The sequence below is a fragment of the Centropristis striata genome, chromosome 18 (assembly GCF_030273125.1).
Source record: "Centropristis striata isolate RG_2023a ecotype Rhode Island chromosome 18, C.striata_1.0, whole genome shotgun sequence".
In the NCBI taxonomy this organism is placed as follows: domain Eukaryota; kingdom Metazoa; phylum Chordata; class Actinopteri; order Perciformes; family Serranidae; genus Centropristis; species Centropristis striata.
Window position 1 is genome coordinate 13744219 of NC_081534.1, and position 72089 is coordinate 13816307.

At 38.8% G+C, this 72089-nt stretch overlaps 4 protein-coding genes across 10 annotated transcripts in view; all 4 read left to right on the forward strand.

Annotated features, from left to right (window-relative positions):
* The first annotated feature begins 1767 nt into the window (after positions 1-1767).
* sgk1 (serum/glucocorticoid regulated kinase 1) lies at positions 1768-47128 on the forward strand. 5 transcript variants are annotated; one of them, XM_059356148.1, is made up of 14 exons: positions 1768-2118; positions 2527-2698; positions 8448-8687; positions 25229-25444; positions 31171-31234; positions 42380-42455; positions 43089-43164; positions 43316-43504; positions 43593-43724; positions 44361-44597; positions 44686-44781; positions 45092-45247; positions 45340-45429; positions 45658-47128. In XM_059356148.1, the coding sequence occupies exons 2-14, from the start codon at positions 2579-2581 to the stop codon at positions 45823-45825; spliced, it is 1860 nt and encodes a 619-aa protein (XP_059212131.1). In that variant the 5' UTR covers positions 1768-2118; positions 2527-2578; the 3' UTR covers positions 45826-47128. The 5 variants fall into 5 exon arrangements, with proteins under 5 accessions (XP_059212131.1, XP_059212136.1, XP_059212135.1 ...); XM_059356153.1 differs by lacking the exons at positions 1768-2118; positions 2527-2698; positions 8448-8687; positions 25229-25444; positions 31171-31234 and adding an exon at positions 37397-37528; XM_059356152.1 differs by lacking the exons at positions 1768-2118; positions 2527-2698; positions 8448-8687; positions 25229-25444; positions 31171-31234 and adding an exon at positions 40049-40372.
* Positions 47129-49077: 1949 nt separating this feature from the next.
* LOC131991612 (transcription initiation factor TFIID subunit 11-like) lies at positions 49078-49955 on the forward strand. 2 transcript variants are annotated; one of them, XM_059357077.1, is made up of 2 exons: positions 49078-49247; positions 49327-49955. In XM_059357077.1, exons 1-2 carry the CDS (start codon positions 49205-49207, stop codon positions 49932-49934), a joined length of 651 nt encoding a protein of 216 aa, XP_059213060.1. In that variant the 5' UTR covers positions 49078-49204; the 3' UTR covers positions 49935-49955. The 2 variants fall into 2 exon arrangements, with proteins under 2 accessions (XP_059213060.1, XP_059213061.1); XM_059357078.1 differs by having other exon boundaries at positions 49087-49247; positions 49348-49955.
* Positions 49956-55888: 5933 nt separating this feature from the next.
* LOC131991369 (uncharacterized) lies at positions 55889-59024 on the forward strand. Of its 2 annotated transcripts, XR_009396139.1 has the most exons (5): positions 55889-56438; positions 57336-57461; positions 57641-57912; positions 58054-58781; positions 58933-59024. XR_009396139.1 is itself a non-coding variant. In XM_059356760.1 (4 exons), exons 1-4 carry the CDS (start codon positions 56430-56432, stop codon positions 58280-58282), a joined length of 636 nt encoding a protein of 211 aa, XP_059212743.1. In that variant the 5' UTR covers positions 55889-56429; the 3' UTR covers positions 58283-59005. The 2 variants fall into 2 exon arrangements, 1 of the variants encoding a protein (XP_059212743.1); XM_059356760.1 differs by having other exon boundaries at positions 58054-59005.
* Positions 59025-69767: 10743 nt separating this feature from the next.
* slc2a12 (solute carrier family 2 member 12) overlaps positions 69768-72089 on the forward strand; it is a 9404-nt gene continuing 7082 nt past the window's right edge. Inside the window, exons 1-2 of the mRNA XM_059356331.1 lie at positions 69768-69859; positions 71010-71127. Of these exons, the coding sequence (XP_059212314.1) occupies positions 71034-71127 (94 nt within the window). The 5' untranslated portion in view covers positions 69768-69859; positions 71010-71033. The remainder of the gene's footprint in view (positions 69860-71009; positions 71128-72089) is intronic.

The following is a 72089-nucleotide window of genomic DNA, read 5'->3' on the forward strand; positions in this document are numbered from 1 at the left end:
TTAAATACTTTAGAAACTTTGGATTTTGAAAAACATCAACATTTCGAAGATACCTCCAATAGCATGTTCATGTAACCTAAAATCGGAACGTCACTGATGGTGAACAATTATAACAATGATGGCTAATTCTTGACTGAATTCTTTAAGATTTTTTAAGTGACAAACACTAAAAATGTCTGTAATATGAACGCAAATATAATTCATGATTCCCTTTACTTAAATAAGTAGCTGAACAGCGGCCACTGGGGCTAAACATGACAATAGCCGACATTTTACAGAATTTTTTTCAGAAGAATTAAGCATTTAGCAAAAATGCTAAGCTTTTGTAATAAAAGCACAAGTGGAAACGATTTACAAAGTCAGTGAACTGACTATTTTCCATAAAAGAGCAATAACATATAGAGCTTGTTAGCAAGTGGAAAAATGTATTATTTGTAGCATCTTGCTTTTCTTTAGTGTTTTTAGCTTTCGACAAGGCCAAGCTAGCTGTTTGTCCTTGCTCTCAGAACTTTATGCTAGGTTAAGCTAGCCGCCTGTTGGCTTGTTGCTTCATATTTAGCATAAACATTTGAAATTGTTATCCATCTTTTCATCTATTTTTTTCTGGAAAAGGCTAATTAAACAAATGACAAACAATTCCATGAAAATGGAAAAGTGAAAAAATGCAATGTTGATGCTTTAAAACTAACTCAAAGTTATCCGCTAAGTGACAGATTCAAAGCCCAAGAGTCTACAGGTCTCACTGCAACCTCTCATGATTTAAACAGTTTTCAATGACTCATGCCAAACAAGGACTGATCAGATAGGAGCAGTTTGTTCTGGTGGAAGAAAAAAAGCGACACAAACAATGGCTTGGATCTAGCCCCAATTATAATTCAAGTCACGCTAGTTTGACATTAGCTGCTGGAAATGCCTCGGGCCATTTGAGTTTGTGAGCTACAGCAGGCAAAGGTCAAGTTCAAACTAATTTCCTCATCATGGGTGAAGTCAGTAAACAACAGCTTTTAGATGACAGACACAATACGAGAATAGACAGAAGAACATGCAGCATTTAAATATCTATATTTAAAAGGTTATTTTGACTTAATATTTCATTATTTTAAGCAGCTCACAACTAGATACATGATTTTATTTTTTGTGTCCAGGTTTACTGTGGACGTGAATTGCATGGACTCATAAAAGGGACATGATTCAGCTTTATCGTTCTTGGATGTCACGTCAGGAAATTAAACTCACCCTGTGCGTAGGTACAGAGGCAAGGGCATACACACAGATATGGTGATGATGTGTGTGTGTGTGTGTGTGTGTGTGTGTGTGTGTGTGTGTGTTTTCAATCAAATCCAGCTGCACCAAAGCTGTCAGAAAAGATAGCACACTACATTAAACCTGCACGCACTCACTGTGGTGAAGAGTCATATTTTGGGTGTCCCTGTCCTCCTTAGTCCTCACTGGGACAATTTCAGAGACAAGAAAAGAAATCATGAGGGGAGGAAGGGTGAGGTGAGGTAGCCTGGAGGAGAGAGATGTAGACAGAGAGAGAGAGAGAGAGAGAGAGGGAGGGAGGTGCCACCATCGACTGCAGCAGAGAAATGAGCGAGCGGAGGAAAAGGGGGAGGGCAGAGTGCTGATGAGGGACAGTGAGGAAGAGAAAGAGAGAGAGAGATGGAAGGAGAGAGAAGGGGAGGAGGCATTTGCTCACTGCAGAGCCTTTCATTGATAAAGTAGTGCTGGTGTGAGCCAGAGGACTGCAGCTGGACACATCACACACATCCCGCGCTCACTCACACACACACACACACTTCCTGGGTGTTTGTTTACACCACGACGGCGCCAATGCATTCACTCACAATGCACTCCCAACAACTGAAACCACACACACACACTCACTAATAACACACTGACACGCTCTTATTGAACCGGACATCCTTGCAGACTCCCCCCTCTTCTTCCTCCTCTTCTTTTTCTTCCTCTTCTTCTTCTCTCCACCCTGTTTTGGGGTATGTGGGCATAGTTCGGGAAGGGACACCTGTGCATGAGGAGCGGTAGTCGGTGCATCTGATCTGGGACCAGTTTTTCGGAGGATAAAAAGAGCTGCAGCGGAACCAGCCAACGCCAAAGGTATGGAGGAATGTGTGCTTTTGTATATATACTCACACACTTTGGGGGGTAAACACGCAACATGCTTTCTGACTCCTGGCTGTAAACAGCAACACAGCAACAGGAGCTGGAACCTCCTCCTCCTCCTCCTCTTCCTCTCTCCATCCTTTTTTTTCTTACTTACTTTATCTATTGTTGTGACAGTAATCTAATTTTTCATTGCAGCATCCTGTCTCTGTCCTTCGCATTTTGGTCCATCTGCTTCCTCCACCTCCACCTCCACCTCCACTCTCACTCTCCTCCTCACACCCTCTCTGTCTCTCAGCACAGAAGCATCCCTCTCATTCTCACACGACTCTGCGGGAGCCACAGCTTTCTCCTCATGCCTTAAACAACTCTCAACCTCTTTGTCTTTCACTCCCTTGTCAGTCTGTCCGTCACCCTGGGATCTACGGAGGCAAGCGGCGTGCCGGTGTCGGCCATGAAGCTGGTGAACGGGGGAGGAGGAGGTGGAGGAGGAGGCGGGGGAGGTGGAGGAGGTGGAGAGAAGACCGCCTTTTCCTTTAAGAAGTGCTCTGCTTTCCAATTTGTCAAAAGAAAGGTGAGTTTGTGTGACACACACTCACATTTTGGGATGCAGTGCCCACACATGCACCTACACGAGCAGAGTGAGAGGTGTGTTGGCCGAGAGAGGAGGTGTCACAGCCGGAGTGGTCCCTCTCTCTCTCTTTCTGTGTGTGCCAGGGATGATGTCATTGTGCAAAGCTATAAGCCACGCTAATCAGGCGCAAGATTCTGCTCCCTGTGTGTTTACTGTTTGTGTGTTTCTCTTACCGTGCATGTGTGTGTGCACTGAAACACTGTTGCATTACAGGACCCACAAGTGGCTGCTGTGCAGGAATCATGACATCACTGAGCTGGCGGGTCCTGTAGTTTAGGATCTGCTCAGCATATCCTGCATTATGCTGCAGTGCTGTCACAGGGCTCATTTCCTGTGAAATGTTAATGGTTTGCATTAAATGCTTTTCTTGGTTGGTGTGTTTGTGTAATGAGTGTGTGCGTTGACTTTTCCAAAAACAAAAGTGCAATCTAGAGATTTAATGGACTACAAAACTGCACTTGGAGGACATTTGGCACAGCTTTCTAATGAGGCATACTTTACAAAGGTTTTATAAGTTGTAACTAATAGCTTTAATGACCATCAATAAATAATTCTTGAATATAGATGCTTTGTCTCATCAACTTGCTCTTTTTCTTAAACTATGATTGTATAAACATTTACAACTGACATTTTTGCCTCCCTTTCCACCCAAATGACTGTTATATTTACTTCTGCAGCGTTATACTATCACGTAGAGAGAGAGAGAGAGAGAGAGAGAGAGAGAGAGAGAGAGAGAGAGAGAGAGAGCTTTGACGAATTGTCAAACTGTTGACTTCATGGACTGTGAAAGTGGAACAACAACATTTGTAACTGCAGGACTGATGGCATATTTTAAAGTGGGAAACTCATTTACCCTTATTACTCACTTTGTTATTAGCCACCAAAACTGTCGTTATAAATATTTTAGAGTCATTAATAAATGTTTGCTTACTTTCTAATGAGACATGGACATGAGAGAAAAGTAGCTAGCTACAATCTAATCTCCATAAACAGATTCGGAGTATGAATACAGAATTAGTAGGCAACAGGGTTGTATTTTTGTGTTGGGAGGGTTCTGGTTTTTGTTTGTAGTCCATTTGTAGTCTGAGTAGAATTGACCAATCACGAGCAAGCTATGAAGTATACCATTTCAGAAGTAATCAACTGTGGAAGTTAAACAATGATATCTTTAAGTTTACCCTGTTCATCTGTAGTGCCTACCCCTTAAAGTATGATAAAAGTCTAATAATGATAAAAATGACTCACAACTTTAAGTCAGACATCAAGATTAGTGAAAGAAATAGGCAATTAGTACAGTGTGCTAGAGGACGCTATGAAGCAGGGTTTTCTTTACTGGCTTATTACTGCACTATAAAATAGTCACACATTTCTTATTAAATTATATTAACATTACTAGTTATTCATTACAAATTGCTAACCCTGCGAAATATTCCTCAGTAGATTGGCCTTTGTTGCATTGCATTCGTAAAGTAATAAAATCTGGAGATTAAAAATAACATGCATATTAATTGGCAACTATTTTTATTGATTAATTGTTTAGTCACCAGTAATCATCAGTCATATTGATATAAATGCTGGTTTTCTTAGTTCTTCATTATCATAAATTAGATATCTTTGGGTCTTTTGGACAGAGATATGAACTTGAGTTTTGTCTCACACGTTTTAACCAATAAATACAAATTTTAAAAAGCATTCATTATTTTATCTATTTGATATTGAATGTATTATCATTCTGCTGCTAAAATTGTATAACATTTTGTGAAGCATGCATTATGACTTGTTTAATACTTGAAACATAAAGTTTAGGACTTGGCACTTGACTTGAGTGCAAAGATTTGAGATTTACTGCTGACTAGCAGAACTCCAGTAAAATCTGTAATCAACCTAAACCTACTAGTGTTTATTACACTCAAAACACGCAATGCTTGACAAACAGTTCAACTTGTGCTCCCTCAGATTTGAATAATTTGCAGCCGATTTACATGAGATCAAAAGAAAACATTGAGAAATATGACTGCGGGGTATGATGGGAAGGAAATGACTAACATTACTTCCAGCTTGTGGAGGAGAGTGGGATTGATGCATTTACTCAATAATCACTGTATTGCTCTGGGAATATGGCACAACATTATTTTTCCCATTACCCAAACAGTGTAATATAATAAATCAGATGATAAATTAAGGGTTTATTGCACCGGTTATTATGTTTTCAGCCTTAGGGAGAGAATATGTTCCTGGATAACAACTAATTGGGAACAATCAACAATCATTTATATACTTGATAAATAGTTTTTAGGTTGCTGGGATACTTTGTGTCATGGTCGTGTGTTTTTGCTCACAGTAAGGTTTTCCAAAGTGTGTGTTAGTCTCAGATGGTGTACAGTATGGTGTGGATCCCTGGTGACTCGGCCGGTTAATATGGGCAGATTGTGTTGTGCTAACACCCACGCACAAACACACATGCACTCCCACAGGCACATTCTGCTGCGATGAGCCTCCCATGGGATTTAAAAAAAAAATAGAAATACTGTATAATCATTAATTATGAGCCTGGGGAACTATCTATCTATACATCTCTCTATGATAAACCTTGAGCTGCCTTCCTTTTGCATATTTCTGTAGAAAGCTGGCTTTCCTTTGGCTTTTCACCCTAACAAGAAAAACAGAAGCTTCCAGATATGCATCAGCACACAGCCCCAAATCAGAATTAATGCCTGCTGTTGCTGTTAAGGGTTTATTTGCCTCTCTATTTGTGTCTAAATAAGCCTAATTACATAATGGGGAGAGCAGTCCAGACAGAGCACTGTATCATATAAATGAGTAAGGGAAATGATGGAAGGAAATATAAAATCAATGGATCTCGGTGTGTGTGTGTGTGTGTGTGTGTGTGTGTGTGTGTGTGTGTGTGTGTGTGTCTGTGAATTTTGACTGTACTCATCCACAACATAGACTATAAAGCATGGTCGTAGGCTCTGTAAGATCCATAGGTTTCTGAAGAGCCATTGTGAAGCTCACTGTGGTTGTTAAATCCTGGCAACCTGTGAACCCCTGGACAGTGCCATGAATCAAGAAATTAGCTAAAGAAACTTAAACTGCTTTTTGTACCTGTAAAGCTGATCATCTTAACATGGGAGTCTATGGGGATTGACTCGTTTTTGGAGCAAGCCTCAAGTGCCCATTTGAGGAACTGTAGTCACTCAAAGCAAACATGCCCTTAATTATGCACATCTTTAAGACTTATTATGATTCAAACAGATGAGTTATATAAATATTCACCCCCCATTCACTTGTTATAAATTGTTAAATTAGTTATAGAGACCAGACTGTACGACCAACGTGTTTATTTCTGCTGTAAAGTTAACATGGTGGTCTATGGGAGTTGACTCACTTTTGGAGCTTGAGCCTCAAGTGGCCATTCAAGGAACTGCAAATTTTGGCACTTCCGTGCTGGCTTCATTTTTCAGCCCTGTAGGTTGGGTGGAGCGTGGGTGAGCTGAGGCAGGCCAAAAGAAGCCTGGTTGCTACCTTTAATCATGCACAAATTTAAACCTGAATACAATTTAAAATAATTATATATATTGCAATTGGCTATGGAGACCAAAACGTTTTTTTATTTATACCAGGCTGTAAACATGTTTATTTCTGCCGTAAAGCTGGGCATTTTAACATGAGGATCGCTTTTGGAGCCAGCCTCAAGTGGCTATCCAAGAAACTGGAATTTTTGGCACTTGCACAAAGCCAACAAATCACTCAAATGTTGATTAGACATGACATTAGGCAATACAGGAAATTTTGAAATCCAACATTTCCCTAAAGGTTACATCAAAATACAGTCAGCAGCCTGTGGAATATCACATGTTACACATGGACAAAGAAACCCATCAAAACGATGATGTAATCCAAAGCTTGTCACTGAATTTTAAAGAGTGCCACACACAGGAAAACATTCTCCTAATGCTGTGACCAATGTGTTTTTGTCTCTCAGCTGAATAAGTGTTAAGCTTTGGATGACACCTCTGATCATGTCACGGTCAGAATAACAAGAGGTATGACAGCATGCTGTTTGATCCAACGCCAAAACATTTCTTACTCTGCTTTGAATATGACGACAGATAACAAAGGGAAGAATCCTCTAATTGGATATAACGTCAATCCCATGTTCATGTTCTATGTAAAGACACTTGAAGTGTAGTGGAGTCCTTCAGCGGCTGGTTTGTTTTTGTGCTGCCCTGCTGGAGTGTTTTTCCAAGTGTGTTTTCCTTTAGACTCGACATGCCTTGACGTGCTGTCTGGCTACCCTTCGACTTAGGTATTCAATCTCAGTGTGTGTGTGTGTGTGTGTGTGTGTGTGTGTCACAGCTGTCTGGACTCTGTCCTGCTCAGTCACACAGGCTACAGCTCCCGTGGTGTGTGTTTGCTAAATGTTCGATTCACACAGCAGGACGAGATTTCATAAGGCTTCTCATGAAAATTTAGCTTTTCTTTCCCCGCTGCTCTGCTTCTGTCTCCCATGTGCCCCCTTTTTTGGTGCTTCCTCTCCATTTTCACCACCCAAACTCCATGTTTATTCACACACACCAGGTTTTACGGTTAGTAACAGTGCTTTTCTGGGAAGCCTTAGTCACTGCAAGGGAGATGTGTGTATGCAATGTGTTCGCATGCACCAACCTGCGCATGTGCTGGTGAGATCTCACCATTAACACAGAGTCTCACTCATTGTTTTTACCAAACGGCCGGATTACATGAACATCTGTTTGTGACAAGGATGTAGAGGGTTGTAATTAGCCATAATTCATCACAATTACCATGCAGTTCTTTACAGGTCAAGATTTAAAAAACAACAATTTGAAATGAGGTAGCTAAAATTAGTCCTATTTTGCAGCAGTAAAAAATGCTGCTTACATAAATGCATCAATAATAATAATCTAATAAGATATTTGGAATATATATAGCAATCTGAATGGGGCCATTCCGCATTTTTGAAGTATTGTTGGCATTAAAGCAAGTCAAGTCAGATGCAAAGATTTCAAAGAAGCTAGACAAGATAAATGTAACTTTTCATCAAATTTGACAGTGCCATCAGCACTGAGCTTTGTGTTCTCTCCATGCAAAAGGTGCATGTATGTCATTCTGTGTGTGTTATCCTTCTGATTCATGTGTTCACTGTGTTGCAGAGCAGAGAAACAATTCATGCAATCCGTCTTTGAAGTGTGTGTGTGTGTGTGTGTGTGTGTGTGTATGTGAGAGAGAGAGTGTGTGTCGCACTTGATGACATGTAATCAGGAATAACGTGAGAAACTCCTCTGATCAAAGGTTGCAGCTGGCAGAGATGACGTTGTGTGTGTTTTTTGGAGCACCTGTGTGAGAACAAAAAAAAGGAAAGTGGGACCAAAAAAGCCTTTCTCTTCTACAAAATATTTATATTATTTTTCTCAAGTCTGTTCATATTGTGAAGTGTATTGTGTATGTGCTTATTTTGCTGAGGTTTTTTTCATTGTTTTCCTCTTCTCTCCTCACGTTGTGCTGTATTGCTTTTCTCATATTGTGTGTGTGTTTTAGTATACGTTTTGGACGGGTTGATGGCTAATTTTGATTGTCTAATACTCGTTACTCTGTGCAACGACAATAAAGGAAAATCTGATTCTGACTCTGACTCTGCTTTTGACCTGAGCGCTTCCTTCCCGCACAGGTACGGAGATGGATGAGGAACCCCAAAGTGAGCGTGGAGAAGACCCAAGGGAAAGGCCTCATTTACTCCTGCCCCAAGTGTCCGCTGGCCGACGACCTGTGGTACACGCACTTCCCCTCTCCGTACGGATGCTGTCACTATGGCGGCCTGCAGGGTGGACAGTACTACCACCAGGAGCCGTGCTCGCCCTGCCCCGCCAGTGGACAAACCAGCAGCCATGACAAGAGCAAGGGCTGCAAGGTAAACAGAAAAACACAGAGAGAGAGAGAGAGAGAGAGAGAGAGAGAGAGAGAGAGACTGAATGCATTTGTGGCAGTAGTCAGTCATTATGTCACACTGACACACAGTCAACTGCAGTATCATCTGTAACCTGCATCACAAACAGCTGTAGCCACTGATAATATGCTCAGTCTTCATTTATAGTTTAATATAACTTGTTTTTTTAATAGCTTGCCCATCATTTTTTATCAATAATAACAACTTTGTAAATATCAGAGAAGTCACTCTGACAAAGAAACAAACAATCCCTGAAATGAAGCAATGTCTACACACACAAAATAATTCACTATAACTTGTATATAACTTTTGTAATTGTGAGCCATGAGGTGCAGGTTTATATGACCCATATTAATGATTATTGTTATTAAGCAACCTAAATTTTACCAAGTAGTTTTGGTCCCAAAACCTATCCATGTTTTTAAAACAGCAACTGTTTCACAACATTTAATAGGATGGTCATATTTTCTAAGATATCGTAAGAGCCATTGTACGAGGGTGTGTTATCCCTGAATGTGTGGAGAAATAATTGTGTGAAACAAAACTCTTTTTTCTGGTTTTCTGTCACACTAATCTTCTGATGACCCCACAAATTTATCTTGTGACCTCGTAGAGGTTTTCCAATACCCTGGTTGGGAACCAAACCAAATAGTTCAGCCAACATAGTTTATCTGAACTCATTTTAATCTTCGAGGTGAAACTGAAACTCGACCACACCTGAAATGTTTCCAATATGTTGTAACTGCACATTTGTTTTATGCTGTAAGCTGAGCCTCCATTTAACCAGGAAATCAGACTCGGTGGCAGACAGAACTGCATTGTGAAAGAGATACTTTTTTGGAACCAATCAAAAAGCCAACTGTGTCATTTTTCTATAGCCATTACATTTTGCAATCAACATTTACGTCATAATGATAAGTTAAAGCAAAAAGTGTCTATTGCCTCTTTAATAAAGACAATGAAACATACAGAGGGAAATCCCACCATCCTCTCACCTCTGATCTCCTCTCTGACCCACAGGTGATAGTCTAACACACTAACACACTCCGTAACAACACTCATATTACGCAGCTCCCTCTGTTTGCCCATTAGTACTCATTAAAATAAGTCAGGGAAGGAAATTAGGTACTAACAGGACTCTAGACATTGTTCTGTTTGCCTTTATTCTCTCTTTAAGCTCCACCACAAGTGTTGTTATGCAACATAAACACTGAGAACACTGGGGCGTTTTAAAAAAAAAAAAACTTGTGTTGTTGCTCTCTACGGGCTGGTGTTTCTGAAATTAGAGCAGGAGGCATATATTCAGCAAAAAACATGGGTGTTTTATTAAAAAATAAACAAAAATATGAACACTAGTACATGCTGTCAACAAATATGCCAACACACACTCGTCTGTTCACAGTGCTGCTGCAGGTGTCCAGGTTGTCCTTGTAACTGCAATCATAATAGCCATCCCACTCCTATCAATCATCATACCCATCAATTGGTTCTCCGCTCGTGTGTGTGTGTGTGTTTCTCCAGTCCAATGGGTGACAGGAGAGAATGAGTCATCACTGTCCCAGCAAGACAAAGCCACACTGTGTATTGTGCGTGTTTCTGAGTGTGTGCGCTCAGAAACGACATTGAATCATGTAAGAATAAAAAACAGGACGGTGTTGTTGTCCATCACTTCATTCTCTTTTCTGCAGCAGTTTATTTTTTTTCCCATTTTGGTTCATTTGGCTCTGGTTTTCTTCCAGGCAGTTTTGTCTCACTCTATCTCTCCATCAATTCCACCTCTTGCCCTCACAACCGATAGATCTGTCACTAACGTCTCACTGGAGATAACCGGTGTGTGTGTAGAATTAATGGGTGTTGTGGTGAGGTGGGAGAAGGCTGGGGGGGTTAAAGAGGAGGGGCTCTGTGGTGAGTCATAGGTAGTTCTCACTGTGTGGAGTTAGACAGGGCTGTGTAAAAGAAGTAGACGTAGCCATCAGTGGTTTTTGGATAATTCTGAACCCTCGAGTTTGGCTTTCTGGCCGTCACCATCTTGGTTGTTGGTTATATTTGCAACCAGCACATGTGCAGAACGGTTCAGGAGCTGTTATCATAAGCACAAGCCAGCAAACTTGGTTGATTCAAAAACTGAAAGATTGTCTTTCAGTCAAACCAAACGCTGAACAAGACATTTTTAAGCAAACAAAAATTTTCGGGTATCCCGTGGCTGATCGGTAGAGTGCAGACCATTGAGGCTTAGTCCTTTTGACTCAGTGGGCCCGGGTTCAAATCCGGCTCAGAGCCCTTTCCTGCATGCCCTTGTCTCCCCCTTTCACTCTGTATCTCTACCACTATCGAATAAAGCACAAAAATAAACAATAAAAGAAAACACCGTTTTTACAAGCCTGCTTTTACCCTGCTATATTGTTCATTTTACTCAAAATGGGACCATAATTTACTAAATGCACATCATGCTGAAGAAGACTGAAAACAAGCTTTTTAGACCATAAAGTCACAAGGACAGAACTTTCCTATATCTACACAAGCATCTATTAATGATTGACCACTGGAAACGTATATAACACATACTGTATACAGTAGCAGTCACATACACATCCTCAATATGAACTGAAATGTACTTTTCCTGTATTTGACTTTGTGTGGCAAACAGCACACAGACGTCACGTTCTGCACTGTTCTTTCCATACTGTGCCATATCTCAGCACACTCTGTCCATACACTTCACAACTCAGGTCCTCAGAGTTGACTTGTCAAACATTCCCAGAGCGTGACACTTGTTTAACAAATGGAGGACTAACAGAAACATTTCCTCTCGCATGCCAAACGCGCTGCTCTGTGCTCGAGGAGGCCACCCACGGCCTGACTCAAATGCAAATGAGCAAAGCTTCACTATGAAATTTGTCAGCCCATCAAAGTGAACCGCATCAGTCGCTGTCTAACAAGTGCCTCAGACTCAGACTTAAGAAAGTGGGGTGATGACGCCGAGAGGCTGCTGTCACATTTTAGTTCAGGAGGAGATGAATAAGACACCAGACGTTGACAGACAGTGTCAGCTTACTCTAAAGTGTGCAGAGACAGAAGGGAAAGCTCCGAGGACATTTACCATGATCCAATGCTCTTTATTCTTTACTTTTTATGCTGTTGAAAATCTAGAAGTATATTATTTCGCCTTAAGTGTCCCTGTATTGTTAAATTCTGAAAGCTCAACATTAGCTTTACTTTGTTGTGAGCAGAAGCTTTTGAATGTGTTAATCAGTACTTGGCAGCAAAATGCACTTGTTTATTGCCAGAGGAGCTGCAAATGAACTGAAATTAAAGTTTTCACTAATGTTTTAGAGGCAAAACATAAATTAATCATGAACTCTGCAATACTTGCATTTAAGGGGACTTATTATGCTCATTTTCAGGTTCATACTTGTATTTTGAACATTCTTTAAAGTTCAGTTAACTTTATTTATCTCATACTGTCCATGGCTGTTGCACCTCTATTCACCCTCTGGCCATTTTAGCACCTGTCTCTTTAAGGCCGTTTTCTGAAAAAGCCCAGTCTGTTCTTATTGGTCAGAGTTTTCAGGTCTTCTGCATCTGCGCTATCCAATCAGCAACTTCTTCAAGACAGCATCATTTTTGTTTTGTAAATTAAAAAAGAAGTCCGATTGTATAGAAGTATATGAGAAATTGACTTCTCATTGGTTTATTGCCTCTTTAACAATTTTTCTAATCAGTTTATGGTCTCAATCGTAAGTTTCAAGTCTTCTTCAGTACAGCATGATGTTCATTTTGTAAATAATGATCCCATTTAGTGTAAAATAGATGATAAAACAGGGTATGATTCAGGCCTGGTTACCTTGTGATTGAAAGGTCCGTACCACAGTGCACTGTGTGTTTTTATTTTACAACGTTGATGCTTTCACAGTGTTTTTTCAGTTTATAAAAGTTTACTGTAACATTTTGGTTGCTAAGAAATATCTTGATCTGCATTTGGTTGGACACTCTAAGGAGTCAGCTGTTCATTTTGAATGATAGATGCCCCTTGATTATCAAGTAAGTGGTAGCACTCACTGATAACATAGCATCCTATAGGCTCCCAATCAGTTCTGTGCATGCATTGGTTGCAAAAAAAACAACATGGCGACATCTAAAAACCCAGATAGAGGCTTCAAAACAGGAGGCAATAAACCAACAGGTGACGTTACAGTGACGTTGAGTCTATGGAGCCTATGTTGAGTCTATGTTGCCTCTCTATCATCCATCATTGCTGCTGGAGGAATTAGTGAAACTTTAGTCACAGCTGACATCATCAAATGATATATGTGACAGAATATAAGGAAAAGCATAAAATATTCGCTTTAATCTAAGGACATCTCCCCTACCTCCTCCTCCTCCTCATTAAAAATCCATCACAGCAGCTTTTTTAATTACCAAGCATCAGCACCATTTAAAATGCAGGTAGCAAAGCTTAGCCTTGACCCAGTGCTTTGCATAGCCTTCACCCCACTGCTGCTTTCAATGACTCTTTCAGAGCCAGAGCTAAATATAGACCAACTTTATGGCACTCATCTTATTATGTTATAAAATCAGTGTACTAAATTTATGATGCCTGCATTTATTTTTTCCATGGGGTGATAACCGGAGGGGGAAAGTCGGACAGTATTGGTTTATTGTAAGTTGAGGAGGAAGGACTGGTCATTTGGAGGAAATTAGAATTAAGAATTGGACAAAGGGTAAACAATATTGGCTGGAGAGGAAGAATAAAAGCAGTTGAGGGATCGTTGGAGCTAAAGGATGAGACATAAACACAGGAAACCGTAGTGATATATATAGAGAGAGAGATGAGAGGAGCTGAGAGGACAGTTTTATTAGAAGATAGAGGATGAGGTCAGAGCATCTGCCCCACTGCCTGAGCATGACCAGAAATCAAAAGCATATAAATCCTCCTGATAAGGACGTCCTGTACTGTCCTGTACACGCACCAACAGACACCACACACACACACACACACACACACACACACAAACACACACACACACACACACACACACACACACACGCACAAAGCTAATGCAAACGCAGCCTTTCCACTAATCTCTTACATCAAGCCTGTACTGTACTTGATGAAGACTTAATCAAAAATGAAAGAACATGAACTTTTGCTGACTGCTGGTTGTCTTGGCATGTTATCTCTCTTGTCACACAGTTTCAGTACTTTTCCAAAATCCTACAGGAACTCCATTAACGCTTTAGATTGCACACAGGAATCTAAAGCGCTACTTCTACCCTCTCATCAAGTTAGATAGAAGAGAACAGCAATGGGTATATAAATAAAATCTGAAAAAATATGTGCATTATACTATACTGTATAACAACAACCTCACAGCAATATACGTTAAAATTAAAAATAATAAATATATTAAAATATGTGCATTATACTACAATATACAACAACAACAACCTAACAACAACATATTTTATAATTTAATTAATAAATATTTGAAAAGTTGTTAATTATACTACAATATACAACAACAATCTGACAACAATATATGTAAAAATAAAAATAATGAATATGTAAAAAAAAGTTCATTATATTACAATATATAACAACAACCTGACAACAATATACATTAAAATAATAAATGTGTAAAAATATGTTCATTATACTACAACATATAACAATAATCTGACTGCAAACTATGTGTAAAAATATACCAAATATATATAACTGTGTAAATAATAATAATAATTCTGAAAATAATAATTAAAATGATTAAATATCAGACATACATAACATTATTCAAAAAATTTTTTTAAAAAGCTTTACTTAAAAAAAGCAAGCTTTATGCCAAATAGGATCTATACTATCTGTGAAGTGTATTGAAATGCAATAATAGTATAGATAGGAATATTAGTTGAAATGTACAATATACATTATACATTTAAATAATTACCGCTATCATGTAGCATTATATAAGCTTACAGTTATTACCTAAGTTGCTTATGCCCTATGTCCCTTCCTGGGCAAGGATCAGGTGATAGTGTTGTTAATCAGTCAGTGCTTTAAATGCCAACTTTAAGCAGGAAGGCCTGACCCCCTGTGCTCCCATTTGTGTTTACTGTCCAAAACTCATTCATGCAGGAGGAAAAAGAGAGAGGGGGCAGGAAGGAAGAAAGGAAGGAAGACAGGAAGTGAAACGAAAAAGATTTGGGGGGCGAAGAAATCCAAAGAGATGAGAGAAGCCAAGCGTGTCCAAGAAGAACAGTGATTTTTATCTACTCCCCTGCAGCCTGTGAGATGTCGTCAACTATTGATTAGATCTCAGCTCAAAGTGGAGGCAAAGTAGAGGGTGAAAAACTGCGTATGAATTTGTTTTTAGAAACCTCATTTGTCTGTGAGGTAAGCTCATCTCGTTAATGTTTTGTGCGAGTCAGCTGGAATCAAAAGCTACATCATACTGTACCTTTGTCCTCAGTTTATAAAACACCCAGCTCAGATGATCATTGGCCTTTTAGACAGCGTGTTTCTCATTGTGCCGGTTTGTTCCCCACAGAGGGAGACGACCTGTGACAAATCCACCTCTCTTGTTCTCCCGCAGCAGTGACCCTGCAGGCTCAGCTCTGTTCCACCAATGCTAATGCTTCACATCTGAGGCAGTGAGTGAGACCAGGAGGAGGCCATTGATGTTTGGGCAGATTTCATTCAAAGATCCCGTCAAGTGAGACGGTGACAAGTGCAAACACGATTCAGGCGCTTAATCAGATGACAGGGGTGTTTTAGAATCAGAAATGCCGACAGACTCATTCAAGTTTTAAACCTCAGACCAGCCCACTTTAATTCACAACCTATTAAACTTGAGATATGTGCATCTCAATGAATTAGAATATCATAGAAAAGTTTATTTATGTCAGTAATTCAATTCAAAAAGTGGAAATAACACATTATATAGATCCACTACACACAGAATGAAACATTTCATGTCTTAATTTATTTAATTTCTTCAAATTATAATGATTATGGCTTACATTTAATGAAGACCTAAAATTCATTGTCTCAAAAAAAAAAAATAGACCAAAAAAAGACCAGTTTAAAAAAGTATGTTTAATATGGAAATGTTGGCCTCTGAAAAGTATGTCCATCTATATGGCTCATGTATTGAGATGCAGCTGTTATTATTGATTTGCTATGTAAGTCAATACATCAGTGCTATAATATTCTTGACAACCATGACAGTATTTTTTCTACATCATAACTTCCAATTCAGTCCCAGTAGATTTAGCCTCTAGCTGAACAATTCAGCTGAAAATGGCAGGTGTTTTTTGGAAAAGAGCGTGGAGGCGCCATGTTCATCTGAGACACTTTGGTTTCATCTGTTTGCTGCAATACGGTGTTCGGTCGGCTGGAAATTTTGTCCGTTGTGGCATTTTTGTGTCCTATTTTTGGAAGTAAAGTCTGGCTTTAATGTTCTTAAAGCCTAAGCCTGTTCTTTTTACCTAACCAAAGTGTTCTATGTCGTGGTCGCCATGTGTTTACAGCGTGTTAAAAGGGGCGGTCATATCATGTCACAATGAGATCTGGTTTCAGAAGTTCAGAAACATTCATATTGGACTATGATACTTGTATCACTGGTTTGCCGAAATATGCAATGCCAACATTTAATCTGGGGAATGAGCTGTTTAAAGAGTCCTTTGGCCTGAGCAAGACACAGTGGTATTTGTCCCGCCCCTCCCCCACTGTGATTGGACGGCTGGGTAAAAGTGACAGTGACAAGTGCAGCATTTACCCAAAAATTAACGCATAAGCCTACATGATTTATAAGATGATTGTGTTTGCCGATCCTTGCACACTGTGAATCCTCCCGTTCCTCCAGATTAGTCGCTCCATCCCTGACCTTTGGCCACATATTGGCTGTGTACATCTTCTTCTTAGAAAAAGATTTCCTACTTTCATGGTGCATGAGGTTTTCTAATGTGAGGATACGTTTCTGTTGGACTTTGAACTCCAGACTTTGGTTCTTGAAGTAGTTTTATCTTCGAAGTGTGTACTTGTGCATTCTGAGGGGAAGTGGATCACTTGGTAATGGAGCTAATGGTTAATGACTTGTGTGTCATTTTCAAGATTGTACCGCTCTACTGGTGACCTTTTACTGGCACTCCGCTGACGTTTTGAGGCAAGGACATGAACTCTGGACTCTAGCCGTCTCCAGCAGCTGTTTAAATTTAAACTGAGAACACTGGATGGAAAATATTGTTTGCGTCTCAGTTAAACCATATTTACGTCACCAATATTTACGTCAGTGTTAGAACATTACTTCAGTACTGTGAAATCCAGTACAACGAGGGACAGAATTCTGATTTCAATGGTGGAATGGAGACAGGCACAACTCGTCAAAAGGGCTTTTCACATACCCGTAAAACAATCACAAAACAACCATGTTTTTATTTTTATTTTGATGTCACCTTCATGAAATATCTGGTCATAGCAAGGAAAAATTACAGAGCAAACACAGCAAAATGAAAGTGATCAATATATTTAATGCCCCCATAGAAAAAAGTGCATAATAAAACCATATAGATGGAGGGGATTTAGTTAAAATTTGCACTAATAATGTTTGACGCTTAGCAAAGCAGTATAAAACCAAAATATGTATTTATTACAAAACTAGAAGCTTTCAATTACAATGTCACAAATACAAAAAAGGTTGTGCAATGAAGCAAAAACGGTAAATTGTGAATTAAAATGCATTTTTGTTCATGTTACAAAGTAAATACAGTTTTAAATCTCTTTTTTACTTTGGAGCATTTTAACTCTATTGAACCTTATGAAGCTCAAGATTTCAAAATGTATTTCCTTTTACAATGTTTAAACAAGACATCCCAAGCTCCAATATAAAAATATAATTACCACTTTTTAAGACTTGTATAAATATAAATACATTTAAACCACAAACTGCCACAGAGACATTGTGGACTCTCTGAGACAGTCTCAGTAAAGCTGTCTGGTTTATTGCAGGGCTGTTGTATTGGATCACTAAGTGTACCTAATGAACTTTGTTGCCCATATGTCTCCAGACCAACACCTGCCAAATAGGTCACTTTACACCTTAACGCCTCCCTTGAATTCCAGCTTCAGTTGCATTTTCAATCAATTGCATTACTGTCGAATGGGTTTTTTGCTTGTATTGGGAATAAGAGGGAATGAAGAGTAACAACCCACAAGGTCCAATTATATTTGATTTTTTTAAAAAGTCAGACTGAGAGTACTAGAAGCCAGAATCCCTTTCCAAGTGGTTGGCTTGTCATGCATACTGTACCAATACCGAGGAGAAATGCCTCTCATTCGCAACTTCTGTTTGTACTCTTTTGAATAGTTCGGCTAATTGACTCAAAACTTTCTTTTCTCCTCGTTAAAGACCTCAGCACATATTCACATTCACTCCATATAAATGCCAAACGTCAGACTCCACTGAGTCTATCGAACTCTGTGCTTAGTAATGAAACTGGTGAGGAGCCAAGTGTTGGTAAAAAGCCAGTTTGCATCAGCTTAGCCATTTTCCAGCTTCTTCTTTTTCCTGGAGATACTACCTGATAGAGTCAGCTCACTCTCTGTTTAAAACCTTTAGTAAATTCATTCTCTGTACCTTTTACAACCTTGATAATTTCCTGGCATCATCCATTGTCCTCCCTTTTGTTATGACTCATGCTTTTCTCTCCTCTGATTTCAACATATTTAAGAAGCATTTAAATGAGGAAACTCTCCCAGGGTTTTGAAAGCAGTTCTAAGATACCACTGTTTAGCATACACTTAGCAATGGAAAACTGCTAATCCTTTGCTATTCTTTTGTTCCAAAGCCAAGCGCTCTGGCAGTGGAAGAATGTGGCTGGAGTAATAAACTTGCTTTTCTTGCAGGATCTCTATTCTTGTGCATAGTGAATGTACTGTATTTATATATATGTGCACCCTCAAATGGAATAATGCATTTGTTTCCAATGCTACTGCAGCATTATGCAGGCTTTCTCTGCCAAAGCACAAAAAAGCAGATAAATACAGAAGGCACTTCAGACCTTGGCTGCAGTTTCCTGGATTTGTCGTGACACAGAGGGATGTGTAAATTAGCTTTGCTGTGTTTTACCCAAACATAGCTATAACGAGCTGCTATAGAGGGGAGCTGAACAAGGAAAAGTAAGGCAGGTTGTTTGTGATGTTAAGAGTCATCCTGACTAATCGGTGTCTGGTTTGATACAGATAACAAAGGCATTCGGCATAAGAAGAGAGAGATATACATCTGCATGACTGCATGTTTGATTAAATGAAGAAGCGGTTGTCAGGGAGTGACACAGCTTTATTTTTGACAATACTTCCTGGGTTTCAGTGTAAGCTTGTTCAAAGAAAGGGGTTAAAGAACAAGGACAACTGACAATGACTGTTAAGTACATTACATGATGTAAAATAGACCATTATGTAGAACATATATAGTGGATAATCAGTGACTTGAATGTTCAAAACTCAAATTCTGTGTCAGTTTCTACTCCCCCGTATCAGGAAGATTCATCATTACTCCTCCCCTCTCCTCCCTCCCTCCCTCCCTCCCTCCTCCTTTCTCTCAGCTGACCTTGGCCCACTAGAAAAAAAAAAAGAGGAGCATCCTCCCTTCCGAGTCTCATTGTGAGGGATTTGGGAATTATTGTTGTTCTAATCTACCCTGAAAACCCGGCTAATCCCATCTTCCATCTTGATGTTCCAGCGCTAATGCCAAGAAACTGCTGCGCCACAGCGGCTCAGCAGCACCCTGACTATGCAGTGTAACTTTTTTTTTTTTTCATTCACACACTCAGCCCTATTGAGACTGCTTAGTGCACTGAGGTTTATTGGGCTTATGGCTCACACTCGACAACGAAGCTCAGAGTTGACCTGATCTGCTTCCACGTGGACAATATGCTTACTCATGGCATTGCTAGTGCACAACAAGCTATTGTAAGAGTGTGAGCTTTGTAACTACATACCACATTTTGTTATGTTGTCAAAGACTTGGAACTGTTGGCCTTACTGTTAAAACTTCCAGCTCAGGTTACCCATAAGACATCATTTTGGTTTTATGGTGCTTAATCCTTTACATACAGGAACAAAATCCAATCTCATGCAGCAAAAAAATGGGAAATTATCTAACATTTATAGTTAACATGTAATATGGGTGAATCTGTGTGTTGGAATCAACCAAGCAGCAACCTAATAGCCAGCAGGGGGTGACTCCACTGGCTGCAAAAAGAAGCTCGACTGATTAGAGTTCTATGAGAAAATGATCCTATTTCTCACTTGATTTATTACCTCAGTAAACCTTATCAGTTTACAACCTCAGCAGAAGGCTTAAAGTTTTCATCAATACAACCCGGATCATAAAGATGGGACACAAATTAATAAAAAACATGGTGCAGGTCTTTTTGTTCAGTTTTCAATTGAATATATGTAAAATAAATAAAAATTTAAAACTGTTTTATTTACATTTAAGACAATGACAACATTTTTGGAATCTGTTTGTACAGCATGATCATTTTATAAATTATGGTTCCATTTAGAGTAAAAAAAAAACAGGGTAATGCAATGTTAGCATATTGACAGGCTAAATGAAGATGTTGAACATGGTCATAGTCCACCCGCTAAACACCAGTATGTTAGCATTGTCATTGTGAGCATGCTAGCTTGCAGCAGTTAGCATTCAACTCAATGCACCACTTTAAGTTAGCCTCACAGAGCTGCCAATTTAGCCAAACTGTGCTTATGTAATGTGAAATATTTGACTATCTCAGTGACACAGGAGGAGGTGAGGCTTAATGTCAAAACAAAGGAATAGCCAGAGTAGTGTGTAAGTAGGCTCTGTGCCACAGAGATATAACCTCTTTTTTCTTTTTAGAAATGAGAAAAAATATGGGAAAAGATGCTAAGAAAGCCCAGGGAGAGAGCAGCTTTTAATTTGTAGGACAAATTGAAAGGATTGAGGCACAGTGGACGATCATGAATATTAGTGTTTGCCAGGAACAGTCAGGGTTCAGAGACCTCAGTGCTCCTCTGGTTTAAAAGCCAGAAAGAGTCTCAATATGACCTCAAAGGACAGCTGCAAAGCAGCTTAGGGTCGATATCCAAATCTTGAAATCCCAAACTTACCCCTTGGTCCATTCCCAACAATAACATTACAGTTCCCTGCGTCCTGCTGTCTTGTTTCTCAGATACCCACTCTCGTTTTTCAGATTCACTCTCTCTCTGTCTTTCTCTGGCTCTGAACAGTATTTCTAAAGGGCTTAATCTCCCACAGGGCATACCATAGTTGGCGTTTGAATTCCACTTGGACTGCCTGAATCGTCTTTGCCTCTGTACTCGTTTGGATATGACTCCCTTCCTTCCCTCTTTCTTTTTAAAATCCTGTGTTTGCGATCTAGTAACAGAAGCAGGGAGAAGAAAGGGAGAAGAAAGAGCAGTGACCTTGGTGTTAATGAGCGAGTCTTATCTCTGTCAGGGAATGGGACGGCTTATGTAAGACTCTCACACACTCATTCTCACTGTTTATCTTTTTTTGTCTTTCAAATGTATTTTTCTTTGTCTCCATACATCTGCTCGCACCTCATCCCCTTCTTCTCCTTTATGATCCCCCCACCATCAGTGCTCTCTCGCCCTGCGCTCATTTCATTACTCTTTGATGCTCAGACATATGTGGGACGCCACACAGCACCATGGTGGGGGATAGAGAGGGATAAGCAGGAAGAGGCAAAAACAGGGTTACCAGGAAAGAGGGCCATCAGCTGGCAAATACAACTACTATAATCACTGTCCTTATCTTCTCTGTATGGTACAAAGACCTTAGGCAGAATTGTAATGAATAGACAGAAATGCCTTACAATGCAAAACAGCAGCTGTAAACACCACTGTGGAGAACTCATTATAAACATTTCAGATTGGTTGATTCAGCAAATATCAAATTAAATGTCTTTCAATCACTGTTGGTCTATTTGTCACCACAGTTGCAGCTTTATCAGTGCCGTATTTTATGGCTATATCTACTATATGCAAGTAGAGGGCAAATGTTAATGTAAAGGTGTTGCATAACTTTGTCAGTGAATTGTTTTTGCAAAGATGATGTGTATAGAACACAGACAAAGGTCAGTTGAAGACGTTGGTGAGGAGGCATGCATAAGGGTACTGATGAAGTCCGCTATGATGTTTTTATTTTGTGATTTATGGGACTTTGTGGCTGATGTGCACATCCTGGCCTTAGTATGAGATTTTCCCCGAACTATATTACATCCTGCGTTTATGAGGTGAAAGGACAGAAGTTATAGGACAGGATTTATGCAACATAAATAACAGCAGAACCACTGTTGTCTTAAAGGGTCGCAGCACAAAATCAGGTCAAAGGGCAGGGAAAGGGGTTAAGTGGAATGGGAGTCTGACCAGCATATATGTGTTTGGGTTTTTGTGTTATACTTCCTGTGCACATATTTTCTTAGCCACTGAAAGAATGCAGGGTACTTTATCTGGAACAAGGTTCAGTAAGAGGCCATACAATAAAACCACTTATTGTTCCGAGCCACAGCTGACATTAGGCGAGAGGCACGGTGAACAGGTCGCCAGACTATCACAGGGCCGACACACAGAGACACGTTCACACTCACATTCACACCTACGGACGATAAAGAGGGGTTTTTATACTGCATATTCTTAGCCCAGGTCTATGAGTTGACCCTGGAATAACTAAACCTCTTACACACACAAAGTAATAATCTAGGATGAACCTTAGCCTTAGTTTTACTCTGCACGTCTGCGTTAAATGTCTGAAATGTGAAATACATTGTTCATTTAAGCCCCAACTTTTAGCCTTGTTTTTTCTCTCGATCTTTCAGGGAAAACCCCACAGAATTGAAGGTAAACATGCTTCGGATCAGTGCCACCAAGCCCGAGGCTAAACTTGGTGAAAGCCCACTTTGGGATGTACAGTAAAAGCTTTCTTTGCCCCAAGCTAACAGTTTCGTTAGGCTGAGGCTGAGAATCGTGTGAAAAGATCTTTAGAGTCAACAATTAACCAATTAACAATATACACCTGCCTGTCTTTGGACTGCGGGAGGAAGCTGGAAAACCTGAAGAAAACCCCACTCTGACAAAGGGAGACCAAACAAAGAAACAGTCCTAACAACAGTCCTCACCACTGCTGTGCCGCCCCTATAAAAGCCATTTGCATGATAAACATGTGCAGTTCAGCCTCATAAAGAGCAGTTTATGGGTCTGCACATACATAACTATGATGAAATGCTGCCGAGAGAAACAATGTTTATGACCCACACACAGATACCTCCACTCTGTCCTAAACTTTCTTTGTAGATAACAATAAATATGTAAATACATACTTCACATATGCATACACATATTTTTGAGACAAAGATATAAATTAGTATGTGTAAAATGTAGCTGTCTAAATAAAGAAATAAAAACTTAGGCTTGGGGAAACAAAACGTGTGCCTGGCTCTGTCCGGCGTAAAAAAAATCAGCACTAATTAGCTCGTTATATCTTGTTTGTTAAATCCGTACAAAAACCAGAACATAAAAATGACAATTAGCTGTTTTACAGGAGGTTATTTGCCAAATTATTTCTTGGCCGGTGGGCAATAACTTCCATGAGTCTATGTTGGCTGCCTGGCAACTGTTCAGGGCCAATCACACCAGCACAACTTCCCATAAACAGCAAATTGTCATTTTTACACGTTTTAGTACAGATTAAACAAATAAGATATAAACATTTAATGAGTGAGCTTCAGAGGTGCTCATTTTGTTATCATTACACAGAACCAGCTTGCTTGTTTTCAGTCTTTGTGCTAAGCTAAACTAAGAAGCTAGGCTAAGCTAGCTGACTGCTTGCTATAGTTTAATGGACAGATATTAAAGTGGTGTCAATCACAGAGAGCAAACACAATTATGTAATTTTGGAGGCCAACCCAGAAGTTACCATCACCATGGAGTCGCACGTTTCTGATGTTTACGTGTTTTGTTTAGTAGGACAATCTTCACAAATGACACCACTTTTATTATGTTTGAAGCATTAATGCAGTCCACAGAAATAAAAAGCTAACGTTATGCAAACTACACCACGGTCGCATGACTTCAATGTCCAGAATCAATAGCCTAATAAATAGTTTATTAACCTAATCTACAAACTACAAGAATTTGCAACATGATTAGAGGCTGTAAGGTGAACTAATGAGAGAGTTCCCATCTGTGTCTAGAGTGATTACGTTTAATGTCCCCAACAACCACTAAAGTCTCATTTACCCACTTGTTAGCAACCACCTTTTTAAGGACGCTTAAAAACTTCAAATTGGGGGTATTTATTAATCTATTTAAAATGCAAACATCTCTTAAGCTTGTGTTAACCACAGACCTTATTTCATGCATTTAAACGCCAACACATTTAAAATCCTCATTGAGTTTGAGAGGAGAGACCCCAGGGTGCTCAAATGCTAACTTACATCCTGGTTTAACAACTCATTCCTGTGGCGCCCTATTACATGTAACTCTCCATCAGAGAGCGGATACATGTTTTTCCAAAAGTTGTACTACCCCTTTAACACTGTAACAGTTATAGTAATATGTATTGATTCAATACAAATTTCTCAACTTTCTCAACACACACACACACACACACACACACACACACACACACAGAGTTATGACAGAATTGTATCTTATTGTGTTTGACACCCCCAGTAATTGTTTAGATCCATTCTGTCCTTCCAGCACTGAGCTATAATTATAGTCAGGGGAGCAACCATTCACACACGGGGAAATTTTTTTTTTTTTGCAGAGTTGCAAGTTTTGGACTCAAATACACAAGCGCACACACAATCTGCTCACACACATTTCCCCATGCCAAGCTGTGGTAATGTAGAGGCCAGCAGAGCAGCAGCAGCGCTGATAGAGGCCTTGATAAGACTCATTTGAAAAGGCTGCAGTCACTGAACCTGCCCGCTCTGTTTGCCAAGGACACCATTTACCTTACATAACAGCCATTCTGGGTCACTGACACATCCACCCATGCAATTTGGTTTCCTCAAGAACTATGTGCACCTTGACCTTAGCTTCCATTATCCCATGTATCTCATATTTCTCTCTCACACCTTCTCTTTCCTGTGTATGTGTGTTTGAAGGGTATTCGTGGTTTATGGCCGTGATATGTATTCAGCCTGTGTTACCTGTCTCATTGTAAATGGTGATTGAGATGAGCTGTTTGTGATGAAAAGTCCTCAGGAGAGTGTGTCAGTGCAGCTGTCACACGAGAGGAGATTACTGCTAAATCTGAGACCAACTCACTCTCTGCCTCCTCCTGTGCAATCCAAATGTCACCCTCAGATGTTTTACTCATAAACTGGAGACTTGAGCTGCGGCAGCTGGTCTTGAATGTTGCTTTTATTCCACATCATGTCCTTGGTTTCAAACTTTTTCAGTCCATTGCAATAAACCTTATCTTCACTTACAGGTCAGGAAGTGGAAGATGTTGGCTCGCCATCATGGCGACGGATCAGGCAAGCAGAAGGAAGCAGAGTCAGACGTCCACCTGGGTGGGTGTCACTCCTGGGGGATCCATGCATCACCTCTCATGGCCAGCCCTGTCATGCTGGAGTGCTCCATCTGCAGTGGGCCCTACATCAGCTACACCATGGAGGACACCTGGCAGCCACGTCAACGCACCCAGGCAAGTTATCCTACAGCTAGTTACATTAAAGGAAGCATACACTAATTTACTACAATAACTAGTAGATCCCAAAGCAGGACTTCCAGTTGTCCTTGATGGGGGTTTTCAGGAAATCCCAAAAGGAATTAAATCACAGTTGTACATGTTCACACTTCACAAGAGCTAGTTCAGAGTGCAGTTCACATTGATTATAATGAACTATCTGGTTCATCGTTCACACTTTTGAATTGTGTCCTATGTTTACAGTGCCTGACACAATTTTACTCGATGTGCTGTTTCCAATTGTTGTTGTTTTTTTTACTGATTAGTTCATCAGTGCAACTCCTCCAAACACATGGTTCCATCAATATAGAAACAGGTGTTGGGTCAAGTATTTCCCCTGGCCTAACAATAACACAAACTAGTCTAAACACAAGAAGCTTAGAACGACTCATATTTTCATTGGCCTTAGTGATTATGAAGAACGTCAAAGCGGGAGTGTTGTTACGGAGTGTAAAAGCAAATGCATAAGCCAGGATATGGAATATAAGGAATGAAAAAGTCCACTTTGGGTGGTCGGGGGGTCAAACAAACAAAGGGCTACCTGACTGCTATGACCCAGAAGACAGGTGTTTGTGTCCCGGGTGGAACCAAAAATCAACTTTGTTATTTTAAGTTATGTAACTTATTTTTCGTGAGAAGCCTGTATGCAGCTAGCCTATGTAGTAGCTACCTCAACTCTGGGTATTAACATCCATTCATTTTACTTTTTGAATTATGTTTTGCAACTCCATCCATGTATTTTTTTTCCTAACCTTTAGCAAGTAGTTTTGTCGCATAAATTAAATTGCAACTGTTTCACAACTTTAACAATGTGTCTACATTAAGGTATAAGTACAGTACATGCTGATCTCCTGCCATAACAGCTACTGTGTGTTGGGATGATAATGAAAACACGTTAAATAAAAACTTGTCTCAGGGCTTGATGTTCGCAGTAACGTCATCATTATGCAAACACTCTCATAAAGGTGGGCCATAAAAGGTTGCATGCAAGTTTGCAACACTAATAAAGCTCTATGTCTGTCCATCCATGATTGATAATTGCAGTTTATGCTCTTCTTCTGTGGTGCAGCATATGTGCGCCATCAATCTTCATGATTTTAAAGCATTTCCTTTTTTATTTGCTTGTTTTATTTTTGCCCATAGCAACTGCCCTTTGGCCACAGATCACTTGGCTCTGTTCACTGCAGTACAAAGTGCTGACTGCAACACCACTTTTAGTGCTGACCGATACTGCTAATTGGTATCCAACAAAACATGACCCACCTTTGCCGCAGCTACTTGTTATTATCATAAGGTTACTTCAGAGACATTTTTCATTTCACCCCATGGCAATGTTGTTGCATCCACACTTTTATGTACTATTGCAGCAAATTGTGTAACAAGTTGACAGTGGCATGTGGTTATATTTAATATGACCATGTGTCATCTGGTCATATTAAATACAAGACTGCCCAAAACCAGTCTGAGAAAATGTCATAACATAAGAAATCATTGACAATTTAGTGGCTTCATACAAATGGATTTTCTTGGTAATGCAACAGTGGTGGAAACAGTATTCATTCCCTTACTTAAGTAAAAGTACTAATACCACAAGCATCACACATGCAAAATTACTCCATTACAAGTACAGCCCTGCATTCAAATCTTACTTAAGGTAAATTACAAAAGTATCAGCATCAAAATGTACTTAAAGTATCAAAATGTAAGGAACTTGTGATGGACGAATGGCCCCACTCAGAATGTTATTTTTATTCTAAATATATTATTAGATTATTCACATTGATGCATTTATGTAGGCAGTGTTTTATTTTGGTAAAGTTAGGGCTCATTTTAACTACTTAAGATTAAGTTATGAGTCTGATACTGTTATAATGTCTAATCACTTTAAATTGATCAAGTTAAATCTTGACATGAAAAATAACTAAAGCTGGCAGCAATATGTAGTGGAGTATTTGCCTCTAAATGTAATGAAGTAGAAGCATAAAGTTACATAAAATGGAAATACTCAAGTAAAGTACAAGAACTTGGAAATTGTACTTGAGTAAATACACTTAGTGACTTTCCACCACTGCATAATACAATATTAAAATAAGTGATATTAGAAAGCAATATGATTCTATGTGTCATGTTTTTATGGGATTTTTTCCCCAAAATTAATAACATCTTCCTTTCCAAGGGCAGCAAACTTACTAATTTCTGTAATGGTAAAAATCAAATATATTTATAGCCCTTTTACTGTAGATGAGCTTTATCTCATGACTCACAGTCAAGTCATGAAAACCTCTACCTCTCCTTGACCCGCACAGAAAGTATTCCTCCCTCCCTCCCTCTCGCTCTCTCTCTCTTCGCCTCCGCTTGAACAAACCAAACTTTCTGTCTTCTTTTGGAAACATAAATACGCAATGAAATATTAATGAAAGGAAAGCCTAGATTCACTGTCACTATGGATACGACTCCATCAGATCTTTATACTGAATCAATAAGCAACCCCCGAAGAAAGGGAGGGAAAGAGCATGAGAGGCAAATCCAAGGAGAAAGGGGCACGAATGGTAAAGTGATTGTTGACTGCAGAGATGTTGACAGTGTAAAGGGATATGAAGAGCATGCAATGTGTGTATGTACTGTATGTGGGTGTGTGTAAGAGAGCAAAAACAAGAGGGAAAGATGGATAGACGAGGCGGCTGTCAGCTTTATTGAGACTTATATGGAGATGAAATGACCATCATGACAGGCAGATTGTTGAAAGCATCGCCTCTGAATGGATAAACAAAGTGATGAGTTTGAAACAACTTTCACACAAACACACACTCATACACACACACACACACACACACACACACACACACACACACACACACACATGTATGCCTCAGCTCGTCTCATTCTCAGAAAACACCCATGGGAGAATACTGAGAGCTGCGATAAGTTTTCAGAGCTGCAACATGGAATAGCAAAGTAGGCTATGGCTGCATTTGAGAGAGATACTTTGAAAAGTCGATGACTGGCAGCGACATCACGAACAGCTTATATCTGACACGACAGGGGGCGTCCTGCAGATGCTGCTGGTCCTGTCACAGCTGCCAATTATAATGTCACATGTATGTGAAAAGAAAAAGTGGGACAGAGTTATGTAGCTGCTGTTTTGTGTTTTTTTAGTGTTTACTTGCACATTTTTGACCCATTGAACGTGTCACGTAAATAGATCAATATATTGACTTTTATAATCAAACGGGGCACCTCAAAGGCATAAACAACACTCCGCATGCGGGGGTGGAAAGTATCTACATACTTTTACTTTTTGGATTGAGATTTTACATAAAACACCAGTATTTCTTTAACAGTTTATAGATGAAAAAAAGTGGAACAAGAAGTCTTGTTGGGACCTTTTGTGTTTTTGTCAGTTCCACCAAAGACACATTCTTTCTCTAATCCTCTCAAATAGATTTATTTAATAATGGTTTGGTGGTTATGAAATTATCCAATATTTCATAATAAAAGCAAAGGTTAGACAAAAGTGCCAAAACGTGAATTCAAATTTGAAACCTTAATGATATATCAGTTACATTTTTCTGCAAAAGGAGTACTTTTACTTTTTTAAACTGTAAGGGGATCATTTTTTAATAACTTTTAAATTATTATAAAATAAAATACTCCTGAAACTCCTTTTCTTTAAAGATTTTTTGGACATTTTTCATGCTATATTAGACAGTGATAGAGAGAATGGAAGGGGAAGACATGCAGCCAAGGGACATGGGCAGGTTTCAAACCCTGGTCCGCTGTGACAAGGACTCAGCCTAAGTGGTATTCTAACACGCTTTTTTAACTGTGGGACCCATCATAAATGGTTCCTCCATGCGAGTTCCTTACATATTTTGGCTCCTCCATGTGCAGCCCTTATACTACATGTACTATGATGCATTACGCAAAGTAACTGATGGGCAGACAAAACATAGTGTAGCCAATGCTTATGATTGACATCTACACTAGGCAGGTAATAAATAAAAACTGTAGTATGAACCATTGTGAACTAAGGCGGCAACAACTTTTTATTCTTTTCCACATTGGCCAGAACAGCACATTACTGCTTCAATACTAACAGTTTTAACTTTCATAATGAAGCCTAACTTAAATGCACTATTTTCCAGTAAGCAACTCAACAACATAGTTTACAATTGCATTAGGTGTAAAAACAAAAACAAAAAAACAGTGGTGGTAAAAGTACTAATACCACACTGTGCAATTATTCCAATACAAGTAAAACTCCTGCATTCAAAACTTACTTAAGTGGTACAAAAAGTTTTTATGTTAAATCTCGACTTGAAAAGTAACTGAAGCTGGCACTTAAATGCAGTGAAGTAAAAAGTACAATATTTGCCTCAAATGTAGTGGAGAATAAAACTTTCATGTATAGTAACGTAAACATGGTCTTACTTGGTTTGGCGTCTGCGACAACATCCGAATCAAATGATTTTGCACTTATGCACGAGAAACAAAAGGTTTTGTAACTGAAAACTCAGCTTTCTCTGTCAATATAGCATGTACTGATGAATGTATTGCTTCAATTGATCACATTTACCATCAACATTTATTGGAAATCCACAGAGAAGGTGGCGAATTTCTCTTTTAAGATAGAATGTGAATGGAGGGACTTTAACATTAATGTGTGGGTCCGTAATCTCGGCACACGTGTTGTCTTTTATTAAAGAGATAAATCTAAGCCTCTCCATTGTCTCTGTATACAGTTTAAGGATATGTTGCACAGTGAAGTTAGCCTAGTTTAGCTATACGTTATCAAAAAGCAGTTCATCTTCTTTTCATCCTGGCGGTCAGTCTCACTAAAGCACAATGATGGTGTGTCGTCAAGTTGTTAGAGAGGAGGTTTCCCACCGCTTCCAGCACAGGACTCACGTGATTTAATACAGTCTCACCCTGGAAACCAAGCCTCATTAAAACCCTCACCAACTGAAACTGGGGCACGGAAAAGTCTAAACCAGTGGTTCTAAAAATGCTGATTAGGAATTGCTGCTGCTCAAAAATGTCACGTTATTTGAGTCAATGTACTGATTTCAAGAGCTTAGAAAAACAGCTCAGATCAGCAGTTTACAAATTTTTTCTGGCTTGTAACTACTTAAAACAATAAATTCATTTGTGACCTCTCCCAGGATAAGTAAAAGTTCATTATTTTAGTATTTCACAAAAAAGGAAAGAAAAGAAATGTAAATTCTGCATAATTTGGTGCAACAGGAAGACGTTTCTCTGCTGTCTTATCTTATTATTCATCTAGCGACCCTTCGGCAAAGTCTTGACCCCTTGTTGTGCTCTCAACCTTCAGGTTGGAAAACCACTGACCTACATTTGAGTTCATCCAGCCTGTTTTATTTATTTCTTTATATAATGGGAACATAATATGCCTTAGGGCCTTACAGTTTGCACAAGGTGTAAACTAAACTAAAACTGGATTTGCAGGGCTGAACACAACAATAGCAGCGTGTTGCATAACATGTCAGTTCAGTTATCAACGATTAACAAATGCATTACTCAGACTTTTAGAGAATCAGTTGATGGCTTATTGAACTGAACCCACAGGATCAGTAATGGCAATATGAATGCACTGCAATACTTTTATTTGCATGTTTTTTGCCGTATAATTAGTTTTACTAAGTATTGCTGTATTTCTCCCCCAGGCGATGGACCTGTACTACCACAATGAGTCAGACCCAGACAGCTACTGTTGCCCTGGCGACAACAGTAAGTCACCAGCAACTCAACCTGTTTTTTTTTTTATATTCTTCCTCTTCCTCCCCTCTCTCCTGCTCTCCCATCCGTCTTTCTCACCATTTTCATGTTATCTCTTGCCGTCAGTCCCGGGTCATTTCTCTTTATTATCTGCAGTTTATTTTCACCATCAAGCCAAAACAACCTCCTACCATTCATTTTCTGTCTATTTTTCTCTTGTTTGTTGTTTCCCTTCTGTCCGAACCCGATGCTTGTGGAAACAAAATGATTCACACACATACCTACAACTCAACTCTCTAATCCGACCTCTGAGCTCCCCGGATAATAACTGTTGTTCGTAAACCAAGATTACTATTTTGTTGTTTTGTGGAAAGCGGCTTGGAGAGCAAAACAGTATTTACAGACACAATACTGAGCGCTGATCATCATACAGATGACACGGTGACCTTTTCTACATCTGCTCACAACTTCTGCCGCTCATGCAGCAGAAATATGTTTCTTGGGTCACTGTGTGAGAGGTCAGCATGGTCTTTTATTGCCAGCATGACTGTACACGACAGTACTTTAATTTTCCATCATGCTCTTTAATTGGGCCACAAATCATAGTCCAATCCGGAGCACACAATATGTGTGCATGTCACATTTTGGCTTAAAGCCTATCTATTCCCTTTTTATTGCCATAGCTTTATTGGGAATCCTGCATCTTCTCTGTGTGTGCATGTTTTAGCTCACCTTTACCTTTATTTTATATATCCTTTTTAGCAACGAACTTAAACTTTCCTTTTACTTTGGACTTGAATTATGTGTATCTTTAAACTGTAAACCTGTTAACAAATTAAAACTGATATTTAACATGTAATTTGATTGCATCTCCATAACGTTATTTAGCTGTTCCACGTAGAAAACATTAATTTCCACTCCAGGATAGTATGCACATCTTTGTCAGGAAGGTCTTTACTTAAAGGTGCTATACTTTTCCTCTTCCATGTCCTCATCCATGAGAAAATGAGCTACAACATGATAGTAATGAATCCCAAATAATCTCTGAGATATTAATATATAATAGTTATTTGATTGGGCGTTGAGTTCAAATATCAACAGTCTTTCTCCAGAATCACCGACTGCACCTTAAAGTGAAAGAAGCAACTCTGCAATATAAAAATACTTCTTTCCAAGTAAAAGTCTGGCATTGGAAATGTCACTTCAATACATAAGCATTGCTAGCAAAACTATGGAAAGTAAAATCACTCATAATTCAGAAAAAAGGCCTGTTATATATATATATATATATATATATATATATATATATATATATATATATATATATATATATATATATATATATATATATATATATTTACACATTATTTTACTTGTTTATTATGGTGATGCATTCAGGTGTAAGTAGTATTTTGTAACGCTTTGTAATAAGGTCCTTAATAACCATTAATTAACAAGTAATAAGGCATTGTTCTCGCTTTAGATCCGGTAGTTGCAAAAAGCATAGTTAACTTATGGTTAACTTATAATAGATGAGCAATAAAGTATATTTTAATATCAATAAGCAAACAAAATAAGATTAATAAAGGCATGGCAAAGACATAATGGGTGGGTCATGGGTGTTTGTAAGGCCATTATTAACACTTATATAAGCTTATAAACACACAGTAATAAGCATCTTGTAAGGACTAAAAAGGCCCTTATTACTTGTTAATTAATGGTTATTACAAGGACTTATAGGGACCACAATGGAAATAAGCCTTAGGGCTTTATTGTGTCATCCCTGACAATTTTTTTATCTATTTATATTACGTATGACACAGGTTGCTGTTTCATATTTTTTATATCAAGAATGGTCAAATAAAATCAATCAATCAATCAATCGACCTTAATATAAAGCGTTACCGTATTTTTCTTGTATAGTTGAATGAGGTGTAGATAATTTCAATTATTTTCTGTGTACTGTTGGGTAATTTAAGATCTTCCACTGCACCATATAACAAGCTCATCATATAATTTGTATGTAAAGTCCAGTACTGCAAGAAGTACTCAGATATTCTACTGAAGTAAAAGTATCATTATCATAGTGAAAGTTGATGCAAGTTAAAGCCTTGACTTAAAATATTAGCATTTAAATACACTTAAAGCACCAAAAGTAAAATTACTCATGGAGATTGGCCTATTCTGCATAAGAATAACGCTAATGCACTATATAATATTGGATTACAAGTATTGATGCATTAATGTGTTCATCACTTTAATAAAGCACCTGGGAAAGGTGGGATTCATTTTTTTACTGATGGGTAACTCATGGTATCAAGAAATTCTGATCTCATCTGTAATAGTAGATCATACATTATTAGCTGAGTATATTTTATTAATCTGAATCTAAACAGTAGCTAGTAACCAAAGTAATTAGTTAAAATTAGGTATAACGGAGTGGCAGTCGAAATCTGTTATAGTAACGAGAAATCTTAAATGAGCATGAAAGTGCCTTAAATTTGTACTTAGGTAGCAGTGGTGGAATGTAACTAAGTACATTTACTCAAGTACTGTACTTAAGTACAATTTAGAACTACTTGTACTTTACTTGTGTATATCCATTTATGTCCATTTATGTAACTATACTTCTACTCCACTACATTTTAAGTCCAAATATTTTACTTTTAACTCAACTACATTTAGCTGCCAGCTTTTGTTGCTCTTCAGGTCAAAATGTATCACGAAAAAATCAATTTAAAATGATTACACACATTTATAAGTTAAACCTCATAAAAGTATATTATGTAGCTAAAAGCCCTGCCTGGATAACAGTAAAATGCTGCTTACATAAATGCATCAATAATAATAATACAATAATATATTTTGGCTATATAAATAACAGTCTGAGTGGGGCCATTCTGCAACGTGAGTACTTCGACTTTAAATACATTTTGATGCTGATACTTTTGCACTACTGAAGTAAGTCTTGAATGCAGGGCATTAACTTATAGTGGAGTCATTCTGCAGTGTGGTATTAATACTTTTAGTTAAGTAAGGGATCTGAATACTTCTTCCACCACTGTTAAGTACAGAAATAAATGTACTCAGCTACTTTCCTCCAGCACTTGTCACTCTGTGCTACTGCAGTGAGAAAACTCTGTGGCAGCTCTGCAAGTACCTGCTGGAACATCTCCATGAAAGAAAAGTGACAAGCACCATATTGTGATGAAAATGTTTTTCACTGGGAGTAGTCTGCCTGCTAATTATGGGAGTTTTTCGTCGCATGGAAAGACATCCAAGCAATTAGCCGAGCTGGTGACAAGCTGTTCCTGTGGCCTCGGCCCGTGCTGCTGCTACACCCAGGCTCTCATATTAGTGGGTTTGGAGCACTTAAAAGTTAAAGTTTGTCATAAATGAGTCATTTACAGTGATGCAGTGGTGATGTGCGGCAGAGTGAGGGGTAGAGAGCCACGGATAATGATGATTATAGGGAATAGAGTTCGGACTGTCCGGTTTTACAGAAGAACAAACAGTTAACTGTGTGTTCTTTCATTGTGCTGTTATGTAACAGAGAGGAGGAGAGCCTTATTAAGACTTATTAGTATGTTCATCCATTGTTAAGGAGCAGTTAATCAGAATTTACACTGAGTTATGGTGGTCTTCTTCCTGAGATGCCTAGCCTTAGTGTGCGTGACTGTGTGTTTGTGGATGTTATCAAGCTTTTGTTCCAAGTGACGCAATATAATATCAAGCTCGCAGCGCCCTTTCCGAAGCTGTTATTTACTCTTTTCTTCTAACATTCATGACACATCACTCACCTGTTACAACATGCCCTTCATGCAAGAGGCAAACACACACACCTACATATGTCCACAAATTCATGAAGGCACATCCTAAACAAAAGAGAAAATTGTCTGAACATGTCCATTTGTCATTACAGTGAGACACATTTGGGTGTGTGAACTGTTCCCAGAGCAAGGCCTGCCAATGGCATAATCCTTGTTTACTAAAGCTACCTTTGACCATCACAACCTCAACCTAATTCCAGTCTTAATCCAACAGCCAAATCCTCTCCCTCATACAGCCCACTGAAAAACTGTGGATCAACTAAAGTATCCTCTCTTTAGATTTTCCCCCCACTTTTTGGGACATCCTTATAGCCTAAGAATCTCTGTTATAAAGCCATGAAATTCCCTCAAAAATACATGAAAATGTTCTCACTTTTGGTCTTCCTTCAAAGATAGGTATACTGGAGCACTCTATAAATGTTTTTTTATGTATTTTTTATTTCCTGAGAACTTACTAGACTTAGGGCACAACGTAGTCTGCACTCTTAGGCTCAAGATGAATAGTTTATTCCTCATTTTTCTCTTTGCAGGCAGTGTTTCGATCCATAAGATCTTCCTCTCAAAAAGAGTCAATGGCATCAATGCCTCCATTGTGGTATTTTTGTATTAAATTATTCAACATCAAAGGTAGAAAATAGTGTACTTTCAGATGGCAATTTAATATGTCTTATGGTATTGATAATTTCCATAGAGTTTTCAACAAATTACGGCAAAATGTGGCTTTGGAATAAAATCTACTGGTATAGAAAGTTTTTCTGTAACAGCCCAATGCCTGCAGTAATAGGTCTAAATCACTGGTGTAATTGGATGATCAGCTTTAATAAAATCCAATTCTTTTTTTGTGATGTCTCTCTTTTGTCTGCTTTGAAAAATGAAAAAGAATATTTATCTGAAGCCGAACAGTGTGCAGATCTTCTTTTATGCCCTGTAGTGTATAAAATATAGTTTCTGTCTTGCACCAAGTAGTTTTGTCTGGAAGTGTTTATTCTTGGTGTCTTTTCTAAACTTACTAGACTTATACAACATTTTCTGAAAAGAGACAGAAATTCTGTATTTATCATTGAGAAAAAGGAGACAAACATGTTTTTGTTGCGTTTATAAGCAGCTGTTGATTTACTCGAAATAACTTCTCCATTGTAATCCAGCTAAACCACCCTTCCTTGATTGTTTATTCTTCATATATTTGTACTGCATATTTTTGCATTGCACTAACTATAGGTTATGCTAACAATTAATTTGAGAGAAATAACTGGTACTTTGCCAATTGCGATTCTGTATTTTCTATTTTTAATTATTTGTAAATATTTTTTATTGGTTTTAACTCGCATTTCTTATTGTTTTATAACTGCTTAACCCTTAATTAAATTAAATACTTAAAATTATTTTTAAAATTAAATACAATGTTATTCAATAATGTTATTAAATTAAATATAATGCTATTAAATAAAATAAAATAAAAATAACATTTTATAAAATGTTATTATATTATTATATTATATTATATTATTGTTATTAAAATATATTAAATGAAATACAATTGAATAAAATGTTATTCAATTAAATATAATGCTATTTAATTTAATTTAATGTTATTTAAGTGAATTTAAAAAAAATTAAAAACCACCATTTTCTTCTGAACTACTCAAATGGCTCCATCAAACACTTTAATGTCCGACTCATTTTATTCCCATGGGGCTGTGTGGATAAAGTAGGCTACTTACTTTTTGGAGGCCTAACTAGCCAAACACTCCACACACACACACACACCAGTGGCAAAATAAAAGCCTAGCTGTCCTCCCTGAATAGCCGAGGCCTTTATGTAATGGTGTCATTTGGTTCCTCACCACCGAGGCTCATTCACATTCACCAGATCAGCTGTAGCCACAAACAGCCTCATCGTCACCGGCGCCGAGAGCGGACATTACGAAGATGGCAGGAGCAAAGAGATGAAAGGATTTAATGGCTGGAAGACGTCTGCCAGGATGCTGGGTGAACATGGCCATATGCTGCTCTGTGCGTATGTGTAGGTTTATTTTAGGTGGGTAGGCCGAGGCAGCGTGTGTGTTTATACTCTAATATCCTGCACATCAACACACTCTGGCACTGCAGCCAACCTCTTCCTGTCCTTTCACGAAATGGCCCCTGAGTGTGTGTGTTGGTGGTGAGTCAACGGTGGCTTTGGCACCGATGACAGTGCCACTAGTGGGTTACATAACGTACTAGTGTCTCTCTCACACACACACACACATATGGAAAGGCAATAAACAGGCAGCTTGAGTATTATGGAGCCTCCTCTTGTTCAGGCACCAAGCAGCCTGTAAATCCTGAAGGGATCGGGCCAGATAGGAAAAATACTGAGTGGCCCTATTGTTAGTATTGCTCTCTCTCCCTCTCCTGATCTTCTCTCAGCACCTCTCTCTCATTTCATTCAACTCTGGGCTATGACCACAGATGCAGTGCTCACTTCCCGGCGGAGGTAACGTCTTCTTCATTAATCCTTTCCCGTTCTACTTCTTATTACTTGGATAAAAAATGCAAAGTACTTGCTCATAACTAGTCTCCTCATGTGCTTGTGTGTACACGTTTCCAAGGTCTTTTCTTATTATTTGAGAAAGCAATATGTGATGTACAAGGTTTCATTTCTTTGGCGTGTGATGCTTTCAAGTGCCGATGTCGGTTTGTGTCCCACGTGGGCAGCCGCTGTGGTGTTCAGTGGTGAGATATTGCAGATTAAATGCGTGTTGAAGGATGGCAACCTGTGCTGTCTCAAGGAGAAATATCTTTTTCTAACAAACTGCGCTAAGTTCTTGTTAGCGCAGTGAGGGAGAGGCGTGTTGGACACCTTGGGGGAATTTAGGAAGTAGCAGATGTGCCCTTTCTCTCTCTCATTCCCTCTTTACCTCTCTCTCTTTCCGTGTTTTCGAGAGAAAGTGTGTGTGTGCATGTTCTGTCAGTCTCTCTGCAGGTTTGTTTTTGCCCTCCAGCTCTGCGTGTGTGTGTGCATCAGGTGGCTACGGGGGACAGATTAATAATAGATTCGACCTGAGTTAAGGGAGAAACAGAGACAGCAGGAAAAAAGTTGAGGCTATATTTAAAAACTGCAGAGTCACACTCGCACAATGAACACGATGATTTTCTCTGAGAGAGGCCACAGGTCAGGAGTGAAAGAATGCACACTTTCTCTCTCTCTCTCCAACACACACATGCATGCAGCCATCTCTTGACTCTTAGTCATTAGTGGAGGAGCTTTAATTGTGGCTTGTCTCTGGCTGTGCAGTCTAATAACAATTCTGCTCATTCTGCAGCACAAAAGCATCTTTTCACACACACACACTCCCCTGCTCTCCATTAGATTTGTGACTTGTCATTGGTTTACTTAAAATATGTTCATCTCCTCCCTGTTTATTCTTCATTTCCTCAGTATTTTCCTCACCGCATTATTTGTCCATATCTTTACCACTGGTCTGCTCTCCTCCTTGTGTTTTTCCATTCTCTCACACACCCCCTAAAACAGAAATCTGCATATTATCCTGAGAAAACAACCTGCGTGTTCATACATGCACAGACAGAATAGTTGGGAGAGCAATACATCAAGAGTTAATTAATATGCCCTCAACTTGTTGGCAGCTCCCAAACGTTGATTTAATGGGAACTCAGTGAATTTCCAAATCCGGGTTAATGTTTAATTCCGAGCTCAGCGGGGGAATGACAGTCAGCAGGCTGTAGTGGAAAAAAAACCTGGCTGAAAGCGGAAATTTAACGTGACTAAATGCTTACATTCAGCCTGTAACTATAAGACGTTTTTGCCTTTATGTGATGTTAAAAGGTCACAAATAAAGAAGTGTTGTTTCAAGTGGAACACAAATGAATAACAATATGTAAAGCGAGAAAAATGTGTCACCAATATAGATTGTACAGAAGATGTGTATGTAGTCAGCGTGATGTCACCCATCGGTTTATGGACTATTGTTTTGAAGCCTCAAGTTTGGAGTTTTGGACGTTGCTATCTTTTTTTTTGTAACCAGACATGAGAGAGCACAAGAGCGGGAAGCTGGGTAGAAGGACACTAAGTTATCTGCTATGCTAGCACTAGATAGTTATGTTAGCAAGGGCATCCATACTTAAAAATGAAAAGTTGAATCCTTAGAGTGTCTTTTACTATGCCTATAACCAAACTTTTTAATCGACCAAAAATTTGCAGATAACATTTTAAATTGAAAACACAACGTGAAAGAGTTAAAATTCTAAGTTGATAGCACACAGGGTTGATTGTAGTAGTGACTTGTCAATCACAAAGTAGCCCCGCCCTAAAGCATACCCTGTTTTATCGTCTTTTTTACTCTAAATGAGGACCATAATTTATTAAATGAACATTATGCTGTATTGAAGAAAACTTGAAACTAGTGATTGAGGCCATAAACTCGTTAGGAAAATGTTTACTGAGGTAAGAAATCAAGTGAGAAGTATTGTCATTTTCTCATAGACGTATATACGATTGGACTTCTTTTGGGGCTAGTGGAGACGCTCCCTGATGGCCATTAGAAATAATGCATGTTTTCTGCCTGGTTACGAACTACAACCCTGATTTCTAAAGATGTTGTGTAAAATATAAATAAAAACAGAATGCCTCAAATTCAGAATGAGTGCATATGTTTACAAAAAGGGTTTTCTAGTTTCAGCATTAAATCGTTTGTCTTTGTATGGTGTTCAGTTTTCAATCATTGCATTCTGCTTTTGATACATTTTCATGTGGTCCCTTTTATAATTCAACTTTTTTTAAGGATTTTGGTTGTAATGGTGATAATAATACGGTTCGTTTCTGTTTGTGTGTAAATAAACATTGCACACACAGAATCCATCTCCTCTTTTTATTTGACTAAAAAATCCATCAGTTTTGTACGTTTATACCTTTATACCCATTACATTGCAGGTGGAAACAGCTACAGAAATTAATGCATAAATATATCATTTGTTACTCTTGTTCATTTTGTAATTAAACGCAAGTGAAGTCTATATTTTCAGTGGTTGAACTTGAATGTAGGAGCTTCTGGGGAGCATTTGAAGGCAACACGGCCCCGCCCCCTGAGGGAAACTCATTCAGCCATGCATGAAACACTGAACTGTAGAGTGGAAGGAAACAGAGGCGGGACGTCTCCGCCCTGAAAGAAAAAGAAAAAAAAATCCTGTGGATGAAAGTCTGTAAGAGGAGGAATGCGATGTAGTTAGATTACCTGCCTGCCGAGGAGCCTTTAGCCACTCTCCTTATTGTGATACGGAAACCAAAGCGTCCTTATGAAAGACAAAACGACCACTTTGACGTGTAAGTAGGCTGCATTTTCATTTCTAAACCCATCGATGGGTTCTCCATCCGGAAAAATCTCTATAACGCTCCTGTAGGAACATGTAGGTTTAGGCGATATTGTGTATCTCTATGGTATTTCCTTGGTTACCAGCCTGTTGTGATATTTATAGTCTCTTTTGTAAAGCTCCTTAACCCAGTTTCTGTGACTGGTTGGGAAGAAAGCCCTGGCAGACATACTTTGGGGGGCGCTCCATTCACCCCATAATCCCGTGACCTGGATTTATGATGCTGTTATCTATGCAAAGAAGCCTCATTGCTGATAGGGGGTCTGTTAAAAGTGCCAGGAAAGCCTTGGCAAGTCTCTTTTGCAACTTGTTGAACCCTGAAGCTGCAGGCAGTGAAATGAGGACTCGTTCAGAGCTGAAAGGTTTGTTTGTGTCTGGAAACTGGAGCTGCTGTGTTTCTTTCCCCAGCCAATTAAGAAACAGAGTAGGCCTACCTGTGGAATTATACAGATTGGTGGTGTTTTAACGCTAAAGGTGTGGGCTAATAGTTTGTATTGTGCAGGAAAGTTACAGTTGAGAGCTTGCTTTTGTGCTTTTAAACTGTTCAGAAATTGTGCAGCTAAATCGCCTAAATGTTGTTGTTTTTCCCTTTAAAGTCACTTTTATTTTTACGCACGAGTATCATTAATATTCTTTTGAACTGGATTAGCCCCATCAGGTGATATCGATTTACATACTCTGACTCCACTCAGGCGTGTTGCTAAAACTTGAACCAGGTGCCTTACATAACTGTACCTAACTAAGCCAGCCTGCTCCTCTGTGTGCCAGCGCGTAAAACAAGTGCCATTTTTCCACATTATTTAATTCTGATCATCACATTCCAGTGTTTTGGCTGCTTCTGAGAGGCCTTGCTGGTGGGTAGAAACAGATTGTGTCTCTGATCTGTGTTTTTTTTTTCTTCGTTTGAGTTGGATGTATTGAGGAGTTTCTCTCAGTCAGTCTGTACTTTTCCACTAGCAGCGGCTTTTTTTGGCACCGGGCCTCCCCCTCGGCTCAGGCTCTCCCCTCTCGTCTTTTGTATATCGAGGGAACCTGCGTCACTCCCGGTCGTTTTAATTGAGACGCAGCCAAACGGTGAAGCTGATAGGCCTAGTTAAGAGGCTATCCGATTATTTGTACAGGGCCGAATTGCAATTTCAGGAGTGTTAGGTGGAGAGCATTGATACAGGGTTACAAAAATAATCAGACACTTGGAGAATAATCCCGAATCTCGTGATTCCCGAGAGAGTTCACTTTATATTTTCTTGTCTGTACTCTTTGTAGTGTATTCAGTTCTTCTGGGACATTAAGAGGCACCATATGTTGCTAAATTGACACATCTGGATGTCATTAGCTTATAGGATTTGCTGTTTAATCTAACTGAAATGTCTCACTGTGTGACACATGGGATGTTAAGCAAAGTTGCTATGGTATTGCACAAACATATGTGCAAATAGCACAAACCGACCTCACAGTGAGTTGTGGTAAAGGCATTTTTTTCTCCTTTTTCCTATGTTTTTTGACGCAAACTCATCTTGAGGCGCGGCTATGACGCGCTAGGAGCGCAACGGCCTCTGATTGGTCGAGAGCGGGATCGATCATCTTCTCACGGCCCATTGAGCTGAAAGAAATGTTTTGCTGACGATCACGCCCATCAGGGAGGGAGAGGGAGGTGTGTGTGTGGGTGTGTGTATGGGGGGCAGCTCCTCCCTCCTCCGCATGTTATAAAACAAGAGCCAGAGGCATGATAGTTATATTTTAGCTTTTGGGCAGTTGAGTGTGGAGCTGCCGGTCAACTCATCATGACGATCAAAACAGAAACAGAAAAGTCTGTCCTGACTTACTCGAAATCTAGAGGGCTAGTGGCATTAGTCACCGGTATGGAATCATAAGTGGATTTATTCTTCATGACATGGATTTCTTTTTTCTTTTTTTCGGCAAAAATCTAAACTTTTTTCTGTCTCTCTGTCTTGTGTTGCAGCTTTTATGAAACAGAGGAGGATGGGTCTGAACGACTTCATTCAGAGGCTTGCAACAAACTCCTACGCCTGCAAGCAGTGAGTACCATCTGACTCATGTTATTGTTCTACGTTCACTGGACGACCAAACATTGGGAAATACAAAGCCAGAAATGCCAGTTATTCGTCCTCTTGAGAGGCTCTGTGACTTAAAGGGATAGTTCAGACTTTTTAAGGTTGGATTGACTGAGGCACTTATCTAGAATCAGTGTGTTACCTATTGTAGATTGGGGTCAGCAGGAGGAACAGGTTGGAGTAGGTGTTAGGGTGCTACAGCAAAATGTATTTTAGCCACTTAAGAAAAGGCCCACTTGTGTGTATACTGTATTTAGAATATTTTCACTGCATTACCTTGCCTTCAGACAGCCCTGTTTAAGTTTACATGGAGGAAACTGAAGTTGTTTTATGCTCAAAGCCACCCGCCTCCATTGACAAAAATAGCAATTTTACCTCACAGGAGTTGCTGGACTACCAGCAAGGTTAAATTACTGTTTTTGTCAATGGAGTCTGATGAAGAGAGCATAAACAGGGCTCTCTGTCGGAAAAGTAAAGTGGAAAGCAGAACTATCCCTTTTAATGTGACTCCCAGATCAGCTGATTCACCTAAAAAAATTGAGGAAACTTTAGATGTTTTGTTGAATGAACTAAATTTGAACTCTTTGTTTTTTTCAGTCCTGAAGTTCAGTCTATTCTGAACTTGAGTCCTCCTCAGGATGCCGAGCTCATGAACACAAACCCCTCTCCTCCTGTAAGTATATTTGCATTAAACAATGAATTGTGTGCCTCTTCCTTTGTTTACATTTCACCGTATGCAGAAATACACACATATCCTCTGTTTACCATACATTTCGGGGTTCATATCATGGCTCTAACTTTCTTATCTTCGCCCCCTCTCACAGCCTAGTCCATCCCAACAAATCAACCTCGGTCCATCCTCCAACCCCTCGGCCAAGCCCAGCGACTTCCACTTCCTCAAAGTGATCGGCAAGGGCAGCTTCGGCAAGGTCCTGCTTGCTCGCCATCGTACAGATGACCAGTTTTACGCAGTCAAAGTCTTACAGAAGAAAGCCATCCTCAAGAAGAAGGAGGTAAATGTGCAAACAAGACATGTAATAAGGTATGCATGCAACAAAAAGGTGTTGACATCTCTAACATGCTACTCTTTGTATTCCTCAGGAGAAACACATCATGTCGGAGAGGAATGTGCTGCTAAAGAATGTCAAGCACCCGTTCTTAGTGGGCCTGCACTACTCTTTCCAAACTGCGGACAAACTCTACTTCATCTTGGACTACATCAATGGAGGAGAGGTGAGCAACCTGCTGAACTGCTGCCAGAAAAGATAAGAGTATGAAGCTGAAATGATTGAAGAGAAAGGAGAAGTTGAGCTATTTAAAGAAGGAAGTAAAGATGAAAGAATAGGCCAGAAGGACTTTTTTAAAGTGAGGAATAAAGAGACAGAGATTAGGCAGACAGACAGAGGGGATATCCTGTCATGAGAAGCAGAATAGAAGCTCTCAGCCTTTCTTTCTCTAAAGGAAACACCTCTCAGGAAATCATGGGGTGGGTTGGGACATGGGAAAGACTTGTGGCCAAAATTAGCAGCAGCATTCAGACTCAGTGTGTGTCTAATCGAGCTAATATCCTGTGATTGTTGGACGAGCAAAGACAGTGCTGATTAAATACGGGCCTCATCAGGAAACCGGACACTTTTACTCTCCTTCTTTCCTTTCTCTTTCCCTCCCCTTCTACCCTGCTGCTCACTCATTCACCTTTGACCCTTATATCTGTCTTCCCTTGTCAAACTTTTCAAGTTGTTGCCTATTTCCTCCCATCCGGTTTCCTCTTTGTATCATTGCTCCTTCCTATGTCATTTTGTAGATAATCTCTCACATAATCATGATATTTTAAGTAACTAAAAACTCTTTTTTATTCTTGTCTTCCAGCTGTTCTACCACCTACAGAGAGAGCGCTGCTTCCTCGAGCCCAGAGCCAGGTTCTACTCTGCAGAGATCGCCAGCGCGCTGGGCTACCTCCACTGCCTCAACATCGTCTACAGAGACCTGAAGCCGGAGAACATCCTGCTGGACTCACAGGGACACATTATTCTTACAGATTTCGGTCTCTGCAAGGAGAACATCGAGCCCAACGGCACCACGTCGACCTTCTGCGGTACGCCAGAGGTAAGAACGAAACACTCAGGGATTCAGAACTCGACATCGCTCTCTAATATTCAGAAGCTTACCACTTTTTTGTGATTTTCTTTTTCAGTATTTAGCTCCTGAGGTTCTACACAAGCAGCCATATGACAGGACGGTAGACTGGTGGTGTTTAGGAGCTGTTCTCTATGAGATGCTGTATGGCCTGGTGAGTAACATGCACATTTCATAATTTTATAGTAAACCCTGTTAAAAGTCAAAAATATATCCTATAATATTGAGTAGTACTGCCAGGGGTGTCAAACTGACCCATGAACCTGCAGCAACACTGGCCCTTTCATGGATCACTTTGACACCCCGCATGTACACAATGACACAATCCTTATCTCATTTTTGTTTTTCACGTGTTTGCACATGAATCTATGCATCATTTAAAGCGACGCTATCAGTGTGTGTCATGTGGATTCCTCGCTCCTTGCGGTTGTTGTCCAGATGCTAATCTTTTTGTCCCTCCCCAGCCTCCGTTCTACAGCCGCAACACAGCGGAGATGTACGACAACATCCTGAACAAGCCGCTGCAGCTGAAACCCAACATCTCCAACGCAGCCAGACACCTGCTGGAGGGCCTGCTGCAGAAGGACAGAACCAAGAGGCTTGGCTGCACAGACGACTTTGTAAGTCTTTGGTTTTGTTGATCATGCATATTTACATATTATGTGCATCAAAGGGCATCATATAATTTTTCTTATAATTTGTTTGTTCACAGATTGAAATTAAGAACCACATATTCTTCTCGCCCATCAACTGGGATGACCTCAACGCCAAGAAGATCACCCCTCCCTTCAACCCCAATGTGGTACGTTCCTTTTTAATACCCCAAGAAGTGCAGATGTTTGATTTCCCACAGTACAGCAGCCACACTAGCTCTTGTCTTAGTCCTCGGTATTCGCATTTACATAACTAGATTAAGAGCATGGAACATCCTCGATGTGACTGAACACATTTCCAATTATGGCAAGGTATTTTACAGCATGACTAATCCCTACTTGTCTGCCCTCTCCTTCCCTTCTCTCTCCCCTCCCAGACGGGACCCAACGACTTGCGGCACTTTGATCCAGAGTTCACAGACGAGCCAGTGCCCAGCTCCATTGGCTGCTCCCCAGACAGCGCGCTCGTTACAGCCAGCATCAAAGAGGCTGCCGAGGCCTTCGTGGGCTTCTCCTATGCCCCGTCTATGGACTCCTACCTATAGGATTTAAACACAGGCACTCAATGGGCACCTACTCAGACTTACAGGACATGAACTGTGGCGTGTCCATGGACTTGCATCTTGACCCCACTTTACATTTCCCGTCGGGATGATGGATATTCCCAAACCCAGCCCTGCAACAGCTCTGCATCTGCAAAGAATTTAAACGTGCACTTGCCATGATCTTGCTACAAGAGGCCATGATTAGATAATCATCAGGGTTGTAATACTTCACCTCACCCTGATATACCAACGCACAAATTCTTCAACCTTCCACAGCCATCGATCGCCCATCTCTTACCCAACAGTGAAGGTCCTTTGCACACAGCTCAGGCAGCTCAACAGCCCCCCTCGACCTTGAAGCCACAACCGACAAGCACACAAACCACCTTTTTCTCAAAAGAGAATTCTTGACCGCACTGTACCAGCCCTGAACAGGATTTCCATCTTCATTGATGTAGAGAAACATCTTCACTCTTTTGAGATTCTGTCTAAACACCCGCGGGGTGGGGGGGGGGGGGGGCGACTTACCTGTTGAGTTTGCTTGGAGACGACATTCATTTTGGTGCTTTAGTTTCTTCTTATTTAATTTCTGTGTGGTTGAAAAAGGGAGTCATTTGAAGCTGAATGTTACAGAGGGGGATGTCTTATGTTTTCTCTCAAAGGTGCCTTTTATTTTTTTCTCTCCATCAGAACTCACATCCTTTGGGTTTGTCTGCGTCAAAAATTAAAGTTTCGTTTTTCGCTCCACACCTGCGGGTGAGAGGAGCTTTTTGGGTTCATTATTTTTTTGAGAGGAACAATGTAGCACCAAATTAACATAAGCCTGTTTTGGCTTTAACATGTGAGACGTAGAGAACTCAAATGATGTTTCATATCTTCATTTGCACATAAAACAATAATGGTAGAGAGAGAGAAAGAGAGCGCACAGCTGCTAGGTGAGAAAGAGACTGATGTGTTCAGAAGTGTTTGCGTAGTTCTGCTTGCCAACTGTGTCCCCCTCATATAGTCTTCCATTCGCCTCACAATAATGTAACGGCGGCCTGCAGCTGGGCCGTCGACATCGAAACTGAACATTCCATTTTAATATTGCTGTAATGCAGTTTGACGGTATTTAAGTTTGTTTGTATATTTGGAGTTCTGTGTACTAGTTTTAATGTATATTGAACAAAAAATGACTAAAGGTATGCTTAAATATGTATATGTAACAATTCATGTTAAATGTACTGTAAATTGTAAAATTGTTTAAGATTTATGTGACCATGTTTGGTTTGCAATAAAAGTTTAACTTTATTACACCTTATAACCTTGTTTGTTATTAATGAAAAAAAATCCATGTTATTGATTTTCCTTTAGTCTGAAATGTGCAGATAAGTTTTACATCATCTTGTTTTGACATTGCCAGTCACTACCTACCAAAGTCCATCACGTCAAAACATTTTTCACAAGTTATAGAGTTAACTAAAAAATGAAAAGAATGAGGATGTGGTAAACATTTACTTCTCCTGGTTGGAAAGAGCTCGAGCCACTGACCCCTAACAAATGTCCCACATTAGTTTAGATCGGACTTTAACCCCTCTCCATGCGTCAGCAGCCTTACACAACAATCATTGTGACGTCCAAGTGTGTGTGTGTGTGTGTGTGTGTGTGTGGACGCTGATTGTTTGCGGGCCAATTATTGGCTTGGCTCAGGCAGACTGATAAGGCCGCTCTAGGTCAATAGATATTAATGAACCAGAGCAGCTAGAGGAGTATTGATTTTTAATGCAAAGCTACAGTATAATTACATAAATGCCACTTCAAGTCAAAATAATTAGAATGATAAACCGTGTCTTATATAAGAGTACAGCAGCGTGGTGTGTTGATTGTTGATAAGGGAAAACATCCTTCTGCAGGAGTTCAAGGTTGTGTCCATAGTTAATTGATGTCTTTAAAGAGAACATTTAGTGTCTACAAGATCCAGGGGGTTATTTTGCAGGTGACCTCTGACCTCTAACTCCCTGGAAAGTGTGGAAAGTTAAAAAAAAAAAGAAAAGAAAAAAAGATTTGCAGCCTAAAGATGTACATTATAAGAGCACTGTGGGGAAGGTGGTCTTGTGGAAAGCTATAAAATGTTTAACTCTTTGGACTCTGTACAGTTTGACTTTGTTCTGAGAAGTTGCTTGAAACTTATAATAGTTTATAATGTGCACACAATGATTACAAGCAGTAATATAATTGGGAAAACATTTTTTTAAGTCACTGCAGAACTTCCATGCTCTTCAGAATGAAAAAATCCTGATTTGGAGCTGCTATTTCCCTATTTAAAATCGCAATCTGCATAAAACCTGCATGTGCTATCTCCAAACATACCTTCCTTACTGTTGGTTTCCTTACTATTGGTCTATTGGTTTTAGCTTTTGAGGATGATAAACAGAGTTACTTATTGCTCATTAACTACAATAATAGACTCACCATATTAAAAAAATTGTAATTAACTCAACTGTATTAAAGTCTGTGACTTTTGTACAATTGTACTGGGCCCCAGATGTGCTACAATAGTTCCAGATCTGCTCAGCAGCTATAGTTATGTACTGCCATCTGCTGGCCATGTCTTGAACTGAGAAAGTAAACTAATGTTGCTCATACTTTCCCAGACAACAGTATATAACATGAATGACTTTCTGTATTATATGATAATACAGGATGCCTGTCTTGAATATGTTACATTTTCAGATAATGTTTAATTTTACATTACATTAAAGAGGACATACTATGCAAATTTTCAGCATCTTACTTATATTTTGGGTTATTACTAGAACATGTTCAATTCTTCAATGTTAAAAAAGCGCATTATATTTCCCGTACTATCTGATTAAATATACCTGTGTTTACCTTCTGTCTAAAACACTCTGTTTTAGCGTCTGTCTCTTTAAGACCAAAAACTCCCTTCTGAAAGGGTCAGTCTGCTCTGATCAGTCAGTGTTTCTGGCACTACCACATCTGTGCTGTCATCTGTACCTGCAGCAACTTTCTATATAGTATAGTTATGACATTGCAATTAATTTTTAGATTGTTTTGAACTTAAAAAATCTGACAACTCGTACACATTGCATCTTTAAGTTGGGCAACAATGTGTCATATTTGAAAGTTAAAGATGGTGGCAAATCTAGGCCTTTTTACATGTTAAAAACATAAACATTCTGAATGGAACCATTATGTGTTATATTAGAATGTCCTGGTTGGAACTTCGATAGTTGTCATGACATTACAATAGAGTCCCATCTGCAGAAATCCCTCTATTTACTCACAACAAGCAGATTAAACTGCTTGTACACAGTAGAGACTGCACATTTTCAAAAAACAAGCAACCATTATTTCAGACACACTTTTTGTTTCTGACATGGAAGGACAAGGAGACAGACCCCCTGGTGATCCTAATGAGGGTAAGAACTTAGTTATTTATTCCATATTGACAGTTTAAAAAGTAGGAAAAAAAATCTCTATGTCAGTTTTAATTCAAAGTGGTCATGTATGGTCTTGTAGAGCTACCACTCCTTCCAGATGTTGATAACAGGGAAGATGTGGAGTTCATCATCCTGAGAATCCCTGTTGATCACAGGGGAGATATGGAGTTCATCATCCAGAGACGCCCTGTGCAACCTCTTGCACTGATTGGACGCATGATTGTGTTCTTTCGCAGGCGATTTTGGGATGAAAATGCGGACCCAGATGACAATGATGACCAAGATGATGATTTAATTTTCATTATTGAAGATGAAAATGCTGACAACAACGATGATGCCCTTAACATTAATAACGTCAATCTCGAAAACAATGACGATGATAACGAGGCCAATCATCAAGATGAGGATGCTGCTGCAGCTGCAGATGTTGACCAGGAAGACTACCAGCATGTAGAAGAAAAGCAAGAGGACGATCCACTGCCTGGAAGATCCAGGAGGAGGTCTCGGGAGGAAGACAATAAAGAAGAGGACGGTCACAGCAGTAAACATTCCCGCTGGTGGGAGGAGTTTTCTGACAGTGATTCTGAAGAAGACGTCCTGCCTGGATGCTCCACCAAGAAGGACGGCAATGAAGATGACAAAGATGGGCGCACTTCATTCTTTTAATCATTTTAAAAAATAAATTTTGCATCTATAGCAGGAACACAACATCCCTGTACCTGAAACTTCAATTCTCAAAACTGCTGTTTTCCTGTCATTAAAAAAAAAAAACAAATAATACTATAATAAGTATCAACAGACCATAAATGATTTTTTTTTTTGCATTTTTAGCCATTTTAAAATGTGTCCTAAAAATAATTGACATACTACAGTATGATTTTTTCTTCCAACTTTGGACCTCTCAAAAACTGGTGTTTTTCTGTCATTTTTTAACAGATTATCAACAGACTGAAATTGACACATTTCAATCATTATTAAGCTTTTCAAAATTTGACCCTTTTTGACAAAAATCGACATACTATAGTATGACTTTCTTCTTCTTCTTCCATTTTTGGACATCACAAAAACTGGTGTTTTCTTGTCATTTTTTTAACAGATTATACTATAATATGTATCAACAGACTGCAATCAAACAATTTCCAGCATTTTTAGGCATTTTAAAGTTTGGTCTTTTTTTTGTCAAAAAAAGACATACCCTACATAGTATGACTTTTTTTTCTTCTCCCATTTTTGGACATCTAAAAATCTGGTATTTTACCGTAATTTTTGAGCAAATTATACTATAATATGTATCAACAGACTATAATTTAACCATTTTAAGCATTTTAGGCATTTTAAAATTAGATAGATAGATATACTTTATTTATCCCAAGCTGGGAAATTACAGCGTAGCAGCAGCATTACACACAGAGACAATGACAACACAATTAAATAAAAAGAACAACCTAGGCATACTTCAAGCAATAAAATATAAAAATACAATAAAATACAATAAAAAATAAAGTGTCTAAAGAAGGAGTATGTATTAAGGAGTAGAATAGAATTCCAGTGCAGAATAAATATGAATATACAGTATAAAAATGTTGGTGCTATGAAACAAATAAGGTGCAATGAACAGTGTGCATAAAAAACACATAAAGTGCATAGACAGTATGTAATGAACCAGGCTATCATTTGTTATTGTACAGTGTGATGGCATGTGGCAGGAAAGATTTTTTTGTATCTGTCCCTATGACAGCGGAGCTGGAGCAGCCTGTGAGAGAAGGTGCTCCGCTGTCTTTCTACTGTGTGATGGAGAGGCTGCTGATCATTGTCCATGATGGACAGCAGTTTGTTTAGTGTTCTCCTCTCCACCACAGTCTCAAAAGTCTCCAGCCTGAGACCGAGTACAGAGCCAGCCTTCTTGATAATTTTATCAAGTCTGTTGGTGTCGCTGGCTCTGATGCTGCTGCCCCAACACACAGCAGCAAAGAAAATGGCGCTGGCAACAACAGACTGGTAAAAGATCTCCAACATCTTGCTGCACACATTGAAGGATAAAACACATTGAAGGATCTACATATTTAACAAAAATCCACATACATACATATGACTTTTTTTTCTTTTTCCATTTTTGGACATATCAAAAACTGGTGTTTTCTGTCATGTTTTAACAGATTATACTATAATAGGTATCAACAGACTGTTAAAGAACAATTTCTATCATTTTTAGGCATTTTAAAATTTGGCCTTCGTTTTGACAAAATTCAACATGCTATAGTATGACTTTTTTTTTCTTTTCCCTTTTTTGGACATCTCAAAATCTGCTGTTTTCCTGTAATTTTTGAATAAATTATACTATAATATGTATCAACAGACTGTAATTGATGAATTTTAAGCATTTTTAGGCATTTTAAAATTTGACCTTTTATGACAAAAATCAACACACTATAGTATGAATTTTTTTCTTCTATTTTTAGACATCTATAAAACTGTTGCTTTTTCTGTCATTTTTTAACAGATTATACTATAATATTTATCAACAGACTGTAATAGAACAATTTTTAACATATTTTTATAATATATATATTTTTTTTTTTTACAAAAATTGACATGCTATAGTATGACTATTTTTACTTAAATTTTTAGACATCTCAAAAACTGGTGTTTTTCTGTTATTTTTTAACAGATTGTATTATAAATCAACAGACTATATTTGATTCATTTGTATCCTTTATTTTGCATTTTAAAATTTGACCATTTTTGACAAAAATCGACATACAATAGTATGACTTTTTTTTCTCAGAAACTTTTCCTGTCCTTTTTGAACAAATTATACTATGATACGTGTCAACACAATATAATTGACTAATTTCTTGCATTTTTAGGCATTTAAAAAAATGTAACCTTTTTGACAAAAGTCGACATACTATAGTATGACTTTTTATTTCTTCCTCCATTTGTGAACATCCCATGATATGGTGTTTTCCTGTCATTTTTAAACAAATTATACTATAATATGTATCAACAGACCGTGATTAGTCCATGTTTTGCATTTTAGCCATTTTAAAATTTGATCTTTTTTTTTTGACAAAAATTGACTTTTTGACAACTAATATTACAATATGTATCAACAGACAGTGATTGGTCCATTTTTCGCATTTTAAAATTGGACCTGTTTTGACAATGAACGACACACTATAGTGTGACTTTTTTTTTTTCTTCCATTTTTGGACATCTCAAAATCTGGTGTCATTTTTGGGGGAAAAAAATACATATATATATAATATGTATCAACAGACTGTAATTGATGAATTTTAAGCATTTTTAGGCATTTTAAAATTTGACCTTTTTTGACAAAAATCAACACACTATAGTATGAATTTTTTTCTTCTATTTTTAGACATCTATAAAACTGGTGTTTTTTTGTCATTTTTAAAGAGATCATAATATAATATGTATCAAAAGACCATGATTGGTCCATTTTTTTTGCATTTTTAGCCAATTTAAAATTTGACCTCTTTTGACAAGGCAGATCTAAAATGTTATCGTATGACTTGTTTTTCTTCCAGTTTTGGAAATATCAAGATCTGGTGTTTTTCTTCCATTTATTTAACAGACTATAATCGGTGCATTTTATCATTTTAAAATTTAACCTCTTTTGACAAAAATCGACGTACTATCCTATGACTTACTTGTTATTGATATTGATATTTGGACCTCCCAATATCTGGTGTTTTTCTGTCAGTTTCTTAAAAGATTATAGAGCATTTTTCATGCGTTTTAAGGCATGTTATATTTCAATCAGGAGACACCACAGAATTTAGTCAAGATAAAAGTTTATCATGACAGCTTACATTTGATCATTATATTGGATAATAAGTGATGCTATTCAGAGATAATGAGTTTGCATATTATAACAAATGAGATGAGATGAGATAACTATAACAGATGCATATAACAGGTTATATGAGATTATCCAAATAAATGATCGTAACAGATGATATCTGAAAATCATAACATATGACATGTGATGATTAGGTCTTGACAGAAAGTCTTTGGCACTTTGACTCTGCAAGATAAATTCCCTGTGCAATCCAAACTCTTGTGGTGATGGAAGCAGCAGGAGATCCTGGGGAGGCAGAGGGGCACATGTAACAGCATGAACATGTAAATGTGATACAGACAATGATGAATTAAAGTGACAGCAAGGATAGGCTAGCAAAACAGGTGATCACATGGCTGACATTGGCTGAGCAGGTATTTGAGAAGAGAATGGCAGAACGAGATATACAGGGCAAAGCATACAAAGCCAGTCCTGACTGAGCTTTCACTTAAGCTTCATTATGTCACTTTTATGGCAACGTATAATAAAATTCATCTTAAGGTTTTTTAATGGCATTATATACTATCAAAATTTGAATACACACACACTTTGACATTTTTATGGAACTTTTTATGGCTTACTATGACATTTTAACATTTTTTTTTTAAATGTACCGACATAGGGGGGTGCATTGATACTCCAACTACTGCTTCGTGCTAGTTATTGAATATTTATTAACTATTAATAATACTTGTTACTAAAATTAGATTTTTTGGTGTTGAATCAGGTTCCTGGTTTAAGAATATTACTGCAGTACTTAATGTAGGTTAACAGGCTTTCCACTAGATGTCACTGTTGCCATGCCTTCATCTTAAAAGCCTGATTCTAAACTGGGGTCACTTTTGAATCCCAGCATTACGATTTGAAACATCCTGTTTAAAACAGTGATGATCCACTATGAAAGCCCACCTTGTTTTATTCTACTATAGGGTCATATCTTTTTCATAAGATCTGTATAAGTCACAGATAGTCAAGGGCAGATTAAGTTGTTAAGGACCCCTGGGGAAGGGCCAGACTGATCATCCCTCATCCTGTCCTCTGTGCTGCTTTATTTACCTTCTGCCTCCAAGTTCAACAAGAATAAAAAATACTGTGTGTATACATATCTATATGAAAATATCACCCCTAGCTTAATTCATGAATTACTTTAGGATAATAAAAAATGATGGCTGAACAATGAGAAAAAATATATCAGCACTATTAACCAGCAGCTTACAAACCATGCAATTCTTATGATGGAGGATTGTCACTGGTTTTAGTAGAATTACATATTAGCCAATATATTATAATGACAAATGATTTAGAAGATTATCAGTTTGAAACAAAGTCAAACAAAAAGAAATTCAAGTTTAAAGATGCATACAATTTACAGGAAAACCATCAATAGGTCTATATATAATATATATTATATTATAATATAACGACTGATTCATGTTTATATGGACTAAATCTCAGGATAATAATAAGTAAATATAAAAATAAATCATCAGTTTACAGAGGTGAAATGTGTCTGTAAAACAGTTGTATAAAACGGCCGTTTAGATTCCATGGTTGCTACGTTTGCTACCATAACAGATCAGAATTTAAACAAAAACTATTTCTCAGACGGTCAAAATTCTAACTTTCACTCGACGATTTCTCTGAAATTATCAACTCAACTCTGCACTTCTTACATCCTTTCCAGAGTTAAAGACCCAAAGTAAAAAGTTGCAGCAAGAAAACTGACTTCCATCATGGAAAATGTGAGATTTGAACTCTGTTTAAAATCTGCATTGTTTTATATGTATTTTACCTTTGAGACTACAGATCCTCAAATATCATTGATGTTTAATCTGCTCTGTTTAAAGCCTCCTCCAGCCCGGGGTCTCATACAGGAAATATATTAACGTGGAAATTAATCAATAATGAAGGAGACGGGTCATTTTTACCGTAATTATGCACAAAACTGCCCATTTATTCATTAATACAATATAAATTAATATATTATATATTTATATAGGAATATAATTTTAACAACATGAATAAAAAATATTTATCTCCTAACTGCCAGCCTGCATATACTGATATTATCAATTAAAATATAGCCATAAGCTAGCAGTACTTGAACTCATCATTATTTGCGTTCTCATAGAGTTTCTAGCAACATGTCACATGTGTAATATAATATATGCAGTATAGTGGTGGAGGAAGTACTCAGACACTTTACTTAAGTTAAAGAAGAAATAACACAGAGTAGATGTGCTCCATTATACAGTAAAAGTCCTGAATTAAAAATATAAATCAAGCCATACGCTAGCAGTACTAGAAGTACTTGAACTTATCATTATTTGCAATTTCAAGTGACAAACTTTCCACACACTGTGTGAGGAACATAGGTTAAAAAAGGCCCAGAGGCTTCTTTTTAGTCTTGGAGGCCCCTGAAAATTAATCTGGCCTCCATAAACTTCAGAAGTAGAAACTGGTCATTAATGCCTGTGAAGAAAAATGTCATTTTTTTAAGGGAAACCTTTTTTGTTAATAATGGGTAAATAAAATGTACTTTATTTAATGGCTCATGTTGTGTGATTGCAACATGAGTGTGTATTATTGCAGAGTGATGTTCTGAGCCATGCAAAGCGACTACAAAACAACCACAGACAAAAAAATATATAACAAAAACATTTTAGGAATACGACCCCACTACATTTTAGAGTAAACTACCTTTTTTTATTACACTACATGTATTTGACATATGTAATAACTACTTTCCTATATTATCAAAAACTAAATCAATATGGGCTATATTAGATAGCTTGCTAAGAGCCCAAGGGGGAAAGTTTACTGTAAGGCCATTAATCATCCTCATCCTTCCTCCAAGTTTATATCACTATATATATATTCAGTTCATATGAAGGAGGGTTCTGACTGGTTTGATTAGAGAAATGACAAATTAGGCATAACATTATAATAATTCTGTTAGATAACTATTCAGGAACACAAAAATAAATTAAAGTTTATATTCATTGCACACAAATTAAATCAGAACACCACTAGTATATTCAGTTTACAGAGGTGAATATGTCTGTAAAACAGTTGTATAAAACGGCCGTTTAGATTCCATGGTTGCTACGTTTGCCTCCAGCATAACAGATCAGAATTTAAACAAAAACAATTTCTCAGATGGTCAAAAAAAATAATTTTCTAACTTTCACTCGATGATTTCTCTGTAATTATCGCCTCAACTCTGCACTTCTTACATCCTGTCCAGAGTTAAAGACCCAAAGTAAAAAGTTACAGCGAGGAAACTGACTTCCATCATGGAAAATGTGAGATTTGAACTCTGTGACAAATCTGCATTGTTTTCTATGTATTTTATCGTCGAGACTTTCAAATCCTCAAAGCTCATTGATGTTCAGTCAATCTGCTCTGTTTAAAGCCTCCTCCAGCCCGGGGTCTCATACAGGAAATATATTAACATGGAAATTAATAAATAATAATGAAGGAGACGGGTTGTTTTTTACCGTAATTATGCACAAAACTGCGCATTTATTCATTAATTCAATATAAAATAATATAACGTATATTTATATAGGAATATCATTTTAAAAATATATTTATCTCCTAACTGCCAGCCTGCATATACTGATATTGTCAATTAAAATGTAGCCATAAGCTAGCAGTACTAGAAGTACTTGAACTTATCATTATTTGCATTTTCATAGAGTTTCTAGCAACATGTGTAATATAATATACGCAGTATAGTGGTGGAGGAAGTACTCAGACACTTTACTTAAGTAAAAGAAGAAATAACACGGAGAAGAAGTGCTCCATTATACAGTAAAAGTCCTGAATTAAAAATATAAGTCAAGTAAAGCTATTATACCCATAATGTGGACTACTTAATGTGACAAAACTAAAATTACTCATTATGCAGAACAGCTCCTAAACAGATAAAAAACTTTCCACACTACACACACTGTGTGAGGAACACAGGTTAAAGGGGCCCAGCAGCTCATTTTTAGTCTTGGAAGCCCCTGAAAATTAATCTGGCCTCCATAAACTTCAGGAGTAGAAACTGGTCATTCATGCTTGTGAAGAGAAATGTCATTTTTTAAGCAAACCTTACATTTTTTGTTGAAAGTAGGGAAATTAAATACTTTTTATTCTGTGCCTCATGTTGCTTACTGTACATGTGATTCAAACATGAGTGTGTATTATTGCAGAGTAATGTTCCGAGCCACCTGTTGGACCATACCTACAACAAAGTTATTAGAGTTTCAGCACGCCTGACACAGGCTGCCAAGAGACCAGCAGCCTGCAGAGACTGCTCCTGCTGCAGTGACAACCAGGTGAGACATTAGAGTCTCTTATTAAGGACAGAAAAAGACTGTTTATGTCCCAAATTATTCACAATGGAATTCTCAAGAAGAATTTGTATCTTCTCGTAACTACAATACAATGAAGATTTTGACTGTAAAATTTTATAAAACGACCAGAATATGTGAAGGTTTCTCTCTTTGGCTTACAGCACTCTGAAGCTCCTGCAAACCCACCCCAAAAAAGGAGGCGCACCTCTGTTGCTCAGCCTTCAACACCTCCTGCTGATACTCCAGCTTCATCTAATCTGGTCCTGAAGCCTCGCGCTCCAATTTCACCTGCTGACTTACCTTTGGTCTCTCCTGTGCCCTCCAGCCCCCAGCCCACTGCTCCACCTCTCCCAGACGAGCCCCTGATGATATGCGGCCTCCCCGTGGAAGAGTACCAGCAGCTCTACCATGAAGTTGTCGACGACATGCTGAGGTATGTTGGTGTCTAAAATCAAGCAGTTATCACATTTTCCAATCATTTAAAAACTATCATGCAGTTTTTTTTTCCACATTTAGTTTCTGAGTCACATGCTTTTTTATAAATATAACTTTCTGTTTCTTCTGCTCATCAAAGGTTCAAGAATGGCCGGCAGCGTCCATATACTTTGGCCCTGGGTCGCCGCATCAAGCAGAAGCTGTGGGAGAGGCTGGACCGTCCGACCTTCACCGAGACAGTCGACGCAGACGGCCGGGTGCATGTGGACACATCATACGGGGTTGGTGTCCACCCTCCCCAGTATGATGTGGACACATCAGAAGAACCAGGGCCCAGTAAACGTCCCATCAAAAGAGCTAAGCACTAAAATGATTTATCATTCTAATAGCTCTCTTAAGGTTTAGTTTAGTGTTGTTAAGGTTTAGTTTAGTTGTGTTTAGTTTTAGTTTAGTATTGTTAAGGTTTAGTTGAATATTGTTTAGGTTTACTATAGTTGTGTTAAAGTTTAGTTTAGTATTGTTAAGGTTTAGTTTAGTTGTGTTAAGGTTTAATGAAATATTGTTTAGGTTTAGTTAAATATTGTTAAGTTTAAGTTTAGATAGTGTTGAGTTTAGTCGTGAGTTTAGGATTTGTAGCTTTAACTTTAATATTTGTAGTTTTAAGTGTCACACTAAAGAGTTGTCCAGGTTTTGAGTTTCAGGAAATGCAGCCTCCACCTTCAGTTTGAAAAGACACCTGCCAGATCTGCCATTTAATCTTCTATCCACATCCTCTTCAAAAAACCATTTGAGTGAAAAAAGAGCCCGACTGACTGTGATGCATCGACCAGAAAGAGCTCTTCTTCTTCCCACTCGGCTGAACTCAAGGTAGTACTGATGAGTCTGATGTAGAGCAGTGTAATATAAGAGTTCTGGTTCTGTTCTGAATGTTCTTCAAATAAAGGTCAATGGGGTTTCTAAAACAGATTTGGTGATGCATGGATATTTAATATAACACTTTTATTTGTGTTTCCTTCAGGCCTTATTGGACTTCCCAGACCTCCACACCTTCCGCTTTCACCACCAACTCTTGCTCCTCTCCCAAACACCAACTGTCTTAAATAAACTTGTTGTCTCAAATAATCTCCATTTCTCAGCTTTATATATTAATGTGTGCTTCTAAATGTTGCTCAATTAAGTCCATCATTCTATGCAGTCAACAGATTAGTAATTTGAAAAAGAATGATCATAAAACAAATACATTAATCCTATACAGGCGCATACATACTTTGTGCTGGATTTGGTGAGCACAATATATGACACACATTCAAACATTATTTTAAGGTGACATGCCTTTTCCTACATGAGCACCAAGCTGTCCACTACATCCGCCCACAAGGAGAGAGAGGCAGATGTGGTGAGAGGAGAGACATCATCCATCTTGGTTATCTCCTCCACAGAGACACAGAGAGTGTGTGTGTGTGTGTGTGTGTGTGAAATAGGTCTCACAGTTGCAAAGAAACAAATAGTATTAATATTAGTTGTGTTTAGTTTTAGTTTAGTATTGTTAAGGTTTAGTTTAGTATTGTTAAGGTTAAGTTGAATATTGTTTAGTGGTGTTAAGGTTTAGTTTAGTTGTGTTAAAGTTTAGTTTAGTATTGTAAAGGTTTAGTTTAGTTGTGTTAAGGTTTAATGAAATGTTGTTTAGGTTTAGTTAAATATTGTTAAGTTTAAGTTTAGATAGTGTTGAGTTTAGTGGTGAGTTTAGGATTTGTAGCTTTAACTTTAATATTTGTAGTTTTAAGTGTCACACTAAAGAGTTGTCCAGGTTTTGAGTTTCAGGAAATGCAGCCTCCACCTTCAGTTTGAACAGACACCTGGCAGAACAGCCTTTGAAAACCAGCTCCACCCTCCGTCCTCCAATTCACACTAAAACTCAGCCCTTCACCACCTACCTCTGAAGTGCTCTGCTCCATCTTCCACCCGCAGCCTCTGCCAGATCCTGCAGCAGGCACCTGCAGTCAGACACCTGCAGCCGGGGCCTCCACCTGCAGGATCTGGCAGATTGCTGCCTTATGACCTCCACCCGCAGCCTCTGCCAGATTCCTGCAGCTGGCGCCTCCACCTGCAGGATCTGGCAGACTGCTGCCTTATGACCTCCACCTGCAGCCTCTACCAGATTCCTGCAGCCGGCGCCTCCACCTGCAGGATCTGGCAGACTGCTGCCTTATGACCCCCACCCGCAGCCTCCGCTAAATCCTGCAGCCGTTGCCTCCACCGGCAGCCAGAGACCTGCAGCCTGTGCCTCCACCTGCAGTCTGGCAGACTGCTGCCTTATGACCTCCACCCGCAGCCTCTGCCAAATCCTGCAGCCGGTGCCTCCACCTGCAGGATCTGGCAGACTGCTGCCTTATGACCCCCACCCGCAGCCTCTGCCACAGTATTTGACACTTCTGACCCCTTTTAGTATGTCGTAGAAACATGCTAGGGGGTGTTGCAAATATGTGAAGTTAACCATTTTCATTTTATATTTCGATTACACTTATTAAGCCAAGCAGAAGAAGTTTCTGCCCCCCAAAAATACTTTGAACTATTATTATTATTATTCTTTTTTTTTTTTTTTAAACCTTGAAATGGGTCAATTTAACCCGCAACATAACGGGAGGGTTAAGAAAAGAAGAAATAACACAGAGTAGAAGTGCTCCATTATACAGTAAAAATCCTAAATTCAAAATATACGTCAAGTAAAAGTAGCTACATGGTACATTGTCAATTACAATGTAGCCATAAGCTGGCAGCACTGAAGTACATTAAACCAGAGCAGTGAATGTTGGCTGGTTTCTTCTGCAGCACCTTAAATTCTGTGGGAGGCACCCATTGGGTGTTAACACACAGCAGGAAGCATTACACAGGCTTGTGTTGAATGCGGAAATAATGTTTGTTAATAAATCTGTGTAGAAGGAAAATATAACATATGTGATCACAAGTTTTCATGAGTTAAGCCTCACACACTCAGATAACACTTGTGTCATGCCTGACTGTGACACCAGCACAGTGGCAGACTCAGAGGGGGGCAGGAGGGGCGACAGCCCCCCCTCATGCCTCCGTGGTTGAAAAAGCGTGCTAAAGTGCCCTCTAGAGTGGTGAAAACGAGAGGAAGTGCCTTATTGGCTGCCCTTTACACGTGCAAAAAAGTATTTGGTGCCCTCTATGGTGCCCCCTCATACAATAAATTATGATGATGTGCCCTCTTGTGCAAGAAAATTAGATAACGTGCCTTAATGAGTGTCCTTCTAGTGCCCTTTTTCCTGTTTGGTGCCTCCGTGGTTGAAAAAGTGTGCAAAAGTGCCCTCTAGAGTGGTGAAAATGAGAGAAAGCGCCTTATTGGCTGCCCTTTACACATGAAAAAACGTATTGATTGCTCTCTAGGGTGCCCCTTTATACAATAAATTATGATGATGTGCCCTCTAGAGATGAGGAGAGACATCATCCATCTTGGTTATCTCCTCCACAGAGACACAGAGAGTGTGTGTGTGTGTGTGTGTGTGTGTGTGTGTGTGTGTGAAATAGGTCTCACAGTTGCAAAGAAACAAATAGTATTAATATTAGTTGTGTTTAGTTTTAGTTTAGTATTGTTAAGGTTTAGTTTAGTATTGTTAAGGTTAAGTTGAATATTGTTTAGTGGTGTTAAGGTTTAGTTTAGTTGTGTTTAGTTTTAGTTTAGTATTGTTAAGGTTTAGTTGAATATTGTTTAGGTTTACTATAGTTGTGTTAAAGTTTAGTTTAGTATTGTAAAGGTTTAGTTTAGTTGTGTTAAGGTTTAATGAAATGTTGTTTAGGTTTAGTTAAATATTGTTAAGTTTAAGTTTAGATAGTGTTGACTTTAGTGGTGAGTTTAGGATTTGTAGCTTTAACTTTAATATTTGTAGTTTTAAGTGTCACACTAAAGAGTTGTCCAGGTTTTGAGTTTCAGGAAATGCAGCCTCCACCTTCAGTTTGAACAGACACCTGGCAGAACAGCCTTTGAAAACCAGCTCCACCCTCCGTCCTCCAATTCACACTAAAACTCAGCCCTTCACCACCTACAGCCTCTGAAGTGCTCTGCTCCATCTTCCACCCGCAGCCTCTGCCAGATCCTGCACCCTCCACCTGCAGTCAGACACCTGCAGCCGGGGCCTCCACCTGCAGGATCTGGCAGATTGCTGCCTTATGACCTCCGCCCGCAGCCTCTGCCAAATCCTGCAGCCGGCGCCTCCACCTGCAGCCAGAGACCTGCAGCCGGTGCCTCCACCGGCAGGATCTGGCAGACTGCTGCCTTCTGACCTCCACCCGCAGCCTCTGCCAGATTCCTGCAGCTGGCGCCTCCACCTGCAGGATCTGGCAGATTGCTGCCTTATGACCTCCGCCCGCAGCCTCTGCCAGATTCCTGCAGCCGGCGCCTCCACCTGCAGGATCTGGCATACTGCTGCCTTATGACCTCCCCCCCACAGCCTCTGCCACAGTATTTGACACTTCTGACCCCTTTTAGTATGTCGTAGAAACATGCTAGGGGGTGTTGCAAATATGTGAAGTTAACCATTTTCATTTTATATTTCGATTACACTTATTAAGCCAAGCAGAAGAAGTTTCTGCCCCCAAAAAATACTTTGAACTATTATTATTATTATTCTTTTTTTTTTTTTAAACCTTGAAATGGGTCAATTTAACCCGCAACATAACGGGAGGGTTAAGTAAAGAAGAAATAACACAGAGTAGAAGTGCTCCATTATACAGTAAAAATCCTAAATTCAAAATATACGTCAAGTAAAAGTAGCTACATGGTACATTGTCAATTAGAATGTAGCCATAAGCTGGCAGCACTGAAGTACATTAAACCAGAGCAGTGAATGTTGGCTGGTTTCTTCTGCAGCACCTTAAATTCTGTGGGAGGCACCCATTGGGTGTTAACACACAGCAGGAAGCATTACACAGGCTTGTGTTGAATGCGGAAATAATGTTTGTTAATAAATCTGTGTAGAAGGAAAATATAACATATGTGATCACAAGTTTTCATGAGTTAAGCCTCACACACTCAGATAACACTTGTGTCATGCCCGACTGTGACACCAGCACAGTGGCAGACTCAGAGGGGGGCAGGAGGGGCGACAGCCCCCCCTCATGCCTCCGTGGTTGAAAAAGCGTGCTAAAGTGCCCTCTAGAGTGGTGAAAACGAGAGGAAGTGCCTTATTGGCTGCCCTTTACACGTGCAAAAAAGTATTTGGTGCCCTCTATGGTGCCCCCTCATACAATAAATTATGATGATGTGCCCTCTTGTGCAAGAAAATTAGATAACGTGCCTTAATGAGTGTCCTTCTAGTGCCCTTTTTCCTGTTTGGTGCCTCCGTGGTTGAAAAAGTGTGCAAAAGTGCCCTCTAGAGTGGTGAAAATGAGAGAAAGCGCCTTATTGGCTGCCCTTTACACATGAAAAAACGTATTGATTGCTCTCTAGGGTGCCCCTTTATACAATAAATTATGATGATGTGCCCTCTAGAGATTCTATAATATCGTATCACCCAACTGTGAATAATGTTATGTGAGATGTTTGCTCTCATTTAGCTGTCAAAGTGCACAAAATAGATGCATTTTACTTAAAAATGTACAAATTTTCAAATTAATGCTAATATTTCATCATACATGATGCATCATAGCTTTTTGCGTGCTGGTGGGGCCCCATGTTGTGCAGAATGTGCCCTTTTATTTTTTCGCCCCTGCCCTTCAAACAGTCTGAGTCCGCCACTGCAACAGCAAACAGGACCTTAGTTCAGATATTTAAGTGCTATATGAGGTAGTAAACTTTAGTCAGTGTATTACCTGCAGTAGATATACTGACTGTTTAGTCATGCGCAACATCAAATATTCCGCCTTGCCAAGATGGCCTGTTCATAGTGTTCCCGCTTCCAATAGTCCCACCAATTTTCTGCCTCTGTGACTACCTCTGGAGGCGGAAAATCGGTGGGATCACTTGATCCCTGCATCCTGCTTCGGGCGCGTTCTTAGTTCAGGCAAGATGTTACAGAGCTGTAAATGTCCCGGCATGATACAGCACTATAAAAGGGGCTAATGACACACATGTTCGACTCAGTGGGACAAACAAGAGTGTTGAAACTGGCATTAAAGTATTCAGAGTGAAAACTTTGGGTTGCATTGCAAGTGTTGCTTGAAGCTTGTGTTCTTGAAGCTTGAGCTTCATCACATGGCATATGACTAAAACAGTTGGAATTCAAAGCTACTAGAGTGTAACAAAAACAAAAGCACCAAGTTGGCTTCCTGTCATAGAGGCGCAGTTAAATCATATCCATGAAAAGCTGGCCGTTGAGACTTTATCTTACCATTGATTGCCTGAATCATCCTGGTTCTCAGCCATATCTGTCATTGTGACTGTAATGGCTACGCTTCCCTCCCTACACTGTAACAAAATTTCCTGTTAAATTACAGTAAAATACTGGCAGCTAAAGTTGCCAGCTTGAAACTGTTATTCTACAGTGTACCTACTGTGATCTACAACAACAGTTTAGTACTGTAAAAATATTACAGTACTGTGCTGTATGGAAAATAAACATTACAGTATTATACTGTCAATTATACTGTTATTTTACACTTCCTACTGTATTCTCGATTAACAGCTTATTACTGTAAAACTGTAGAATGTGATCTTCACAGTGATATAAACTGATTTAAAAGTTTTACATTTAAAAATGAAAACCCCTGAAATAATAGTAATAATAATAACACATGAAAATAGCTATGACAGTAATGGCTCAGACAAGAGATGGCCTTACAACATTAGGCATTTATTAAAGCTGAACATTTTCAGTATCAGTACAAAATCCATAAAGCAGCGTGGCCACATGGCGATTCACCGTTGTTGCCTTTTTGTGGACCAGCTTCCCCGTCTTCTTTGACACCACCTTCCCCTGGCTGGTCTTTCTTCCCCTCTCGGGATTAATCCCAATGAGGCGCCTAAAATGTAATAATATAATAAGTATATAAGATATTAGGTATGGTAAGTAAAGATCATTTGATTTGAGGGTGGCATTAGGAAACATTGCTATCTTTGGGAAATGTTATCTTTGGCAAAGTTTAACAGATAGATACTTTTTGAAGACTGTATTTCAGGTTCCTCTACCATGGTGTCTATTGTCAACTTAAGAAGGAAGTTAGCGAAAGACACATGCTCAATGAGAGCACCACAGAGAGTGACATGGCCAGTCTGAACAGCCCCATTCCTTAATTAAGATGGGTGCCAAAAGGAAGCAGGCTATGCTTTGGTGTGCAGGAGATAGGTGCAACAACTGTAAAAGTTAATATACCAGCATGGCTTATAATAAATGACAATTCAATATTTCTGAACAGAGCTGGGAAGAGAGGTAACATACTCAAACAATATTTCTGTCAGAAATTTACCTTTGAACAAACTCCATTGTCCTTGCAGCTTCTTCTTGGTATTGCAGGTTGAACACATAGAACGTGGCAAAAACTGCAGCAAGCCCTGTGATGAAGTTTAGGAGACAGATACAGAAAGAGAAATTAGACAGATGGAGACACAGAAAGACAGACTGACTTTGTTCTATACTCCATGTCATGTTTTTATGACACTTACCCAGTAGAATCAGTCGTGGACTGGTTGGGAGGGTCAGGTTTAGGGTTACATTCTGTAGAACATGGACAACAGTATCCAAATTAAGAATGGAATTGCATGTACAATCATTGTAGACACAAGAAATATGGCTAAACAAAACTTACATCAGCATTCATGGAAACCACACTTGAAAGATGCATTAGGCAGACAACTATGAGTTCGCATGTGCCTGACATGTCCAAACGTATTCCTGCAGGTTTTACCACATATGTTGCAAGTTATCATGTTTTCACTGCAGGCCTTCATAGCAAAATAATCTTTAAAATACTCTCTCCAGAAAAAAAATCATTACATCAACAACTAGTCAACTAACCTTTAGCTACTGTATATTACATTAGTGCATATTTGAAGCTACTTTTTAGCTTTTTGCATCAACCTGCATAACAAGCTTCTCCCTATAAATTCCCATAAACCGTTTTGCTTGAAAAAGTAAAACAACAAATGGTAAAATAGAATCTTGTAGCCCACCTTAATTAGATCTGACAACAACTCAAATGCCCAAGCCAACTTATGCTAACTTAAGTAATGTGCTTCAACAGAAAGCTAAACTTTTGTCCACATAGTTGCTAAATGAGAGTAACGTATGCTAGCGTGCGGCACGTACTTTTGACTCAATCTTTACGGCAAAAACAGTCAATAAAATGTTAATCCAACACAAAATCACATTAGCATTATGCTGACTTTTGCAAGATTATATTTACCTTCTTAAGAAAGCCACGGGGACAGGATGGATGAGGGTCCACTGCGCAGTTGAGGGGAGAATGGTGAGGATAGCAGCAGGTGATGCCTCAAGTGCTCGATCCAGTTCGGTGCTTTCAGTTTAAGAGTCGGGATGAAAACTAATTCTTCATCTTCTTGTTATTGTGCCCTCAATCTCAAATAAAAACACTGATGTGTAGGCCTATTTTTAATTTCATTTTTTATTTTTATTTTGCTCAGATGAACTATTAAACAGACCGAAGATCAAGTCTGATTTAAAGTTAATTGAAAAAGAAAGAAAATACTGTATTATACCGTAAGATTAAAGGTAGCTTGATGTAAAAAAAAAACAAATAATACTGCTCTTTACCGTAAGATTTTACAGGAGCTTGCCGTTAATATTTTGTTCCTCAAAAACATCAGAATTTACAGTATTCAACTGTATTAATGGAAAACTGTACACTACTGTGCAAAATAGCCCGTATTTTTACAGCAATTTGTTACAGTGCAGACTCATTATTTAGTCAGTTGGTGCCTACATTTGTAATTTTGCCTACTTGCTAAATATATAAATACCACTCTAATTTTCATCATCAAAGTCCAAACCACATTCCATAATTTAAATAACTTATCTAATTGTAGAGCTACTATGGACAAAAAACACCTCCACTATCATCACGAGGATCTATTGCAAAACCTAAACCTTCCAATTTAATAACAGCAGATATGACGTGTTGAGGTGGTGAGAGAGGAAAGAAGGTGTGTCTAGGAATGGCCTTGTGCATGTGTACGGGCGAAGAAGTGTGTGTGTGTGTGTGTGTGTGTGTGTGTGTGTGTGTGTGTGTGCGTGCGTGCATGCATGCGTGTCGAAATCTGTGTTTCATGTGCATATGGCAGTAGATGCGTGTGTATTTCAAGAAGGTCCAACTGTGTGTACACTAAACACACCCCTTCATCTTATGAAGAGAACAGTACAGTTACTCAAGCACCATAGTTAAATACAATCTTGTACATGTGTATTTACATTTTCTACTACTTTATATTTCTACTACAAAACATCTCACCGGGAAATATTATACTCTTTACTCTGACAGCATTAGTTACTTGGGGCGGCTCTGCTGGTAGAGCGGGATGCCCCCCGACCGGAGGGTTGGCGGTTGGATCCCTGACCGTGGCAGCCTACATGTCAAAGTATCCTTGAGCAAGATACTGAACCCCAAATTGCTCCTGATGCTGCGTCTATCAGTGTGTGAATGTATTCCCAAAGGTGGCAGGTGGCACCGTTTAGGGTAGCCCCTGCCTCCTGTATGAATGTGTGTGTGAAAGGGTGAATGAGCGCAGTCTGTAGTGTAAAGCGCTTTGAGTGGTCGCAAAGCGACTATATAAGTGCAGTTCCATTTACCTGTTACTTGTGCCTTTGCATTTCAGATTAAGATTCTGCTTTAAAAAAACATGATCCGTTTGCACAATTCAATGCACTAATGAATTAAACTATCCAAAAATATTTAAAATGCTTCTTGCAAATGACCAAATTATATAACATAACGTATATGGCAATATACTCCTGTCAGGGTAATTCTGTTGCATAATATTTACTGAGGATTTACTGATAATACTTTTACTCGAGTATTATCTTGAATATTGGACTTTAACATGTCATGGAGTGTTTTCACTGTGGTGCTGCTTTACTTCTATTCGTAAAGGATCAGAATAGTCCCATCTCTGGGAGCTCTATTTGAAATCAAAACAAGCCCATTGCTTAATTTGTTTGTATTTGCATGGAGCAACATTAAGCAACTTTGACCTTCCGACTATCAATCGGTGTGTGTGCTGATTATGTTGCCAATATTTTTCTGCTAGGTGAGTAAAAAAACTTTGTCTTGAATTAAGAAGAAGAAGCTGTGCAAACACAAAGTTTGTTTGACTATGTGCCGCTTTGTTGGGTTATTGACTGTAAAGAAATGATGAAACTACATTCCAATGTGCTAATTAACCCTTTGATGCACAACTTATAAACACCTTCTAATGTAGCTACAACATGGGTCAAAAATGACCCGCATTCATTTCCCATGTTATTTCATGCTGGCTGTGTGTTTGAATTATTTTTTTAAATTACAACAGATCTTTATATCCATTTTTCCTTTCATACTTTATGAAGTAAAATGTTTTTTGTATTATTACATCAACTTTACACACATGGGTCAAAAATGACTTTGTGCATTAGAAGCGTAGTGATACAAAAAGTGATACACTAAATTAACAATTTGAGTATATGTGTAACTATGTTCGTCTTATTTTTAAGGTTTAACTTTAAAAGAGTTGTTAGAACCACCAGATTACATTGGCAAATCACATATTTAAACATTTGAGACTTATTAAAGCCAAAAAATAATAATTTACATTGGAAAAAACAGCAATTTAACAAAATAGGATTGTTAATATTCATGTCTTCTTTGTCATGTTTTAAGTTGGTGATTGGTTGGTTACCCTACACAACAACATATAAACACCTTCTAATGCACAACATGGGTCAAAAATTACCTTGTGCATTAGAAGCGTAGTGATTAAAAAAGGGGTTTATTCAAAAAGTAAGAAATGGAAACAAAAAAATAGGATGTATGATGATCAAAAACAAGTTATTTGAGGAAAACCTGGAATACTGAATGATGCAATTAATTTATTGCAAACATATAGAATATAAAAACTTAGTCGGGTCACTTTAGACCCATGTTGTGCATCAAAGGGTTAACTAAGCCACAGGGCTTAAGATAGATGACCTTCCAAAGTACCATTTGCCAAGGTACCCTATATAATAATATAATAATCAACTGATTAGTAGCTGACATAGTAAAGGGTCAAAAAGTAGGCCAGTCAGTTATCTTGGTTACTGAGTCATTACATAACACATGCACACACACACACACACACACACACGCACTTTGGTGAAGTTAACTGGGGATCAGATGACAGTGGTTGGATTGTATAGGTCATGTCTGGAAAATAGGACAAGAACAAACAGAGTGTTACAGGCACATTAGGCTACATTCTGTCATATGTTAAGCAGCGGGGCAGGTGTGAAAGCAATCATGCAGCATTCGTAGAAACAGGACATTTGAACCGGACAAAACAACATGTGGCCACCAAGTTTGTTTTCACATGCAGTATGAGAGAAAGAGCATTATTGATGCAGGTGCTTTTTTATTGTTGGTGACTTTATAGTGATTAAAAAAACTTATTCAAACTTGTACAGCTAAAAAAAGGTCATTACTAACTATTAATATTGTGCCATAAAAAGAAATCAGCCTATAAGAACACATTTGTTTCAATAATATATTAAACTGCCTGATAGACACGTATGGACCAATAGGAGTCCACGTTCGGCGTTCGAAGGTGAACCCACGTTTCTAATTGGTGGACTGGGCAGATAGGGGCGGGGCTAAACAAGTGCTTTACCAAAACAAGCTGCGTGCGTGCACGGACACGAGTGAAAGCAGAGTTGGGAGCCGAGGAAAAGTCAAAAAGTGTGGAGGAGAAAGCGAATGGACCGATAAACACGACTATTAGCTAACAGACACCGCTGGGGCGTCAGGTAAGGAAGTGTCACTATATGAAGTTGTTGTCACATGTTTGCTGAAACGTTTTATGTAGTAAACCCGCATAAGTTGCACGTAAATAGTGGACAAGCCCATGTTTGAAGTCTGTAGGCTCTGTTAAAAAGCTGCTAACTGTTTTTTTTGCTATGAAGACGTTGTGTTTACCTTAGTGTTCTTCGGTTTCTGGCCTCTAGAAAACGACCTTGCAACGTTTTAGCCCATGTCATGCAGTAGAAGAGGACAAAAAAACAGAATGAAATTAAATGCATGCATGGAAGTAGTTTCATTCAGACTCGGTTATTTAAATTCAAACAGTCACCCAAACAATTTGCATAATGCCAAAGAGGCAAATAAATAACAACCCATATGAGAGGTTAAAGGTCAACTAGAAACTTAACAGAATCAGTGCTCAACACCACTAAAAGACAGTCGTATAAAGAACTTGGAGACAGCTGCAACTGCCGATGTGAGCTTCACAGAGCTGGTATTTATGGCAGGACTGTAACCACGGCCACCAAGAGGCATTGGTGGAAGTTTACACGGACAGTGTTCCAGGACTATTGAGAAAATGAAAAAGGGGAACTGGTCTGCTGAATATCAATAGCACCAGGACTTGTTTATTTTTTATTTTGGAATATGTAAAACAATACCTCACCTGTTGATTATATTGATGTAGTGTTGATAGTATAAAATAATTATAGGGGAATAATTGGGCCTGATTCTCTGTATTTAAGGTGACCAGCACATTGCTGTCCTGATTTTCCTATATTCAGAGCCAGACTGCACCCTGCACATGGATAAATGAAAACTTGTGTCATGTGTTGAGTCTTTGTATGATCTTGTTAACTTGTTTTGAAGTTTATGATTTAAATTGAAGATTGAAGAGAATTGTTTAGGCAAAGTTCTTGTAAGCTGTGCATTTATTAAGACATATTTAAGCTCCCCTCCACTCAAAACTGTTCTTTTAAGTTTAAGCCTCCTAAAATGTCAGACCTTGGCTCTACTGACTTCTCTAATGAATGAGGAAATGTCAACTTCAAAAGCCAATCAAGTATTTTAGCACCAGAGTCAGTTGTAATGTTTATTTTATAAAAATGAATGATGATTCTTTGTTTGAATATGTTGGTTTGCATCTGTTTTATGTAGGCCTGCTGCTAGAGGTGGTTGAAGATGGACCCCAACAGTGAAACCAGGAGGGTGACCTCTTACCTCCCAGGCAGCCACTCCTCTGGGACCCAGAAACTGGCCCCGCCCAGAGGCCCAGGTACATACAGACAGTCAGCAGTAATGTTACAGGTTTACACCATATGAGTGTCAGAGTTGGTTTAGGGCCGACATATTACATCAGCCCATTTGTACCTGCTTAATTCAGGTACAAATGGGCTCCTCCTTATAGTTTGCACTCCCTGGCTGAGCCTCTACAAACGATGTTATACTGAAAATCAATATTTGTTAAGTCCTAACCTGAGGCCTGTGAGGCAGCCTCCAGCAAATCTGGAACTCGGACTGATGTTAAAAGTCCTGCTTTGGGTTTGGCTCAGAGAAGTTATCCAGATTACTCAGTAAGCCTGATATTTGCAACAGATGTATGTATTTCCTAGAAGATGGGTGATTATTCAGTGAAAAAACAACAACTGTAGTTTGTTGCTTGCTCAACTTTTTAACATAGACTTCCTTTGACACTGATTAACAAATACATCAAAACTTGTTTATGACTCTTTTTTTATGCTAGTGTACCAGGTCGCTCTGACACCCGTGGCGTAATACCAAAAATGTCACATGCAGTCATCAAAAACTTCCCAGAACATTCCGTTCTTTCATTAGTTACCTTTCTACTTTATTTCTGCTACATCCTGAAGACCTGCCTTCAAAGGGCACAGTCTTTATGAAAGCCATTCACTTGATCATATTGCTATTTTTTTTCTTGCTTGTGAACAGGATTTAACAGCTTACTTTGCTTCTCCGACGTGGAAGATCTGTTAATCTGACCATCTATCCTTATAAAAAAGAATGTGTTATGTCATAAATGATTGTATGCTGTTCCAATTCAACAATCAGTCTCTCGTCGTCCATGTCTCCGACCCTCTGAGACCCTTAGATTGATTGATTGCTGATCTGGTGCCCCCGGTCAAGACGTAATATTGATGTGAAGTAGTTTTCGGCTGTATGAGCTGCAGATTGTGTTTTGTTTTGAAAGGGGGCGGAAGTGTATTACGTTGATTCTGT

Excerpts from the sequence above, each read along its gene's own strand:
- sgk1 (XM_059356148.1), top strand. The coding sequence starts at position 2,579 with ATGAAGCTGGTGAACGGGGGAGGAGGAGGTGGAGGAGGAGGCGGGGGA. Across the intron at positions 42,456-43,088 it reads AACTCCTACGCCTGCAAGCA|TCCTGAAGTTCAGTCTATTC; the intron begins GTGAGTACCATC and ends TGTTTTTTTCAG. Across the intron at positions 43,505-43,592 it reads CCATCCTCAAGAAGAAGGAG|GAGAAACACATCATGTCGGA; the intron begins GTAAATGTGCAA and ends TGTATTCCTCAG.
- LOC131991369 (XM_059356760.1), top strand. Across the intron at positions 57,462-57,640 it reads CCTGCTGCAGTGACAACCAG|CACTCTGAAGCTCCTGCAAA; the intron begins GTGAGACATTAG and ends TTTGGCTTACAG. Across the intron at positions 57,913-58,053 it reads GTTGTCGACGACATGCTGAG|GTTCAAGAATGGCCGGCAGC; the intron begins GTATGTTGGTGT and ends TGCTCATCAAAG.
- LOC131991612 (XM_059357077.1), top strand. The coding sequence starts at position 49,205 with ATGGAAGGACAAGGAGACAGACCCCCTGGTGATCCTAATGAGG. Across the intron at positions 49,248-49,326 it reads CCCTGGTGATCCTAATGAGG|TGGTCATGTATGGTCTTGTA; the intron begins GTAAGAACTTAG and ends TTTAATTCAAAG.